The sequence below is a fragment of the Schistocerca serialis genome, chromosome 8 (genome assembly GCF_023864345.2).
Source record: "Schistocerca serialis cubense isolate TAMUIC-IGC-003099 chromosome 8, iqSchSeri2.2, whole genome shotgun sequence".
Lineage (NCBI taxonomy): Eukaryota > Metazoa > Arthropoda > Insecta > Orthoptera > Acrididae > Schistocerca > Schistocerca serialis.
Window position 1 is genome coordinate 490,029,579 of NC_064645.1, and position 72,089 is coordinate 490,101,667.

The following is a 72,089-nucleotide window of genomic DNA, read 5'->3' on the forward strand; positions in this document are numbered from 1 at the left end:
ATACGACCATCATTGGCACCAAGGCAGAAGCGACTCTCATCGCTGAAGACGACACGTCTCCATTCGTCCCTCCATTCACGCCTGTCGCGACGCCACTGGAGGCGGGCTGCACGATGTTGGGGCGTGAGCGGAAGACGGCCTAACGGTGTGCGGGACCGTAGCCCAGCTTCATGGAGACGGTTGCGAATGGTCCTCGCCGATACCCCAGGAGCAACAGTGTCCCTAATTTGCTGGGAAGCGGCGGTGCGGTCCCCTACGGCACTGCGTAGGATCCTACGGTCTTGCCGTGCATCCGTGCGTCGCTGCGGTCCGGTCCTAGGTCGACGGGCACGTGCACCTTCCGCCGACCACTGGCGACAACATCGATGTACTGTGGAGACCTCACGCCCCACGTGTTGAGCAATTCGGCGGTACGTCCACCCGGCCTCCCGCATGCCCACTATACGCCCTCGCTCAAAGTCCGTCAACTGCACATACGGTTCACGTCCACGCTGTCGCGGCATGCTACCAGTGTTAAAGACTGCGATGGAGCTCCGTATGCCACGGCAAACTGGCTGACACTGACGGCGGCGGTGCACAAATGCTGCGCAGCTAGCGCCATTCGACGGCCAACACCGTGGTTCCTGGTGTGTCCGCTGTGCCGTGCGTGTGATCATTGCTTGTACAGCCCTCTCGCAGTGTCCGGAGCAAGTATGGTGGGTCTGACACACCGGTGTCAATGTGTTCTTTTTTCCATTTCCAGGAGTGTAATACAAAATAGAAAAAATAACGTGGTGTTCACTACTGTCGTAAGGTTGTCTGAGAATGGGAGGACCGGGTCAAATAAGGGTTGACCATCATACTTACGGGGAATTTTATTAACTCTGGGCAGCAAAATAACTATTAATTAGGCCAACAGGAACCTGACATGTTAATTAAAATTAATTTAAAGCAGTTACTGATGATCGAGCAACTGTTTATCATATATTTCAGTAAGAGGAAATAATGAGAGATTATGGAGTTCATTCGAATGCATGCTCTCAATTTACCAAAAGCCATTCATGGGAATATGAAGTATGGAAATTAAATTTACAACAGAGGTTGTTCTGCTTCCAAACATACAGAAATCTCGTATGCCTCTAGTTATAAATGTTGAAATATTTATAGCTAATTTTGATAATGAAGTAAGATAATATTTCAGCAACTGAAGCTACATAACAATCTTTTCAAAGGTTCTGAGAAAACAGTCTTCAGGCAGGTAGTCCACAAACATTTTTTGAATGTGTTTGACTAAAATAAAATACATAATTGAGGTTTTCCTAAAATGGGCTTATCGAAAGGGAACAAAATCTATTAGAGCTCCCTGAAATGAAACTACCACACGTTGGTCAATATGGTCCAGGCGAACGGACCCGAATTACTTAGGGCAGGCCCCATTCATTGCTCACCTCAGTTCTTTTCTAAGCAACCACTGGGAACGCGCTCCAAGGGGCGAGCATACAAAGGTATCCTGGTGAACAGAAAAGTAAGTTTTAAGTAAAACGAGTAAAGACGTAAGTCATCAGATTACAAGCTGGAATTGTGGACAAAACAGTTGTGAAAAATTGCTGAAAGATATTAAGGTAATTGGCCAAAGCAACCACCCCTACTTACACCTGATAGTGGAGATGTTCAGCGTTCAATCGACATTCAGCTGCAAATCATGCCACGAAGCCGAAACGGCGAAAAACCGTCGCGCAAGACGGAAAACATAGGTGGAAGGAAGACGCGAACGGTAGGCTGATGAACCTCACCTATGTGAACACAAGCTTGGAAGTGTAGCCCACCAAAATACATGCAAGATCATTTATCCCATTAAGGCACACAAGTTCGAGGGCTCCTAATAAATAAAGAAAGCGACTTGGTGATTCAATGCATAATATGATAGAAAAACTAACTGGAAGTCCTAAATAATGACGCATTAAACATCAAAGCAATAATGTAAAAAGCACCATCAAATAAAAACTCTATGAAAATTATCATATGGAAGCTATCATGTTCTGATGCAAGCAACACGCTTCTCAGATTGCTTGGACAGACTCGTGAACAGAAGTGTGAACCCAGTCGAATAAAGATGCAGCAGGGCACAAACAAGTGCAGGAAACGAACCAGTCACAATTATCAGGCTCAGAGCAAGATCAGTCTTTGCGAATGCCAAGTGGTTTCGGCACCGAGGGAACGAACTAAAACTAGCTCATCAAGCATGCAAACCAGTTGTGCGATGACAAACAGTGGAAAAACTTGGAGCCACCAGACGATGACTCGCCGCTCACCTCCCGACCTGGTCGACCAAAGAAATAATGTGTTGATTCCGTTTCCGATGCAGATCACTCGTGCCCAGAAGACGCGCAACCACACCAACTTGGAAGTCACACGGGCAGTAGAAAAACAGCCCCTTGTCCCACAGACCTGCGCTGTCTTTACTGCTTCACACACTGCCTCTGCCGGGAAAACAGTCTCAGCGGCACTAGCGCCAAACTTGCCACGCCATCTTCAAACCATAATGTTAATGTGTGTGGATTCCTAAGAGACCAAACGGCTGAAGTCATCGGTCTCTAGACTTACACAATACTTAAACCAACTAATGCTAAGAACAACACACACAACCAGGTCCGAGGGAGGACTCGAACCTCCGGTGGGAGGGCCGCACAATTCGTGACATGGTGCCTCTAACCGCGCGGCCACTCCACGCGGCTTCAAGCCACATATTCTGTTCCAGGGACGTGGCGTGAGCTATCGATCGCGCAACAGTTCATAATACATTACGCTCTCGCTAAAGTAGCAGCGTCAGAGGCTAATCGTGGATCTGATGGTTGAAATATTTATCGATACAAATTAGTTACAATTCGGACAGTTTTCAGTGCTATGACTATTCGCTAAATGACGAGCCCTGGCCACTATTAAAATGTGTACATGTTATTGAACTGGAAAACACACAAAATTGGGGCCGGTGTTTGAATGTTCGAACTTAATTATACTCGCCGATGGAGTTCAGGAGAGGAAATGTTTGCATCTTATTGGTAAAGGCGAAATCGTTCGTGGTAGCGCCCTCATGCTGCAGTGGCGGTTGTAGGAAACGCAGCGGCGTAACTGGCGGGTCACGTATTTGAAAGTGCGCCCGACCAGACAACGACCGATACCGCGCTGACGAAAGATGGACCTGCCCCAGTGCCAGCGACGGCCGTGTGCTGATTAGGAGAGGGCAGTTGAGGGCCTGCAACTAACCTGTCTGCATGCTAGACACACTGGACCTACACTTGGAGTTAAGGTCTGGGATATGATTTCCTATGACAGCAGGAGAACTTTCCTGGCTATCCCACACAGTCTGACTGCAAATTTGTACCCGAGTCTGATGATACGAACTGCTGTGCTACCATTCATGACGAGCATTCCAGGGGGTGTTTTCCAACAGCATAACGCTCACCCACGTACCGATGGAACCCAACATTCTCTGCTGAATGTTGACATATTGCCTTGGCGAGCTCTATCACCGGACCTGTCACCAGTAGAGCATCATGGGACGACAACTCTAGCTAGCTTTATCAACAACCAGTTTTAGCCGTCCCTGTATTGACGGACCACGTGCAACGGGCATGGAACTCCATCCCACAGACTGACCTCCAGCACCTATACAACACAATGGATGCATGTTTGCATGCTTGCATTCAACATTCTGGCGGCTACATTGGTTATTGATATACCAGCATTTCACATTTGCAGTTGTTTAACTCTCGGTTGTATTAACCTGTGATCTGGTTCTTTCAGTTTATCCAGGTCCCATCTCCTTAAATTCCTGCCCTTTTGCAGTTTCTTCAGTTTCAATCTACAGGTGATAACCAATAGATTGTGGTCATGTTATCTATGCTTCTAAAAATACATCAAATTTTACTCACCAAAAAATTATGTACCTGAATTATGAACAATACATTCCAAATAGCTTTAATGCTTTATACAGCACTTAAATGCGTAGGCGCAAAATATTTATGAATGCTGCACAATATAGAAGCTCATATCTAGCAACCACAAAAACTGTAGGAAATGGAGGAAACTGCTTGTGGCGATCTCTAGTGCATTATCCATCATGTGATTTTAAAATCAGGTACTGTACTGAAGTACAGACTAAAAGACACCACTTGTTCCTCGGTGCTTTTTTCTCTAGGCACAACACTCTCCATAACACTCACTTGCATGTATGTTAAGGTTCGTCAGTTTTGCATATACTGTAACAGCAATCCATGTCTTAATCTATTACGTTACTATAAGAACTCTGGTTTCAAACTGCGGTTACGGAGGAAGGTAATTTAGATCCACATGTGATTCAAAATTAGGCTGGTATTTGTACTTTTTACGAAATTTAAATACAAGAATGTCAGAAATTAGCAGTTACCAAATCGTGCCAGAATTTCTACATCGTGCGACGTAAACCTGCATATTATTGTTTGCGGTCAAGAACGGCGTTGAACAAAGGTCCCACGGGTGGTTACCAATTCATTCGAATTTCGTGATGAGAAAACTGCTGAGTAGTTTTTTGTCAGTACACGTGATATAATGGCCATCACACGTGTAGCACTCGCATCTGGCGGCTCAGAATGAAAATTCTGAATAGTGCAATCACAACAGAGTATCTTGCCCTCAAAATGTTTCAGCAGTGTTTATTTAGTGACGGTCATATGTGCAAGTGTATCCCACCAAGCACCATGCACGTGGTGGTGGACATTCCGAACTCATAAGGAATCGTAACATCACTTCATAGTCTCCTTCGTCAATATGCTGGCAGATCGGTACATCTTATTCCACTTATTACTGTCGCAGGTATTATAAGGAACTTACTGTAAAGTTAGACATTAGGTAAAAGTCACGGTCATGTAATACTTCCGGGAGAACCATGACAAAGTTAACGGTCACTAGTTCATTCATTACAAAGTTAAGTCCATACACTTGAACAAATACTCTAGACAAAACTAATACGTGAAACGTATGCACCACATGCCTACTTTAAAAAATGCTCTTCGCCTAGTCGAAGTGATTTTGACTGCAGCTATCTCAAGAAATGAAAAGTAGGGGATAAGCGAACCGTCACTGATTCGAAATTCATTATGTGTCTTTAACATTTCCTGTACGTGTAAAAAGATGTTAAATCTTCCGTCGCGATACATTGCTGCATCTGAATATTTTACACTCCGTAATGAACAGTATAAACTGATCGTTGCAAAAAGGCCTACTTACTTCATATCTTGTACAGATGCCTAGAGGTCCCTATTGGAATCCATAACCCCATGTCATATCTTCTGGTATATCTACCGTCAACAATTTTTGGGATCGCTAACAGTCACGACAATAATGTTAAAAGTTTTTAATGAAAGAAAAACAGATGCGACTTACCTATTTGTGGAATTTCTTTAAAGATGGAATTCTTACTTCTGGTAATACGATAAAATCAATGCTACGTGAAAGGCAGAAAGAATCCGTAAGTCAACGTATCGATAGCGATAGCTATCGAGCACCGCAACTGTTGTACCTGATATCATTGTCTATTCTTGTCAGTTATTTGAGATTGCATCAAACGTTGTCTGAGGTACTTTAACAATTCACATAAGCTTTAACTGGACCCCTATAAATTATTCAATAACTAACTGTTATCCGCTGCTGCTCGCGATTATCAGTAATTTTATTCGGTTTAGATTTTAGGGGTTCCTCTGGCTCAGCTAATAATGGATGTGGTATTTTGCCATCAGAGCAAGGCATACTAACCGTTTCTTTCTCAATTTCAACGGATCGTAATGCGAACATTTTAGATCCATTCTCCCTAAGATGACGAATCGACGATTAACATAGTCAGTCGATGGTTCTTAATGAAATTCAGCCTCACCGAAAGCTTCCCACATTCTACATGCAAAGGAACGACGCCTCTGTTTGTCATGCAGCATTTCAATGACGCAGGCGTTGTGAAGCGTTCAGGGGTCTCAGATGCAATAAGAGGTGTGAGACTCTCAGCGTCCAAAATACAATGGGCTTGTGACTTTTCTAATATCTCTTTATCTCTTAAGGCCACATGACTTTCTACATTTTAGTTTCGTCGAATGTGAGACATTCCGAGGTTCGTAAGGTTCGAGTAACTTTCACAGTTCTAGCCCTCTCACACCTACCTGCTTAATCGGACTTACGTCTGCGAGGCGTATCATAAAATAAATAATATTAATATCATGTTTCTTACGACGTAATACATCTAAATACGGGTCTCGGGTCTACCACCGGATTTTATTATTGCCTCACAATACTTCGCCGTAAAAGTTGGTCAGCTTCACTAAGTGGTACTGCAGTTCTTTCTAAATTTTGAGAAACAACTCGCAGAGGTAAACACTGGATTCTCAGTGTCACGGAATAATCTATAAACACTCCCAGTCGCCGACCTCCGTGAAGCGTCGTCTGCATCCCACTGACGTAGGCCTATACCATGTTTAGAAGACGAATATTTTTTTCTTCTTTTCAATTAGGGAAGTCTATGTTTTTCCACAGGGTTGAAGCTACCTCCAGACCAAATTTAGTCAAAAGCTGTTTAGCTGTTTTATCTCGAAAACGTAGCAGACAGAGTTACTTTCGCTTTTGTAACATTATGTGGATAACTGATGTTAACGAACACCGTGAAAGACTGCTTGATGATCACAACTAAAAGCTTTTCACCTTCACGCGCAGGGCTCATTTCCCTCAGACACTGGTCACCTCCACCGACGTTCGACACGTTAATCTGATTGATTTGTTTATCTTCAGAAAATTCGTTTTAGTAAGTAATATTGCAAATTTGAATCGTCAGTATGAGTAGGGATTCCAGCGTACTCAGCTTGGTTTTGTTATAACTAATTTATTGATTATTTTCACTTGAAGTTGGGCATATTGGAATATGGATTTTCCTACCAGCTATATACGAGTGTTTCTATGGTCTCTGTAGCAGGCAAATTGTCTCCTACCGACTGGAACTTTCCCACACCCCCAGACGCAGGTGTTCTGACCACGTGTCTTCCGACGTGCATAACTATAGTATTGTATGAAACTATGTATACTAATTAAACTAGGGCCCGCAGTGATGCGTTCACCTCAAGACGAAAAGTACTAATACCGGTTGACACTGCACTGCTGCTTAACTTTGTTAACGCCGAGGAACTACATTTCAAATGCCGAGTATTGAGAACTGAATGTATCGATGTAGAATCTGCAAATATGGATCAGATCACAAATGAAGGGTTATTTGAGGGACACATTCATCTATGTCTTCATCTACATACGTAGTCTGCAACTCACGATATACAGCGAATGTTACCTTCTACCACTACTAGTGAACCACTTACCTGTTGCACTCGCAAATGGTGCGAGGAAAGAAAACGACTCTCTATGCCTCCTTACTAGCTCTCATTTCCCTTGTCTTGTCCTCGCTGTCCGTCGGTTGCTGTAGAATCGGTCTTCAGTCATCTGCAAATGTGGGTTCACCATATTTTCTCTATTTTGTTTTGCAAAAAGAACGTCGTTTTCCTTCCAGGGATTCCGATATAAGTTCACGAAACATCTCCGTAATACTCGCATGTTGGTCAAACTTAACGGTAACAAAACTAGCAGTCCGCCTCTAAATTGCTTCTACGTGTTCCTGTAATCTGACCTGGTGAGGATCCCAAACACTTGAGCAACACTCAAGACTGCATCGCACTTCTAAGATGAGACACACTTTCCTAAAATTCTAGCAATAAAGGTATGTCGCAAAATTTGCATTCCCTACTACCATCCTAGCGTCCTTGTTCCATTTCATAACACTTTTCTGAGTATTCCAGATATTTGACTTGTCTCTGTCAAGCAGCTCATTACTATCGCTGTATTCGAACATTAGGAGATTGTTTCTCCTATTCAGCTGCATTGATTTACATTTTTCTATCTTTAGAATAAGCTGCCATTCATCACCCCCTCAAACAGGAATTCTATCTCCGTTATCATGTGTCCTTTTACAGTCACTGAACGACGATAGCACCCTACATACTACAGCAAATAGTCGCAGATTACTGCCTATCCTAGCTTCCACATCATTTACGTGTATTTTATAATACCCAACACAAAGAAGCAACGTGGTGACGGATATGCGTCACATAGGCAAGTATACGTATCGTGTACATCTGTAGGGGATAAAAGTTAGGGTCCCGTAAATATAAGAGGCTGTGACGACGAACCGAGCTAAACAAAAGCCCCACTGGCGTTTAGCTACACCAGACTTTTGCGATAAAAGAGGCCTAACTGCTTTAATTTGTTACCGTCCCTCAAGGAGTGCCAACAAAGTACAACAAGTGCCATCTTCTACGAAGTACACAGGATAAGAGTTGATAACACTCACATTGCTACTGCGGGAGCGTGACTAAAATGTAACAGTGTAGTTACCAGGAGAAAAAGAGAGGGCGTGACCGGTATGTTCACGCTATCCGAACCAAACACCGCGCCACGCTTCCGCTACGTGTGACGTGAGTAAAATGAACTAGGCCTTTGCTAAGGCTGAGCCAGCGGGCTCGACGCATGAAAAATGATCTCGCAGTATTTTGCTGTTACTTTATAAACGCCGTGGCGGGGTGGGCGGAACGCCATTTGCATGCGCAACCCCTGCTATCAGCGACCTGTGGCGTCGTAATTTCTACGATAAAACGGCGTCTGCTGCGTATGCTATCTTCACCACAATGGCTTCCTCATTAAAGAGGAACCGGAACGCTGTTCTGAAACGTTCTGCTTGGTTCTCAATATGAGTTTCAAAAGGAGGTCAGTCATTAAAACAAACATGCCACCGATTCGGAGGATACACTAGATTGCAATAGAACTCAAAAATTAGCCATCATGCGTTGGACATACCTAAACACAAAACGTGCGCCAACACGAATATTCATGTACTGTTAAGTTTGGTGAAAGAACACAACGATGTGTCCCATAATAAGATGGTAGACCAATTAAAGGAGTAAAGTGTGACAGATCTCTCCTATTTTGCTGTATTACATTGCATGAAGACAGTAGTAATTCCTTGCTAAGAAGACCTTTATAATTTTCGGACCATCTAATGTACATTTTATCGCTTAACTTTTCACATCTTTGCTGTCTGACGCAACAGCCGATTCTCTTTGAATTTTCACTTCTGAATATCTTGCGATATCACCGTTTTCTCTTCTGCAATTTTAAAATTAGGTTTTTCTAGCTTTGTAAATTCCTGAGAGAGCGTAACTGAAGACCAGATATCTCAGGGAAACCTGAACATTGTAACTACAGTGATAATAGCCATTTCAGTTGCTATGTTCTGTTTAGATTACGGTTTCGACCAGTAACACAGGTCGTTTACACAGAAGAAGAAAAAGAGGTCGATAGTACAAAACTTATAGTAATGTAATATCCAGAAGATACAAGGAGTGGCATTATCTCACCTCTGCCTTAAAAAATAAGAACTTACAGAAACGCAGACAGATGTGACATTTCTTCTAATTGATAAATGGACGACAATGTGCAGACATTTAGTCACACATTCCTAAAACATTATGGTTCTCACAGACAAGATCATCTACACGCCATACATGTACAATAACTCACATTAGGTTGGGATATCTAAGTTGCCCATCACCTCTGTACACAATGAGAACGTTAGCATCCATCAGATATGAAGTTACATGAAAAACCAAGAAAATCTCCAGGACACTGATGCTGCATTTTCACATCTCAGTAGATTGAATTCCATCTGCCAGTCATTTTGTAAGTTCCTGTACTTTCACGTCATCCTTATTTTAAAATGTACGCATAAACGACGTAACACCAAAGCAATATACTGTGTCATGTAAAACTTGGACCACACAAACACGAAGGTAATAAAATAATTAAAAATTAGAGCATCATCGGATAGTTCTACTGTACTCTGTTAATCATAAGAATAAACCTGATGTAGACATCATGCCATATATTCTTCCGCGTTTGCTTGAATCTCTTTGGACTTCGTCTCACGTGGTGCGGAAGCCAAGCTGTGACCAGTACAGTCAAGTACTATCATAAGGATACGTTTTATGCTGTGCTAAATGGACATAGACTGAGCAATAATGTGGGACAACAGCTTTAACGGCGCATTAAGCTTGGGACAGCAGTGCTCAGTCAGCTGTCCAACTAACCTGTAATGACGACCAGTTACAGTTCAGATGTAGAAAGAGACGAGCACAGAAACAATAGAGCTTCGAATATCATTTAATTTTTAAAGAGAATGAAATATTATTCTGGAAAACTCCAGCACTACTGTGTGCTTCTCAGGTGACCAGACGGAAAGCATAAAATGCTCCCTTTCTCATCTGACATTTTATTATAACTACAAACAAGAGCGATGAAAATTTCTAAGTTAAACACAGGATAATTTTTTTGAGTGAGGTGTGTGTGATGCAAAAGAATACTGCAGGAATTTCACTGTACTGTTGAATACTGAAGCCAATGAAGGTATTAATTACAGTCAGTCGTCTGGTAATCTCTTAGCGCCTTCCTTATCCGTATAGGAAAAAGACATTTCAGTTCTGGAAGCGTCACCTGCTACGTTTTTAACGAGAATATCAACAACACAATCCACGAAGCCAAACAGGAGCCGCATCTTCTCTCTTCTTTTATGATGAACGGTTCTACATCCCGCAAACTTTCGGCAGTGACACGTGAAAAACCAGCCTGCGTTAGTTCCAGTACGTCTGGCAGCTCAACAGTCCTGTTATTTCTCGGCCCAAATCCCGTAACTTGGCTCTAGATCAGTATTGCTGGGTTCGTATTGTAATGGTACAGTGACAAACGTAAAAATGCATCATTTGTATGGAGTGATGCGATGAAAATGATTGTTTCTCATGTTTCTACGACACTTATCTACATCTGTGTTATAAAAAGATGGATCTAGTCCAAATAAAGAGCATTTGGTTTTCCTTTTTTCGTTAAAAATTAAATTGTTATTTTTTCTTCATTTAAGAAATTTTTATTAACAGTCTTTCATAAAATTAGGAATTTATAATTGAAACGGAAACATGAATTTTGCGAACAATATGCAATTAGAAACAAGAAGACGTACATTATTCACAAAAAATGATGATGAATTTTACAATTATGAGATGTAGGCATTTCAAATTGAACGGGAAAAATTAATGATATGGACAAGAATTGAACTAGCGCACAATGAAATGTGGCCGCTTTTCACTCAATTACGCCACCGATTCCGCTACAGTTTCTGCTTGTATTTGTGTCTCGACTGAATCTAATACAGTCCCTGGGAGAACTTCAAAGACGACTACCTCCGTAAATTTTTGAAAAACAATACGAAAATGTGGTGTCACCGCCAGACACCACACTTGCTAGGTGGTAACCTTTAAATCTGCCGCGGTTCGTTAGTATACGTCGGACCCGCGTGTCGCCAGTATCAGTGATTGCAGACCGAGCGCCGCCACACGGTAGGTCTAGAGAGACTTCCTAGCACTCGCCCCAGTTGTACAACCGACTTTGCTAGCTATGGTTCACTGACAAAATACGCTCTCATTTGCCGAGACGATAGTTAGCATAGCCTTCAGCTACGTCATTTGCTACGACCTAGCAAGGCGCCAGTACCAGTTACTATTGATACTGTGAATCATGTAACGTCAAGAGCGACGTTCACCATTTATGGATTAAAGTTAAGTATTCCACCAGCTACGTCCGTTTTTTTCTAAAGTCTAATTGCCCTGTCCTGTTCCAGACCTCACGCCAGCCTGCGTGAGCTAAAACGCGTGCCTTTCGGCTTCCTCTTGTAACCCGGTGTTGGCTCTCCTGCCAACCCACAACAGAAAATCCAATTTCTCGGCACTTTTTAACCGTGTTCCACACGAGTGTTTCACTGCAGAACAGGAAGCAGCCTCAGCTATTTTCATACAGCGCATCAACAGCGCAACAATCAGAGCACAACACTGCAGACGCTGTAGCTGTACACGATTTTCGAAATAAAAATTACGTAGCTAAAGGGTAATTGAGGTTAATACATTTGAATATCTTAAAATTTCATTTAACGTAACTTAGCAATAATATATCTAACACATAAGTAAGACCTACTTCCAAGAGCGAAACAACACCAGTGTAGAGAATGAGATTTTCACTCTGCAGCGGAATGTGCGCTGATACGAAACTTCCTGGCAGATTAAAACTGTGTGCCGGACCGAGACTCGAACTCGGGACCTTTGCCTTTCGCGGGCAAGTGCTCTACCAACTGATCTCCCTTTTTTTCCTTTCAGAAAAAATTATGAGGAATAAATAAGGGAAAGTTTATTTATTTATATAAAGTCGTCGTGCGACTTGTAGTTAAAGACCAGTTCTTACAGGAGCGCCTGAAGTGTCTCCGCCTACAGCAGGCCAGCTCGTCCAAACGTGTCTTCTCATTGCGTAGGCGTCGGTTCTGGGTAGCAGATCTATTCAGGTCGGTTCGGTTAATACAGTTTTCAGCTTCTCAGGGCTTGGACGTTCAAGCTACGAGGTGGGTCATCGAAGGTGCTCGGTAAGAAATTGGAAAAAATATTGCTTATAGCGTGCGTTGCGTATCAGGACGCAGTGTCGTTCGTTGAGATAAGTCCAATATCCTAGCGTAGACTTGTCGCCAGAAGTAAAAAGATAGCGGATCGTGTGGCCACAGGTCCAGTTCACAGAGTGAGTTTTGGCGGAGGGGTAGAAAGTCTTATCGGGGTACAAAAGCATGTGGACGTCGATCTGAGCTGGCGTCTGTCGAGACAAAATTCTCCGTGCAAGTGTCCAGACGTCAAACGCTGTGCCACAGTGGAACCGGTGGAAATCCGTGTCATCCACTCCACAGTGGGTGCAGAGGGATGAATCGGCGAGCTGGATGAGGTGCAGACGATCTCGGTTAACTTATATGCCATTCACGGTGATGTACCACGCTAATTGAACGTCTGATTTGAGAAAACGCGCATGGATCGCCTTCCATATGTGTCGCCACACGTACTGTGGATACTTATGTTCGATGGGTTTGGACGGGCGGCACTGTTGTAACAATTCGGAGACTGTTTTCATGAGGTACAAACGTGTAAGTAAGACCGGTAGACATAACTGAACTCCAGGAAAAATCGTTGGATATAATAGAAGGGGGTTGGAATGGTCGATACCAGTATTGGGGCGGACAAGGAGGCCGGCCCAAAGTTGTAAAGCAGAAGGTTAGTAAGGCTCTGCGGGCAACGATGCCAAAGTTTTAGTTGCGAGCTGGCGTAAAGTGCCTTGACACGAGTCGGTACGTGGATGAGTCCAACCACGCCACGATCACGTGGCAGCGCAAGGGATTCATATTGCACCATGAATAACATCCCCGAGCTGACGGAGGATCCGAAAGCCATCAACAGTCGTCGGGCCAGGAGATTTGGGACTGGTAGTACTTGAGCCAAGTGTGGTATACGGGAAGCATTATACATATTCACGTATTGCGCGTTGGATAACGTCGAGAGCTCGTAGCCGGTGATCTGCGAGATTTACTCTGATTGTAGCAAGCGTCGACCATTGATAGTCACTGAGTGGCGCCGATCTGCTGCCAAATCAAGTCCAAGACATCGTATGTTGGTGGCGACACTAAGGGGGGCAACGTATCTCTCCGGCAAGCCCACACCAATGAGCAGGACATTGGATTTTGACACGTTGAGGAAGCTCCCCGACGCTTCGACGTAAGTCGCCACCCATGTCAGTGCTGCTCGTACTTCATCTTCACTGCGCAGATATAGTACTATGTCGTCTGCGTAGGCTGTACAACAAAAACGGTGGCCGTGCACAGCCATACCTTCCAAACGTTGGCGCATGCCCTGGACCAGGGGTTGCAAGGCGAAAGCATACAAAATCGTGGAAAGAGGGCAGCCTTGTCGTACAGATAGTGCGATGACCAGAGGTGGTGTGAGGCGACCATTGTACATGATTTTAGAGGTTGCACTACTCAAAAGGCGCATAACCACTGTGACAATACCACCAGGAAAACCCATATGCTGAAGAACTGTCCGTAAATAGAAGTGGTCAACACGGTCGAAAACCTGGCTAAAGTCCAGTGAAGCCAAGGCGCCAGGGAGACTTCGATAATGCGCTAATGCTATCATGTATCTGTAAAGGCAAAGGGCCGCACGGATGTTGTTGTCGCCTCCTAGGGAAGTCTGGTCGCAGGATGTGACGCAATGTGCGACCTTCTTGAGTCGCGATGCCAGTAGCCGTGTGAATATTTTCATGTCGCTGTTGAGCAAAGTAATTGGTCGATAGTCCTGGACCCTCGATAACCCGTGCGGTTTATGTACGGTGATAATAATGCCATCTGGGAGGGCGCTGGGGACCACTGTCATCGGTGACATCAGCTCTTGTGCGATTGTCGTCCACGTGAAAGCCAACAAATAGTGAAAACTTTTATAAAATTCGATGGGCATACCGTCAGGTCCTGGAGATCTGTTATCGGAACCCGCCTTGATAGCATCTATCACTTCATCTGTGGTAACGTCGTCTTGGAGGTCATGCACTGCATCCTCCGGAAGAGTGTTCGTAGTATGCTGAGCGACTTCTGTGATCCGTGCTGCAGGATGCGGTACGGCTGCGTATAGCCCGGCAAAATGAGCATGGAGAGCACGACCGATGCTTTGTTGGGTGTCGTGCCGGCGCCCTTCCACATCAGTGAGTACTTGGATCAGAGCTCGTCGTCATAGTTGTCTTTCCTGAAGGAGGTTGTACATCGACGGACGTTCTTGAGGCATACGATTAGAAGCACGAGAACGGACTACAGTTCCTTCCAAGTGACGCCTCATGATCAAGGAGATCTGCGCCTTCGTGCGATGTACCATCGACTGCCGGGCTAGCGAGAAAGGCATCGTCGTAAAGTCACGTATTATGGTGTAGTAGAAGTGCAGGATATTAGTTTGCCACGCCTTAAATTCCTTCCCATAACTCATCAGTGTCTTCCTGAGGGTCAGCTTTGCACAGGATAGCCACCACGATAAGGTGGAGTCATAGGTTTCTCGACGATGATGGCAGCGTGCCCACGCTTCTTCGACCATACGGCGAAGGTCTGAGGAGGTCAGGTGAGCGACATTGAGTTTCCACAGACCACAACTATGCCACACTCGCTGTCGGGTGAGAGTGACGTCACAGAGGTACGCATCATGGTCTGAAAAGGCCAAGGGCCAGACTTCCGCATGACGTGTGCCATCAGCAAGGGAGCGGGTAACGTAGATGCGATCTATGCGGCTTGACGAGTGAGAGGTGTAGAATGTATAGCCCGGTTGAATTCCGTGGAGCTTCTTCCAAGTGTCAACAAGTCGCAGACGGTCGATGACCACTGAGAGAGATGCACGAGGGGAATGTCGCGGGAGTTGGTCCGCGGGCTCTTGTGTCGAGTTAAAATCCACACCGAGTACCAAATCGTCCTGCGGACCTGTGAAGAGGGGTGTGACGCTTTCGGCAAAAAAAGTTTGTCGGCCAGTGCCGGACGGAGCGTAGATATTAGTAATACGCACGCCGAACAGTGTGAGGGCCATACCTCGCGCAGTGGGGAGGTAGATGACGTTCTCTGCAGAGAGTCCGTCGGGTAGCAGGATGACGACGCCGCTACCGGTGTCGGATGCGGGGGAAACATGGGCGTTATATCCGGTGGGCCACAAACATCTCCTGTAAGAGTGCTATATCAACATCCGCAGAGTAAATAGTGTATCGGAACATGGCCAGTTTATGGGGGGCACGAATGGTGGCAAGATTCATCGTGGCGATACGATATTGCTGTGTACGGCCATCCTCAGTATTTGCAGAACGTGCGGAAGAAGTAGCCGGCAGGTGGAGACCCGCCTGTGGTGCCGCAGTGGTGATAATTACCGGCGGGGCGCCAGCCCCAGTGTCGCCGTGGTGGACGCCTGTGCAGACACGCTGGCAGTCTGTTCCACTTCTTCTTCAACGTCATCGGCCCAGGCAGCTGACGACGTGGACACGGGTGTTGTGGATTCCGCAACATGAGTGGCAGGGGGACCGCCGTCATCATTCGTTGACAACTGCGAGGACACGTCCCCGGCTGGGAGAGGAGGCGTCACAGGAGGGGCGCTTGTTGCTGCGAGACTGGACGCAATGTGGGAGATCACCGTCAGACATCAGGTCGCGGGGCCGTCTGAGAAAGGGCGTCATCGGAAGGCGTTCGTCGCCATTTCCTGTGTTTTCGAGGCGACCGCTGTTTTCTGATGTGGCCTTCTGAATCAGTGGTCGCCCGTCGTCTGACGCCGAACCTGATTGGACAAATGCAGACGTCGGCACGACACCGAGGTCTACGTCCATGGTTCCAACAGGAACATTGGTTTCGGTCAGCAACCCGGACGGTCCTGAAGCGAGCACTGGAGGCGACGCCGTGCTTGTGTCGTCGGCGCGTTGGGCTGCGGCGGGTGGGGTTTACGATGCTGCTGGCGCAATCGGGAGTGGCATGACAGGGTCCTGTGCAACCTTGGCGTAGGTGATGGGTAACGACGTGACCGTCGAAGCCTGGGTCTCTTCACGAAACGGCGTCTGTATTAAACGGCGGTGTAAGCATTCGGAACGTACATGTCCCTCCTGGCCACATCCTGCGCACGTTCGTGGCTGTCCATCGTACATGACGATGGCCCTCACACCACCGATCAGCAGGTACGAGGGGACATGTTTCGTCAGCTCAGTTTTTATTTGCCGGACGCCATGTAATACGGGGTAGGTCGTAAATGTTTGGCACTTCTCCGCGACGTGACCCAAGACGGTGCCATATGGTTGGACAGCGGCAATGACCACATCCTGAGGCACCTCGAACGGGAGCTCAAACACCCGCAATGTCCGGAGACCGAATCCAGCATGGGGGACTGTCACAGCACCCATATGTCCATCAGAGTGTTTAAATTTTAGTCCGGTGGCATGACGGTGAATTATGTCAGTGTAAATTTCCTCCGTCGACATCTTGACGTAGACAACACTTCCAGTGATGGAAAAATGTATGCCGATTACGTCCTGATGGTTCAAACGTAGATCCTCTCGTATGAACTGTTCAACTTCGAAAGCTGTGGGTCGTGGATGTTCGGCCTGAAACGTTACTTTGATCGTTGCACGGCGGTACGAGTGCGCCATGGAGTACGTTAGAACTGGACTCGATAGACGCAAACACTGCGGCGCGGAAGTAAACAACACCGAGAGCGGAGCGTCGGACGGCGCGCGGAGCAGCTGCGCACGCTGACACGGCTGTGAGCCGACTTGCTCCACAAACACGACTCACGCCCCGTCCTCACAGCTTTACTTCTGCCAGTACCTCGTCTTCTACCTTCCAAACTTTACAGAAGCTCTCCTGCGAACCTTGCAGAACTAGCACTCCAGAAAGAAACGATATTGCGGACACATCGCTTTGCCACAGCAGGGGGATGTTTCCAGAATACTTTCTTTCAGGAGTGCTAGTTCTGCATGGTTCGCAGGAGAGCTTCTGTAAAGTTTGGAAGGTAGGAGACGATTTACTGGCAGAAGTAAAGCTGTGAGGACGTAGCGTGAGTCGTGCTTGGGTAGCTCAGTTGGTAGAGCACTTGCCCGCGAAAGGCAAAGGTCCCGAGTTCGTGTCTCGGTCCTGCACACAGTTTTAATCTGCCAGGAAGTTTCAACACCAGTGTGCGTGTGCTACGGCGTCTGACCTGTTATCGCGTTTGGATTTGTTTATATCAAGTTTATTCGTATGATGAACTGAGTATATAGCCTTATAAGTGCAGCTCTTTGAATTTACTTCAGGATACTCGATGGTGTTTTGTGATTACAGCCAGGCATGAAATTTTGACTATGCTTTTCGGTAACCTTTACCCATACATTTACAGTACTTCGTGTAAGCAATTTAGATTGCTCAGTTCATTTTTAACAAACGTCCTGCTCGTAGGGTCTGGCACTGATTGGCAGATGAACATCACTGATTTTCCCCAGTATGCGCTTTCCTCAACACGTTTTATGCTTTGGAATATTCGACTAATACTATGATCACGCACACTAATTTGTGTTCAGTCTTTTTACAATCATATATTTGTTATCATCCGCTAAAAATAGTCAGTCTTAAGACACTTTTTATTGGAGCACATACCGCTATTTATTCAGTCAGTTAGCCAAAGTGATGTCATATTAAAAACAGTGTTCAGGTACAATGGGTTTTCCATCTGGCAGATTCACAGGGCACTTTCTGCTTTGGAAAAACAAACCCAATCACTGTATGTGTTGGACGGTGCTAATTTTCCTTCAATGCGACTGCAGCAGTCCTTTTAAAATATTCAGAAACTTCCAGAAATTACAAATAAAGTGATCCCTCCCACCATCTAACATCACGGATATACTGAGATTGTGAAGAAATTTTTACTACTACGAATGGCAGGAGTTAATGAAACACCTAAGGAATAAATTATTAAATAATTAATTGCAGAACACACTGTGAAAAACCTTATTAACTGTGACAACGGCAATCAGTTCCATGGTATCCATTATCTGCGTTCAACATAGGCGACTGATAATGTCCAAGGGTATAAAGAGGGCAACTCATTCGGCAGTTGAGTTTCACAAATTTCCCATGTGCTTGAGTAACCGTGACTATGAAGAGTTTTGTTGTTACGGTCAAGAAACGTGAGAAAAATGCTTACAGCTCGCTAGCTGCAATGTGTCATGGAAAGCCTTTGATATCCAGCTGTTGCATATAATAGCTAAGAATTATTTGGCACGGTGTCCTTAGGTAAACAGTAATCGATAAAATGATGTCAAAATGATTTAAGTAAATTTAGGACTTTAATTTTAACCTCAGGTACATTTTGTTTTTCATCTGCACAATATGCGTGCTGCATTTTGTAATCCGAATTAAGATAGTTCTTCGTCATTACTTTAGAACAAAAATGGAATGGCGCTAGAAACGGTAATATTACAATTATTTTACCACAACTCTACTACAAGCAGCTAAACTTTTTTTTTATATACATAAAAGATAGCTGCAGGTAACTCCTCCGAAGGCACTGCTCAACGGTTTTCACACCGCTCCTGATTGAGTTCCGTGATTTTGGTTCACGTCGGAACTTATCGACTCACTCTCGTCAACATGGTAATCAGTTGGCATATTATCAGCCATCTCTGCCACCCTCACGTTGTAAGAAGCAATTGTAGGAGGCAGCATACATGAGTTAGTGTCATTGGGCAAATGTCTGCTCTGTTTCAGAACAGTTAACAATATAAGTTTGTATGTACATTCATAATATCGCTAGTTGTTTTTCGTCCGCAGCTCGTGGTCGTGCGGTAGCGTTCTCGCTTCCCACGCCCGGCTTCCCGGGTTCGATTCCCGGCGGGGTCAGGGGTTTTCTCTGCCTCGTGATGACTGGGTGTTGTGTGGTGTCCTTAGGTTAGTTAGGTTTAAGTAGTTCTAGGGGACTTATGACCATAGATGTTGAGTCTCATAGTGCTCAGAGCCATTCGAACCTAGTTGTTTTTCCTATTATTGTTTTAAATGCTCCCAGCTTAAAATAATGGTTCTTTGTGACTGACTGTTGGTCACGGTACGCAGGATTCGATTGGTGGAGTTTTCATTACAAAGTAACGAATGACTGAGCTTCACTCAGCAGTGTTCCACACTTTTCCAGAGTTGCCTGATCCACGCCATCGGCTCCTGTCGTCGCCAAAGGTATTCAGGCCATTTATTTTATGTTGTTTTACTTCTGCCATTGTATTCGTTCCTTGAGCACTTACATTATGTAGTACTCTTGTTTACAGGATGTTCATTTCGACGTTCTGGTGACAAGTAGTGTCCTTTCTTTTAAATCCTCTTGATGGGTATGCTGTGAACTCATTCACCCTACAAGATAACCCTGGTCGTGCCTTCGCACGTATGTTTTTCGTTTGACCGACACTAAGGCACCTTATCGTAAGTAGACTATCCCGCGAGTGTGTACAGTTCAAACTGCACGACTTTAGGTGATGAAACAATAGAGAACTTTGCAGCTAGCATTATCTATATATGCTGTCTCATGCAGAGACGGATTTGTTTCTTGATGTGATTCAGACGTGTAGTAAAAGACAGAATCTCTGAGAAATTCTGCGAGTTCTTAATAATTTATTACTACTGCCAGAATTTCTCAAATATCTCTGAATAAGAAAATGCTCAAGTGCTACTCAATCTTCGTGTCAGGAGGGATCCTGATAAATCGTAATCATGAATTACTGCAACTAGTAAGAACCCTTAGTTGAGTTCTGTATTCATATCAGAAGGGAATCGTTTATGTATGCGTCTACAACTTAAATATGTGTACTGCGGAAATATATGTCCATAGATATCCCGTTGACAGGCACTTTTACACTATTATATAACGGCGCTCTGGCACAGTGCTACTGAAACAATACACCGCTGACAATGAGCGGTCGACTTTGATATATATATATATATATATATATATATATATATATATATATATATATATATATATATATATATATGCTGGCGTGACTTCTCAGAATCACTGGTGACTATGTTGAAGGATAGTACGTTTCAATTTCATCAATGTCTATCCTTACAGGTCGGAAACTTAACTCCGTACGTGTGTGAAATTAGTCAATGTTACAAAAAATAACATTCCAGATCCTCCTTTAGAAATATAATATCCCTCATCATCAAAATAAAAATCTGAACAGAAATTATTGCCGCCAGATATTCAGTCCCTAACAACGGCCTAACGTTTTTATTGTGCTAGTAAATTTTCTTACGTATATTTTTTTTCAGAAAAGGAAACACCGGAATGTGACACCGGTATATGTACACTTCACCAAGAAGTAAGCTACAGGAATATTGGTAGTACACAATGTGTTAAGTGCAAAAAAAAAATATATATATAAGAATGGAAGAAAAAGGACAAAGTGTTCGTACTGCAGGGCATATAAGATGGGGATGCTGCAATTCGACAATGCTCAATTTATAATTCGAAGAAGAGATGACGAAGACAAAGAAACCTTCATTATTGAAATTAAATTTCACGATGAAGGAAAATCAGTGATAAGAACCACTGACGATGTTGCTCTCCTCAGTGAAAGAGAGGAAGGGCTACAGGACACACTGAATAAAATTAACTCATTCATGACTACAGAATATGGATTCGGAATGAACCAGTTTAAGACGGAAGTAATGGGGAGCAGAAGTGTGATTAGCGAGAGGAGGAGGAGGAGGATGTTAGTGTTTAACGTCCCGTCGACAACGAGGTCATTAGAGACGGAGCACAAGCTCGGATTAGGGAAGGATGGGGAAGGAAGTCGGCCGTGCCCTTTCAAAGGAACCATCCCGGCATTTGCCTGGAGTGTGGTTAGTGAGAAACTTGCCATCAAAACAGCTGTGGTGCTATAGAAGAACGCTGTAAATCGGATGGACTGATGATAAACAGGCAGGTCATCCGCAGAATCTTCGAGGAAATGAATGTGCGGAAAATACTGAGTAGAAGAAACGACAGGATACATTACATATGTTAAGAGATCAGGCAATGACCCCCATGGTACCAGAAGGTGCCGCAGAGCGTAGAAACTGTCAGAGAAGACAGAGATAGGGATATATTGAACATTTAATTGGGGACATTTTAAGTGCTACACTGAGTCTAAGAACTGCGATCACATGAGAGGAAGCCATGGCTCACCGCATCAACCAAGTCGGTGCACTGCTGACCCATAAAAGAAATAAAAGGCGTGTTCACAAGGTATTTGTGCGATGGGATGGAGGGGGGATGGGAGTTAATTATTTGTTTTTTGCCCTTATTCATAGTAGTCAACACCTCCGTAAATTAGTCGCTAAATGGTTGGAAGAACTTCTGGACTCCCTTCTTCGCCGAATTGTGCTCATTGCCATTACCAAAGAAAATCTTACACACTACCAGCGCGATGCCTCCAGTGCTTGGTCGATTACTTTATTCAGTGTGCTCCTCATCACACTCACTGGCTTTTCACTTTAGACTGAGCAAAACACACAGACTAACTATTATCGGATTGTGAAGTTTCTCTGGATTCCTTATGGGTTCCGTACCAGATCGACCATGTTAACTTGCTACCTCCAGACCACATAAGTTGTCTCAGAACACATGGCTATTTAGTGTTTACAGCTGGAGTCGTACTGCTGTAAGAGCGTTTAATTCCTATTTACGTGGAGCGTGACTTTACCAGCTCACACACTGCGCAGAATTTCAGAAGAGAGGATTCTCTATCCGCTACGCCGCAGCACGTTTTTCTCATTTTATGTAGACTGTAGGATGTGACAGCTCTGAATGGCGTTCTGTGTCCAGTATACAATCTGTTTCCCAGTTTTATCTTTACGCGCCTGAGAGAAACGGCTATACTATTCAGAAAAGCTGGCAGATCCATTCCACCCGGTCTCGCAATTAAAACCGCACTTCGGAAGGCGGGTATTGGTGGCGGTAGGGACTGTCCTGTCGTTAGTACATCGCTCTCAGCTTTTGTCCGCTTACCGAGCCCTAAGGCCGTTGCTTGTCTTCCATACACCGTGTTCGAGTCCCCGTATCCAGGAAAAATCCCTGGCACTTCAGGATCCATACCCTCTCCCTCTGCCTCGCAGATAGGTGATAATTGTAGACGAAAATTCGGGTTACCGTTAAATGAAAACTGCATTTATCATTTCAGTTAATTCCAGGGCAGTGAATTTAAAGTACACGGCCAATTTACTCCTATGTAATTCTACAGAATGCTCCATCTGCAACAATTCGTTTATTGCCAACGATTAAGTTACAGTCGTTCTTACTCATTGTAAGTCATTACCATTTCGTCTACCAACCATGGTAAACCTCCACCCCATGCCGCTTAGAGCCACAAACAGGGAAGCAACAGATATGTAATAATTGAAAGTTTTCTTGATTTTTGGGATTTCGTTTCATTAAATTTGGTATGAGCATCATTGTTGAACGATCTATGACCAACAATTTCGAAGGATACTTCATTTATTTAATTTAAGTACTTTTTGGACGCAGTGAATTACATTGCCAGCAGCCACACCATTTCTTGTGACGGTGAAGAAGAAACGCAACAATTACGCAATAGTAAACACTTATTAACTTGAGTGTAGGAATACGTACAACAGTTGGAATACAGTCGTACACACAGGGTGAAGCATACCTCCGCCAGCACAATTTTAGGAGTTGTTTGACGACATTTTCCGGGTATTTTTATATAAGGAACACGTGGGGTCTGGTGGGTTCGTTGCAGTGTAATTGATTTAATTTAATTTCGTCCCTCCCACCTCTCTACATATCCCTGTATTTGTAATGCAATGAAAATATATACACGACAATGCAAATGACGGCGGTAGGCCCGGTGTGTCTTGTTTGGGATAAAACATTTTCCATTCACGACGGTACTCGCTGTTGACAACAACAATGACCACCTTATCATGGCCGTAAACCTTGTTTTATGTACCGCTCAATTTTGTCTCGGTTTTGATTTTCTCTGGTGGTGTTTGTGGTGTCACCGCCAGACACCACACTTGCTAGGTGGTAGCTTAAATCGGCCGCGGTCCCTTTAGTACATGTCGGACCCGCGTGTCGCCACTGTGTGATCGCAGACCTAGCGCCACCACAAGGCAGGTCTCGAGATACGATAGAGCACTCGCCCCAGTTGTACGGACGACATTGCTAGCGACAATACGGACGAAGCCTTCCTCTCATTTGCCGAGAGTCAGTTAGAATAGCCTTCTGCTAAGTCCATGGCTACGACCTAGCAAGGCGCCAATTATAACAGTGCATGTATCTTACGAGTCGCAATTGTATAGTCAAGAGAGATGTATCACAAGGAGTCATTAAAGTTAAGTATATTCCAGCTACGTACTTTTCTTGCTACCATTCAATAGTTATCCTGTTCCAGACTTCACGCACGTCTGCGTTACGTAGCGTGCCTATCGGCCCCCTCAAAATAACACTGTGTCGGCACTTCTGTCGACACATCAGTGTTAGCTGTGCACAGCAGTATGTTTGGACAGGTGTACTGGCGAATTATGGTGGCTGATATGTACGTCGTTTGTGGTTTCACTGAATGTTGTGGAATAGCGCATAGACGGCAACCACATCATGGTACAGGATCTTCGTATATTATCTATATATTTTAAGGCTTTAATACCTTTAAAACTACACTAGATATTAACAAATTGTTTCCCACTTGTGATAAGATAACGCATGAAGTTTTGTTTCCTCATTTATAGACATCAATGTGTAAATTCTTTGTACCATTGATACTGTCTAAACGGTATTCCATTGTTTCCGACGTACGATTCGAGATTTCTACGGTGTTCAAATGCATTACAAATGCGTATCTTCAAGTTCTGTTGGTCTCTATCTTTGGTTCGGTACACCAGATCCTTCACAAAAACCCACAGGAATAAGTCTAGTGGTGTGACGCCAGGGGATCGTGGCGGTCATCGAACTGGACAGTCTCGTCCAATCTGCTTATCCAGGAAATTTTCATCTAGAAATTGACGTATATATAGGGACCTGCAGGATAGTGCTGGAATATATCAGGTTGCAGGTGTTCCAGCTGTGGCACAGTAAACTCTTATAACATGCTCAGGCTAACACCACCGTTGACGGCAGACTCGATGAAAAAGAGTGGACCAGTGATGCGATTGGACATCAATTTGCACCAAAATTGACCTTGGGGCAGTTTCTGTGCATTTCACGTGTAAAATGAGGGTACTGCGAACACCACATACAAATGTTACGATTCAGTTTACCGAATACGTGAAACATCGTTTCGCCGGAGAAACAAGTATTAACAAAACTGCACGCACTGAGGTTTGTCCGTAGGCTATACAAGACATTGCACACTGTTCCAAGTTCCTGGGCGCCGTACTCTCCGATATTGTCGGACGGCTAGCAAACGCCTGCCGTACCATGTCCACTCATCACGGTGGCGAATGAAAATTATGGGAAACTGTCCCCTCTTTTGTGGAGGACACTGTTTCCATAGGTGACGTATGCCATGATCCGAATAGTTGGTCGGGGCAGTGGCTGAACTTGGTATCGGACGTCCTCTGTAAGAACCAGACCATACACTGAGCTTTCACCTGTAGCATCCAAATTTCATCACGTATTCGTATTCAAATTACGCACCTAGAAAGTAAAATAAACCTTATGAGCTATGTTATCACATATTGAAAACCATTGATTAATATCTACTACAGCTTTTAAGAATTTCTTTTTTGCCCGCCTCGACCTCATCTCCATTGTCTACTTCTTCACCTCAGAATAGCAGAAGATACGTATTTCATCAATTATTTGCTGGATGTATTTCAACATCTGTCTTCCCCTACAGATTTTACCCTCTACAGATCCCTCTACTACCACAGAAGTTACACCGTGAAGTCTTAACAAATGTACTACAATCCTGTCCTTCTTCTTGTCCTTTCTTCTTGTCAGTATTTTCCGTATTACAGTTTTGAACAAGGCTGTCATTCAGCGATGCCTTCTCGCTATTGTAACTTCGCGGTTGTTAAAAATTTCATTCTGATGAAGACCTCCTTAGAGGTGACGAAAGCTATGTCAATGTATTAAAAAATTATTTGCAACCGGTTGGCTGAGTTATTTCTCCGTTGTTTCCCAATTATTCATTTTCTCGCCCATACTGCGGAGAACCTCCTCATTCCTTACCTTATAGTCCACCTAATTTTCAACATTATTCTCAAGCACCACATCTCAAACGTTTCGATTCTCTTCTTTCCGGTATCCCCACCGTCCATGTTTCACTATCTCACAGTTCTCCGAACGAACATTCTCAAAATATGTTTTCTAATTAAGGCCTGTGCTTGATACAAGTAGACTTATCTTGGCCAGAAGTGTCTTTTTTACCAGTCCTACACAGAGCGTAGCAGGAAACCGACGTCGTTAGGGGGAGGGAGCGATATTCGCCATACTCAGTAAGACTATTGAACACAGAGTTTCGGAGAACATCCCAATGACTAGAGAACAGCCGATACTAAGTGGGAAAAGCGTAGATTAACTCCTCACTGCAGGAACATCAGAAATCTGGGGTGGGTCAAGAAATACTCTACAAATAAAGTTAAAGGGAAATTTTCTGTATTTGGGATTGCGGACAACTGCACAATATTGCCAAAAATCTAGGAAATTTTTCTCGCCTTCAGCAAACAAATAGTGAACTGCGCCTCCGGAAATCCACTTTAAGGAGTTCGTCCTCATTTGTGGGAAGTTTACCGAGTTCAGAAGGAGGAGCAGATCAGGAGGCATATGATGAGGAGTCGTTCGTGTAATAAGGTCAGCACCTGTCGCACCAACAACCAGACACCTATCGTTGGTCATCCCTGGAACATGGGTGTTCTGAGACACTAAGTTATAAAGATTATTTGTGCACTCCCCGTACTTTTGTATCTGAAGGTTATTGCAGTGCCCTGTGTTTTGTGTTGTGGATTTTGGAGATTGCATATTGTAAGCTTTGTGTATGTTCTCAAGGTATTTTCACACAAAGAAATGTAATTTTTCAAAACGAACCCAATAAATATTAATTAGATTTCTGCTCTATAACGAACCATCGGCAACCAAGGTTAACTGAAACCAAAATACTGAGAACTTAACCCTGAACAATCTCCGAAATTTTGTCGGTTGAGTTTTGGTTCACTCCCTACACAATGATGAAAACTTTGATTTTGTTCATTGATTTTAAATAGTTAGCTGAACAATCTCAAAACAATATTTTGTTGCTAAAGTAACGTTGTCCTTCTGCAAAACGGAAACCATAGAAGTTATAAGACACACAAGGATGCAGCATTACTCAAATGTTAAATTTATTACCCTCAGACTATCTTTCTGTCTTCAGTATCGGAAGCATAACGTCTCCTCTGTGTTTACCCGATGGTTATTGTCGACCACCTGAAGTTAATTTGCTTCGGACAAATTATGTCCAATATGCGAATCTAACAACTTCACATACTGAGAAACAAAATCTGCATGAATCGATCAACATTAAATTTCTAATACGAAGATAATTGGAACGAGTGACCAGCTTTCTCAACAGGTATATTTACGATTCAGTCGTGCTGCCTGCTATGTGCTCACATGCAGAAAATGTCGTACTTTCCAGATTACATGTTTGCTCTCTCAGAGTCCTGCGAAAGGAACGACGACAATGTTTCTCCTGCCACACCGCTCTGCATTTCCTACGTCTGATAAGAAATAAAACATGAATTCCAGTTTTGACAGGAGAGAGAAACTTGCGAATTCACAGTTCCCCTGTAGTGTGGCTGCTCACTTCTATAAAACTAAAGTAAAAGTATCGACTTCCTGTGTGGCACTAGAACTTTGTGGAGCTCACAGATAAAATCTCACGACGCAGTTCACGGACAAAGATACGTAGACCTGGTAATAATGTGTGTAACCACACATCTACCGTCAGATTTGAATACATTTTTCAACACCTATTTGCTATTGCTGTCTTACGTCCGCCAGCTAGTTCTTTACGCTTTAGAATGAGAGGTAATGGGTAACGATGTGGTCGGTATCGGTTATAAAATATCAATTTCAATTTACGGCTTTTATAATGATTTCAAACAGTTATCAGTTAAGTTTTATTGAACAGGGTCTATCAAATTGAACGCAGCTCTATCAAACATAAAAGAGAGGAAAGACTGCAAAGGAGTTCTTTAAGATCTGCAAGAAATATTAGAGGCATTGCTGTTAAGAGCAGCACTTCTGTTCGTTATTTAAAGTTACTTTTCTCATATCAGAGTTCCAAACTTTTCAAGCGCTGTTTCATTTTTCCTCTCATAAAATTAAAAAATATATGGGATTGTAGTTCTATTTCTCGTCAGCGATAAAGATGTAGCACATGGTGCAAGTACTCATATTAAATGCAGGTCGTGAAAGGAAATCGAAAGTGTATGCTTCCTGTAAATGATTTCTAGAAACCATTGAAAGACTAAATCTGGGTGGCTGCACTCTTATTTGTAGCACTGTTCTGAAGGATATTCCCCTGAGTTACCCACTGCCTCACAGTGTTTATTTTTTCATGTTTGTTAATATCAGTATACTGTTACGCAATTATTTCTTTAAATATGTGGGTACTTCCGTAGGTCTTGTATTACACTTACATATACATTTTCAGCACCTCATTGCTTTATGAGAATATGGGTACGTACAAGGGTAGCTAGTGAAATACTGATAAACTATATACTAACGTAATTTCTCATCGGAATGTTTAGATGTATGCCTTTTATATAACCATTGCTTCGATTTATTCGTTTGCTTTGTACTTCCTAAGAACACATCGTCAAGGAGTTCCCTTGAGGACAAAGCAATGACGTATATGTAAAGTAAATGTAGAAGTACTTAATGCCGGTATAGTACTCTACTGGGTCCCATTCTTTCTCGTATTCGACTGCTTAACCAGTCAGAAATGAGATTCAGAACAACATGGAAACTCTTGGACTCCTGCAAATAATACCTTCGCAATGAAATAATCCACATTGGTAGCTGAGGTTATTAACACACAATTAAAAATTTGTTCTCCACTGTAGACATAACTGCTGCACCAAATGGTACTATCAGTTTCTGGAATGTGATGTGGCTTATAGTGGGATATACAGAGTGTATTAAAGAAAAAAATACCGACAGCGCTTTGCATGTTGTCATGGACGGCGAGTCCATCAGTTTGCGAGAGGGAATCCCAGTAGGGCAGTACAGAATTTCGGCTCAGTAAGGCCTCGAAGTTTCAGAACGAAAAAGTCAATAGTTCCGTGAATGGTTTCTTACTTACGACTGTAAACGCTTTGGCTGTAAATGTGGGAAAAGATGGGTGAAGTGCTGCGTTTGAAAGCTTGATACATTAACTGCTATGAACTGATCATTTTTCATTGTGGAACCCGTGACCCGTAATTCGGTTTTTCATGCTGCAGAATGTCAAAGTTAGAGAAGCGTTTGGATGTTGTGATGCGTCGCTGTTCGACATTTCGCTCTTGAATTGAACACGAGCGTCGCACCAGGCAGCCTATTACGATAGAGATTTCAATTTTTGCTCTCAGATTTGATGCCAGAGCGTACATCAGCTGTTTAGCATCTGTCGTACGTTGTGAAATAAATGTGATTGTACGTTCGGTACTTCGTTGAAGCGGGTATTCGTGCTTCATGGTCCGCCTATGATATACGCTACTTGATCAAAAGAATCCTGACAACTGTGAGTGGATATTAATATCGGGTGTGTCCGCTCATTTCCCTTCATGTTGGCTCCAACTCTGCTGGAGACACTTTCAGTGATGTGTCCGAATGCACGTAGAGAAGTGGCAATCCATTATTCTCAAAGAGTCGAAGCCAGAGAAGATGGTAATAATGGACGCTGGGGTCTGCAGCGATGTCGCTCCAACTCATTCCAAAGGTCTTTAATTGAGTTTTGACGGGACTGTTAACAGCTCAGTCCACTTCAAGAAAATTACTTTCCACGAAACACTGCCCCAATGATGCCGCTGTGTCACAGGGTCCACACTCATGCAGATACAGTCATCGTCCCCGAAGAGTTCCTCTACTGCACGCAGCACACAACATTGCAAAATGTGCTCTTAACTTTCGTCATTACGCGATTTGTTAATCTCAGTAGCGGAATCACATTGTAACCACGAAAAACGACCCAATACCGTCATCGCCTCCACTGTACTTCACTTTTGGCACTACACATGATGATAGGTAAAGTTCTCCATGCATTCGCCAAATCTTAACCATTCCATCAGATGGCCACGGGGTACACCGTGATTCATGTGTCCAAATCACTCGTTTCCAGTCATCGACTGCTCTGTGGCTTCACTCTTTATCACATCTGGAGGGTCGCTTAGTATTGACTACAGAAGTGTGTGTGTTATGAGGAGCCGCTCGACCGTTGTATATTCTAATTCGTTTAACTGAAAATGCCTCTGAGCACTATGGGACTTAACATCTATGGTCATCAGTCCCCTAGAACTTAGAACTACTTAAACCTAACTAACCTAAGGACACCACACAACACCCAGCTATCACGAGGCAGAGAAAATCCCTGACCCCGCCGGGAATCAAACCCGGGAACCCGGGCGTGGGAAGCGAGAACGCTACCGCACGACCACGAGATGCGGGCAATTCGTTTAACTGCTTACGCACAGTCATAATGTTAGTTTGACTGGTGATGGCACTTTTGAACTTGTGATTAATTTCGCTGCTTTTATGTCACTTTTTACTGCAACAGTGGTCTACGTCCGACGGTCCCCTTCCGTCGTATAAGACGTCTGTTCTCGTTATAGCTCTAGTTTATCCTTCGCATTTCCACTTCACAGTCACATCGCAGTCAGTCGACTTGGGCAGCTACAGAAGGGTTTAAATGTTACTGACGGGTTTGCTACTCAGGTGACATCCAATGTCCAATGTCCAGTCGACGTTCGAAGTCACCGAAACCTCTTGTCCGAAAAATTCTGCTGATACCGCTTCTCTCCTGATATCGCAATACTCCCCGCCTCATTTTACATTGGCGGCTCCACTTCTCCTGTCAAGCAGTGGTCTGTTACCAGCTACACTTGGGTTCTCGTATACTTTTGATCAGGTAATGTGTATCACAGGAGTAGCATACACCATAGTTATCGCAGAACCCTACAGAGGACATGCAAGAGGTGGTAAATCTGGTGACAGTGATGGCTGTGGAATTTCTCACTCCATCAGTTCATCAAATTTCGTATTTTAAGTGAAAGTGGTGTTGTGCAGTTGCATCAACATGTGCTGGAGCTCCGTCAGTGTGCATCCTCCATATCTGCTGACCACTTAGTATTAGGAAGAATTCTTCTGGCGGGAAGATAAGCCCTCTTAGTCTGGTTGAAATTAGATGTCCCACTCATCTGATGAAAAATTATCGCAGTTCGTAAGTTCACATTTCATCTGTGTTCAGTACTTCCCATTACTTGTGCACACCAATTTTCGTCTGCTCTAATATCTGTGTTTAGGAAGTTTCAGTGCCATTTTGTTTCTTTACGAAATAGCACAGAAGTCAGTAACTGTGGTCAGAATATACAGTGCTACATACCATTGCACTAACTGCATCCGTCGTGGGTAAGTATTGCTGTTCTCCAGTACAGTAACAGAGCTAAAGAGCTACCGGAAACCTTCTTTGATGTTGAAAGTGATCATTTACCTTGAACGCATGCGCTGGTTGCTTAGATGCAGGGCAGATTCACACGCGTGAAAATTATCATGCTCCTTCCCGTTTCCATCCCCTCTCCTCATATCACGGCTCAGTATTTAAGCAGTCATTAAAACAAAACAGCCCACCGGTATATAGCACAACTGTCATCGACTACAGTTCGATATTTGTACCCCAACGTACTGCAAGGAATAATTCATCCCTTAAATTAAGTGTCACAGTATTGTTTTCATACCTAAAATGCCTGTTAAAACTACTTAAATGAAGTAACTTACAGTATTTGCTCGTCTAAAGTTTCTGAGAAAAATACACACGCACGCACACACACACACACACACACACACACACACACACACACACACACATCACATACACAATGTGTGGAAGTCACCTAAAGCCCTGAGCCAGATTTTCCAGTGAGCGTAACATGCATGTGACTGTGCTGCTATTCTCATATGAGGATAATAAGAAGAGAGAAAGTTATCATTACTGCTGAAACAGAGACATTTCCGACTCATTTCCTCCCAAATTAGTAAACATGTTCATACACAGCATATTTGCGGAATGGGTCGGAATGCCACTTCCTCTGACAAGTTACTAGCAAAACATCTAGCAGAATGCGGTTCCAATGACTCGATACGTGCTATTACGCCTACTGCAGAAAAGGAATTTAAAAAAATTTAAGGATGCTCACCATCAAGAGCGATGCACGTTTGTAGTGTACGCCGACTCTGAATGCCTCGTCGCTCCTGTGACCTGCTGTGAAAGTGACCTTGCGGCCTCACACACTACCTTCACAGAGAAACACGTACCGTAGGCGGCAGTGTACCTAGATGCATCGTCCTGTGATTCAATTCTTCACCGACACAAATCTTAAATTGGGGATATTTCTGTGGTTTGGCTTCTCAGTGAGCTTGAAAACCTTTCATGGGAGGTTGATAAATTTTACAGCGACAATATTCCCCTGATCAAATAGAAGGAGAATGAAAATTTTGTTGCGGTTGACTACGATATTTATGGGCCACCGTTAGATACAAAATGGGAAACCCCTCGTGCGACGAACGTTATCTTATGGGGGAGTTCCTTGGTGCCGCCATAGCACATGCTACTTAAGTAGTGAAGTCGAAGTAGATACTCCGTGCGAATTGGTATGGGTGGAGGTTATACTTAACAGACGAACTAAGTTAATAATTGGCTCCTTCTACCGACCCCCAGACTCCGATGATACAGTTGCTGAACAGTTCAGAGAAAATTTGAGTCTCGTAACAAATAAATACCCCACTCATACGGTTATAGTTGGTGGGGACTTTAACCTTCCTTCGATATGTTGGCAAAAATACTTGTTCAAAACCGGTGGTAGGCAGAAGACATCTTCCGAGATTGTCCTAAATGCTTTCTCCGAAAATTATTTCGAGCAATTAGTCCACGAACCCATGCGAATTGTAAATGGTTACGAAAACACGCTTGACCTCTTAGCCACAAACAATCCAGAGCTAATAGAGAGCATCATGACTGATACAGGGATTAGTGATCACAAAGTTGTTGTAGCTACGCTGAATACCGTTTCTTCCAAATCCACCAGAAACAAACGCAAAATAATTTTATTTAAAAAAGCGGATAAAGTGTCACTAGAAGCCTTCCTAAGAGACAATCTCCATTCCTTCCGAACTGACTATGCAGATGTAGACGAGATGTGGCTCAAATTCAAAGATACAGTAGCAACAGCAATTGAGAGATTCATACCTCATAAAACGGTAAGAGATGGAACTGATTCCCCATGGTACACAAAACAGGTCCGAACGCTGTTGCAGAGGCAACGGAAAAAGCATGCAAAGTTCAGAAGAACGGGACATCCCTAAGATTGGCTAAAACTTACAGACGCGCGAAATTTGGCACGGACTTCAAAGCGAGATGCCTTTAATAGGTTCCACAACGAAACATTGTCTCAAAATTTGGTAGAAAATCCGAAGAAATTCTGGTCGTATGTAAAGTACACAAGCGGCAAGACGCAGCCAATACCTTCGCTGCGCAGTGCCGATGGTACTGTTACCGACGACATTGCCGCTAAAGCGGAGTTATTGAACGCAGTTTTCCGAAATTCCTTCACCAGAGAAGACGAGTGGAATATTCCAGAATTTGAAACACGAACAGCTGCTAGCATGAGTTTATTAGAAGTAGATACCTTAGGGGTTGCGAAGCAACTCAAATCGCTTGATACGGGCAAGTCTTCAGGTCCAGATTATATACCGATTAGGTTCCTTTCAGATTACGCTGATACAACAGCTCCCTACTTAGCAATCATATACAACCGCTCGCTCACCGATAGATCTGTACCTACAGATTGGAAAATTGCGAAGGTCGCACCAGTGTTTAAGGAGGGTAGTAGGAGTAATCCATCGAACTACAGACCTATATCATTGACGCCGCTTTGCAGTAGGGTTTTGGAGCATATACTGTATTCAAACATTATGAATCACCTCGAAGGGAACGATCTATTGATACGTAATCACCATGGTTTCAGAAATCATCGTTCTTGTGCAACGCAGCTAGCTCTTTATTCTCACGAAGTAATGGCCGCTATCGACAGGGGATCTCATGTAGATTCTGTATTTCTGGATTTCCGGAAAGCTTTTGACACCGTTCCTCACAAGCGACTTCTAATCAAGCTGCGGGCCTATGGGGTATCGTCTCAGTTGTGCGACTGGATTCGTGATTTCCTGTCAGGAAGGTCACAGATCGTAGTAATAGATGGCAAATCATCGAGTAAAACTGAAGTGGTATCAGGTGTTCCACAGGGAAGCGTCCTGGGACCTCTGCTTTTCCTGATCTATATAAATCACCTGGGTGACAATCTGAGCAGTTCTCTTAGGTTGTTCGCAGATGATGCTGTAATTTACCGTCTAGTAAGGTCATCCGAAGACCAGTATCAGTTGCAAAGCGGTTTAGAAAAGATTGCTGTATAGTTTGGCAGGTGGCAGTTGACGCTAAATAACGAAAAGTGTGAGGTGATCCACATGAGTTCCAAAACAAATCCATTGGAGTTCGGTTACTCGATAAATAGTACAATTCCCAAGGCTGTCAATTCAACTAAGTACCTGGGTGTAAAAATTACGAACAACTTCAGTTGGAAAGACCACATAGATAATATTGTGGGGAAAAGGCCAAACGTTGCGTTTCATTGGCAGGACACTTAGAAGATGCAACAAGTCCACTGAAAAGACAGCTTACACTACACTTGTCCGTCCTCTGTTAGAATATTGCTGCGCGGTGTGGGATCCTTACCAGGTGGGATTGACAGAGGACATCGAAAGGGTGCAAAAAAGGGCAGCTCGTTTTGTATTATCACGTAATAGGGGAGAGAGTGTGGCAGATATGACTCGCGCGTTGGGATGGAAGTCATTAAAGCAAAGACGTTTTTCGTCGAGGCGAGATCTATGTACGAAATTTCAGTCACCAACTTTCTCTTCCGAATGCGAAAATATTTTGTTGAGCCCAACCTATATAGGTAGGAATGATCATCGAAATAAAATAAGAGAAATCAGAGCTCGAACAGAAAGGTTTAGGTGTTCGTTTTTCCCGCGCGCTGTTCGGGAGTGGAATGGTAGGGAGATAGTATGATTGTGGTTCGATGAACCCTCTGCCAAGCACTTAAATGTGAATTGCAGAGTAATCATGTAGATGTAGATGTATCAATTAATGCGACATATGCCCGTTACCTTTCATGATTTAAGCCGGTTTAACGCTGACTTGGCTCATTTCGGTATGGAGAAGGATCAGATCAATGTCCTGGCTGAGAGTGTTGAGAAATATATTCGCATTTTATTCTTCAAACGAGTGACGCTAAGAATTATGCTCCGCTTCCTTGACTCGCTACATTTATGCAGCCACCACTTCAGAAACTTGCTGAAACTCTTCTCCACCAGTAATACACACAATATCAATGGAAGAAACCAAACCATTCTCACATTCCGAGATGAATTCTGAGAAGAATTGTGTGTTCAAGACTTGTGCAATTATTTCTGAACCAAAAGTGCAATTTTCGCTGTTCCTGTGGTGTGGCGTGACAAGCTACTAATATAGAAAGCTCAAGTGTTAAACCAACCACTTTTATCGTAAACCCAGTAGGTTTGCACAGAGAAATCGGCAGATTCCTACCTATAAAATAATTTTTCACGACAGTTCTAGGATTTTCGGTAGCTCAAATTCTGCAGTTGACACGCTGACGTGTTGCCGTCCTGCACCATCTGCTGGCCGGTTTTTGCACTACGTGATTCCAGGCATGTGTGTCTCTACCTACATTATTCCGTGAATTACTCCAATTCCAAATGTGAGCGGACTTTTTTGTCATCATGTACTTTGATGGTGAACCATTCTTTATTTTTAGTATGAGTTTTGCAGTTCTAAGGAGCACTAACATGCCATTTTACATACTTGGATATTCTGTTTCCATGTGAATGTACCCAAGTTGAGGCAGCAGCATTTTATGAGATTATCTGGCTACTTTGTGTTGCCGTTTTTCCTGGGGTACAGTGTCATTCAGCCTTGATCCAGATGAATAATTCATTTGTATATTTACTTATATTGTCTTTCAGACCCATGTTCAGTGGTGTTCCCTTACAGGTTAAGCATTGTGAGGTAGCTGAACTAATGCGGACACGTTTTCCGATAGTTTTTCACGTTTCTGAGGCAGAAAGACTGCAATAGTTCAGTCTGTCGATATCGGTGGGCGATTGCTGTTGGTGGCTACTCAGTTTATTTTCCCTTGCCCTAACTAGTTCTTACCCTCCGGCTGAGTCACCGAAGCTATTGCATGTTCTAGCTTCTGCCAAGAAAGTGTATTTCACGCTAAACCGTTCCAGGAACACTGGTTTGCTATCTCATCTCTCCAGCCACGATTACTGAAGCATTGCCCTTCCGTTCTTGATAAATGCCCTCCCTAAAGCTCTTTCGCTGAGGCTGGACTATTTCTTTTTGTGCAAAAGTGGTAAGCCATTAGCCTTATCATTTTTTATTGTATTTCCCTTTTGTTGAGGACCCAGTCAAAAATGAAATTAGTCTAGCGCTTTAGCTCATAACGTATGTTTACAATTTTAAACTATTGTAAATTATGTGACTTAACTCATTCTGAAGAAGATACACCTAGTGGCAATGAAATGTGGTTAGGCTTATTGCAGTAACTTTATGAAACCAGCTGGCTGTATATGTGTATACTTATTGAAAGTTTATTTACGGTTGTTCCAGTCAACCAAGTTTAAAATAAGGAAATTAATGTATGTTACTGATTCTTGTGACCATTTCTATTATCTGATTATTGCAAGTAGGATAACACTTACTTATTTAATTTGTAATATTTCTTTGTATTGTTGCTATACCTAAACAATACAATCTATGTTACTCTCCTTGCCTGATGATATAAACTGTCACTTTTCATTACAAGTTAACTTCATTTATGCCATGAGTAAATTATTCAAGATTTCGTAGTAACAGCAAGTGATGTATTCGTTATTAGCTCTACCCTCTTACGCAGATTTTATAGGTTGTAACCTCCCCACAAAAATTTTAGGAGGAATGTAAAGACAATACTTAATAGAAATGGGAGCCAAACGTAACCTCCCTAGCAATTAAATTTAATGACAATAAAAGTGAGAATCGCAATCTGACTCAAGTATAAGTTTTTCATAAAAAATTAAAGTCCATTCAGTGACAAGAAAATTCAATTAAACCGAAATATCGGTCTTTGGCCCTGTGCAAAACAATCAGAATTAAAATCTTACCTCAGAATAAATGGATGTCACATTTCTGCTCTTGTTGTTGCGCACCGCTTGGAGGAACTGCATCGCAAATAATAATATTCTCTTTTTTTGTGATTCTAGTGAAAATTTTCTTCAAAAGAAGTGGAATGAAATGGGAAGTGCAACGAAATCTTTAGTTCAATAAAAAATTAAATTTGAAAAAATGCTTTTGAAATAAAAATTATTATTGGGGGACTTGTTGGAGAATAATTACAATAAATAAAATTTTTCATGATCTAATGATTATATTAATTAACAGTATACCTTATTCACTATCTTGACCAGTGTTGCCGACCGCCTACATCACACAACCGCACTGGGCTGCTACTACTGACCGACCGCTCTGCATGACGACTATTAGCGTACAGCACGCGACGACTACTGACAGAGTACTGCTCTCAACTAGACAGAGCTACAGACTCGCAACGACTAACTGACAGACTACTGCTCTGCATGACGACTACTGACTGACTGACTCGCAACGACTACTGACCGACTGAAAACCGCTCGCAACACTCGCGCGGTCAAGCGCAAACTCTCTGGTCACAGATGCTACAATGCCTCGCCATCGCTGCTATGTTACATACGTGTTTCATAACCCTCCACTGGGGGGGCAAAAATTTGGCAGCGATGGTGAGTCATTTGGACTTGCCAAGCGCGGCAAAATTTTTAATTAACTAATAAACTTCTACAATTTACAGAATAATTAGATGTAGTACATAAAGTAAATGTTGTGCACACGCACTAAGTACAAAATATATCAGACAAAGACAAAATGTGAGTACAAAACATAGTAGCAAATCAGAAAAATGTATATACAAATTTGACAGATAACAAAGTGCACAGGCACTGAAAAAATTCTTTAGCATATTCAGAACAAATAAACAGACTGGCAAAAAATATTATGTTGACAAGTGACATGAGTGTACTCGCACTGGAGTTTAGCGAATCGAAAAATGTATAACCTATGAACATAAATGATGTTACCAAAAAATTTTTTCTTTATGTGACAAGAATCAGGATAGGAAAGGGAAGGATTGCATCATGGTTGTAGCACTTTAGATTGCACACAGCTGCTCTGAAAGTCCATATCTTTCCACAGAAGTACAACACCAAGTGACACAACTTGAAGTTCTTTTCCCATCAGAATTTATCAGTGTAGCCAAGACACTGAACTGTCGTAGTAATGTTCCATGTTTTCATTTTGGCAGTACATTACGTACACCAAACAGTGGGACCATAATAATGTCTTCATCGCTCATGGTGGTGGACAGCATGTCGTGTCAACACCACACTCTTACAAGGCACACCAACGTAGAATTAGTGCAAAACCAAATATAGTGCTCCATGATCACTGGGATAAACAGGACAAATGGACATTGCAGTAATTCAGGGTAGTCAGCTTATGAGGTGAAGGACATCAAGTCACATAATATTGACAATTACAGACTTAATTAGTAGTTTGTGGCATTCATAGCCCAGTTATTGAACATTTCTGTACCAAGTATGTAGTATTACAGAAAAATGTTCATTAATTGTTGTACATAGAATCAGTAGCCTTCTTTTCCTGGTTACAAAGCATTATGAAATAATCGCATTCTTTTCAGTCACAGAGTATAATTAAGAATCATTAACCTTCTCCTAATTACAGTTAATTAATCATTTGTCATTCCATTAATCATTACCCTTTTCCTAATTACAGTTAATTAATCATTTGTCATTAATTAATCATTTGTCTAATTACAGTTAATTAATCATTTGTATAATTACAGTTAATTAATCATTTGTCGTTAATTACTCATTTGCCTAATTACAGTTAATTAATCATTTGTCTAATTACAGTTAATTAATCATCTGTCGTTAACTAATCATTTGTCTAATTACAGTTAATTAATTATTTGTCATTCCAATATAGTAAGAATTATTAGCCTTAATTAATTACAAAGCATTATTAAACAATACCATACTTAATTAATTATGTGTCATTCCAATCTATTAAGAATCACTAGCTGGCATCATGGGTAATCGTATTGCAATAAACAGTGGTAGTCCTTGGCCAGTTACAAAGTATATTTAGTAAGACAGAATAATGTTCATCAGAAGCCTTAATTGAAAAGGAGAGTCAATTATTGGCCTAGCATCAACATAATACATTGAGTGATACAAATTATTGGCACTCATTGGCCATTAACCAAAACATGAAAACTCAACATGGAAAACAAGAGCTAATTAATGGCATAATTAATAACAATTCATCGAGCGACATTAATTATTGGCACTCAGTGGCCAGCAAGTATTGAATGGAATAAAACATAGTTCATCATTCAGTATTACTCAGATCATTACGAAGTCATTATTAAAAATCAGTTAATTACAGTCAAATCATTAGTAATCACAGGCATTATAAGTAGTATCATTACAATAAACAGTGGCAGTTATTAGCTAGTGACAAAGCATTATTTTGAATATAGTCTCATTAAGAGGTCATTACTCAAGTGACATGCTATTCAGAGTTGATCAGTATTATTCAGAATTATCATAAACTAGTGACATTATGTGGGACTGGTAATACATTTTTTTTTGGTAGCAATGCATTGCATTGGGATCGATAATTAATTGCTGAGGCATAACACTATTTGCTTTTGACCTATTGCTGCAAATGAGGATAGGTAACGTCATTCGTCATGAGTCAGCTGTAGCAAGATTATGTAACAAGGCAGTATGTGTGATCACATTTATAAATGATAAACACAAATGGGTAAAAATATAAAAATGCAAGTACTAGAACAGGTATAATAAGTAACAGTTTAAGTAAGTATCATGAAAAACTTCTCCTGGAAAAATTACAAAATGGATTATTGACCTGAAAGAAGAAACGCACACTATGCTGAAAAGTAGTGAACTTCGAATTAACAGGTAGCGAAATGTGTATAAAAATGTGTTTCATAGCTGTCCTTTCCAAAACTTTCCGTCATCCTACTATGCAATGTAACACCTGCTGTCAAAGCAAACTGCAACAAATACTTAAATAACTACGTAACATAAATACATAACTTCAACATTATCCTCATCTGTAAAGAAAACTTCATTATCCATATCATCATAACTTCACTATTATCATCATCTGTAAAGAAAAACTTCATTATTCATAACATCATATCCTTCATCATTATTCATCAGTATTCATTATCATCTGCAAAAAAATCACTTCATTACTCATTATACAATTATTCCTTATCTCTAGCATATTTCATCAGTAAAACTAAGATGTGTAGTTCTCTCTGACAGCCTGCATCAATCACCTTGTATTCTGAAAGAAAAATTTAGTTAAGACTGCTATTCTACGATGAGTATTGTATATTCTTGTTAATGCCTGCCAATCCTGATCCATTTACTCTTCCTCATAAAGTTATTGCATCTCCTTTCGTTTATTCCCTAGGTGAAATTCCCATTTATGCTAAATTTATTTCTTAGAATCATCATTCCTTTCTGAAATTCATGAACAAAGATTAATGTCTTGCATTTAAATCATATACCCACTAAATAATGACTGGTTTATGGTGACACAATTAAGCATACAGCATAACATGACAGAAAACGTAACGTGTCAAAGACATTGACAGTGTTCAGATGCAAAAATGTACACAGAATAATACAATGCAGTAGCAAAAAAAAAAATGTAAAACAGTCACGATGTTGAGATGTCATAGGGCAAAAAAAATGTCAAAGTCGACTGTTGTGTGTTATATCTTAACTATTTCACAATGCATATAAACAAAACTGGAATATAATCGTACATAAAAGAGACAAATGTGACGTTCGTTGTGTTCAGCTTGTATGTAGTGTAGTTAATAGAGGCGAGAATTAAAGCCTTTAATGAGGAAAAAATGTAATGAAATTAACATGTCATTAGCTAACATTGCATAATTAGTCATAAAATACGTAAGTTCATCTGGAAAAATATGCACGGTCTGATGTGTAACGACAAGAAAAGCGACCTGCTAACCTTACCTTGCCGGGCACTTGCCAAGAAAAAATACGATAATCATCAGTAATTAGTCACGTGAAATAATTGCGTTAGTAAATGGCATCATAGTGTGTTGAATCATACAGTGGTTTCACTCAATAAACGGTTTAATGTTTGAGATATGGTGATTGCCTTTCGATTTTCTGGTTCTCAAAGTTTCGACGTGTACAACATTGGGGTGAGGAATGCTGCGAATCCGATATGGACCTGCGTATAGAAGTTCAAATTTACTGCACTTACCTTTTAATTTACTGGATAAATAGTGTGTACGTATCAATATCTTCTGTCCAACGTGAAAGTCGCGGCGTGTACAAACCTGTTTTTGCTGTCTTCTCCGGCGCTCTGCGGCACGTTTGATGTTGTTCAGCGCAATGTCAATTATTTCGTGGTGTCGTAATCGCCGAGATGTAGGAAATGTTATTAATTCTTTAATTTTGTTAGGTGGTTCAGCATTTTTCAGTATAACAGACGGAGATAGCATAGTGGATTCATTTGGTATGGAATTAATTACATCTTGGAATGAGAGTATGTATGTATCCCAATCAATATGTCTTTTGTGGCAGTATATTCTACACAGTTTACCAATTTCCTTCATTAATCTTTCACAGGGGTTCGAAGAAGCGTGGTACTTGGATATATAGATCGGAGAAATGTTTCTAGCTCGTAACATGCGTGTCCATACGCTACTACGAAATTGTGATCCATTATCAGAAATTACTTTCATTACATGCCCTACATGAGATAGAAAATGTTTTACAAATGCTTTCGAAACAGTTTTAGCAGTAGCTTTGCGTAACGGAGTGAAAGTAACAAATTTTGAAGTGAGCTCAACAGCGACAAAAATGTAGCAAAAACCTCTGTTAGTTCTCGGAATCGGACCAAAAATATCTACTGCGGCCATATGTCTTAATTTAACAGGTATAATGGGATATAAAGGAGGAATATGTGAAGTGGTGTCTGATTTAGCTTTCTGGCAAATTTTACAAGACGCTAAAACTCGTCGTATACGTTTTTCCATGTTAGTAAAATAACAGTTCTGTCTCAGTATAAGAAAACATTTTCGTGCTCCGTAATGTGCGTAACTTAAATGAGTGTACCAAATTAATTTGTTAACCAGTTCGTCAGGAATGCATAATAACCAATTGTTGCTATCAGGATGAGAGCGGCGAAACAGAATGTCATTGCGTACAGTGTAGTGGTTTCTAATCGTAACATTATTCTTATCTAGCCAAAGGTGTTTAATTTCTTTCCACACATTGTCTTTATTTTGTTCTTGCGCTATGTCCTGTAATGACGATGAAATAAAGTTTTCAAATGCAACTTGCTGAATGTACATGACACTGAAATTTGCTTTGCAGAAGTTGGTTGCTACGTCTTGCTGATTGTTGCCGAGAGAACGCGATAGTGCGTCCGCTATAACATTTTGTGTGCCGGGAATGTGAACAATTGTAAAACTAAATTCCTGTAATTAAAGTTTCCATCTACTTAACCTGTCGTGAGTAAATTTAGCCGAGAGTAAAAATTGTATAGCTCTATGGTCTGTGTAAACGGTGGTATGTCTGCTATAAAGAAAGTGCCGAAATCTCGTAAAAGCCCATACAACACATAATGTTTCAAGTTCTGTGACGGAATAATTTCGTTCAGCAGGTGACAGAATGCGGCTTGCAAATGCGATGTTTTTGATTACTATTGAACCATCTTCTTCGATTTCCTGGAAAATGTGTACGCCTAAAGCGGTGTTGGAACTGTCGGTAGCAATGGAAAAATTTCTAGTAAGATCTGTGTGCGATAAAAGTGGTGCATTCAACAGAGCATGTTTCAAATAACATTCTCGTGAGCAAAATTCTGTGTGTCAAAAGTAATGTTTGCGTTACTGTAATATGCAATCTGTGCTGTATCTGGTTAAATTCTGTCGTACGTGCTATTATTTACGGGAGGATGCTGTGACATATCCACTATTTGAACTGCTCTGTTATTTCTTACTGACGTGTTACGCTATGGATGACACCTATTGTCTGTTTCATCCATGATTACTTGTTGTTGCTGATGTTGTTGCTGCTCATGAGATCGACTGTTATTAAAATGTACGCTGAAAATTGTGCTCATCATTCTTTTTACGTCTGTCCTGATAGTAATTTCTATACGGCGCATTGCGATACGAGTTGAAATAGTGTGTTGTCTGTACGTAGTTATTTCTTTGCTGCCATGCGTTACTATTTGTTGGGGCTGGGACTATACGTGCACGCGGCGAAACATTAGAGTTTGGTTGACCTTGTAGACTGCATTGTTGGTTAGGTATGCTAAGCGGCTTACTTTCATGCTGTTGTGGTGAAAAACATCTATTGTTACAAAAATATGGTTCCTATTGCTGATAATTTTACACATACTGATGATTACGACTTTATCTGTTATTAAATTTCTCGTGATTCTGGAGTGCCTAATGAAAATTGTCACATTCGCTAAAAGTTTGTCACATCGGGTTTTCATTACTCGTTTCTTAATACTAGGTAGAGCAATAGTTAAAGAGCAGTTTTGATAGATATAAAGGATAGTAGAAGAGAAGGCAGCAGTGCAGAAAACTAAAGATGAAACAGCACTACTACAGCTCGGGGCCCTATGCTCGCTACGGCACATATTCATTAAAGCGTAATGAATCCCCTGAGGTCCATTACGCACTGCAAATAATTTTTAGCTTTTGTGTTATAGGCAATGGCGGTACAAATTCAGAAATAAATTGCTGTCTGCATGCTAATTCTAGTTTCTTCATTATAGGCAATGCTGTTGTAAATACAAAAATAAATTGTCGCATCTGGTTCAAAGCTAGTTTCTGCATTACAGGTAATAGCGGTGAAAGTACAAAAATAAATTGTCGTATACAGTGCAAATCGTGTACCTTTACGCTGTCATTATTAATTTCCTTACATTTTCTTACAAATGCAAACTGCTTATTATCAACGTTCTCGTCACTGAATTTGAGAACACGTTCGGGTTTGTGTGAGAATTTTTTTGTCTGTGTCATTTCGTACTTCAAGTTACGTAGCTTTTCAGATTTTAAGTCGCATGGCTTTTCGGATTTTAAGTCGCGTAGTTGCTGTAAATTGCTCACATTATACACGCTGCGTGAGTCAGACAAATGTTCGCAAAGTGGCGGATTCTGTGACGTATTGGTGACTGAAATAGTTTTTAACTCTGTTACTGTAATACTTTCGTCAATTTGGTTGTTGTGTCGTTCACTTTTATTAACAAATTCCGTATTCACAGTGTGTGAAACTTCCAGTGACTTCAAATTAAACTCGTCGCGTATCTGTACTGCGTTTTTAGGGCATTGTTCGGTGACTGCATTAATTTCGTGTTTATGTAATTCTGTTGTGCTTACATGTGTACTATTTAATTCTTGTGCAACAGTGCCAACCTTTTCATTACTGTTATTAGCACAAGTCTTAGTATTCACACGTAATTGTACTTTAGTGTCCTGACATTGTATGGTAACAGCTGTAATCTGTTCGCTAGCTTGTTTGTTCTGTTCATTAAGGTTATCGTGTTTTTCCCTCGGCTGTTTAATACATTCAGAAAATTGTTTGTTCCGTTCTCTAAATTGTTTGTTCTCTTCGTCCAGTCGTTTGTTCTGCTTATCAAGTTTTTCATTAATTTTATTAAGTTTTTCGTCCTGTTCACTAAGTTGTTTGCTCATTTGTCGCAACAAAGCCATAATTGGATTCGACTCAAGGTCAGCATTTCTATTCTCTGTGCTGTTCAATAGTGGATCTGGAATTGTTTCACTTTCTGTGACCATTTGGTCATTTTGAAATTTACAAAAAGGATTATCAGTCGGACCTACACTGTCACTCACTATTTCGGAATTAAATAAATCCGTCGTACTTTGTGTACCCTGTTCATTTTCATTACACAAATTTGTCTGTACGTTACTTGAGTTTTCCAAATCGGGTGTGTTAAGCTGGGCAGCGCTCATTACAATGGAGCGTCCCGCGTCATCAATTGTCGTCATATTAACAGAAGAGACAATTGAGTTCGTTTGTTCATCATTAAGATAAAAGTCATCACTAATGGTTGTAATGCACTGATTGTTAGTGAACGCAGGAGTGTCATCATCACACTGCGTGTCATAATTACTATCGGTCACGCTGTTTAAGTCGGTAATTTCATTCAAAATACCTCGCGATACACTATTCACAGTCTTTCGCGGCATTTTTACAATAGTCACAATTTTTCAGAAAATAAATAAGCACAATGCAAAAGCAACACACAAATACAACAGAGCAACGAATTGCCGTTGACCTGTAGAAAGAAAGTCACAAGTTAATAAAAGCGTTGCGCCAAATCCTAATTATATCTAAGCAAATAAGAGCAGATATCTGACTGTCGCTCAAAAGACTCTCAACGAAATACGATCCTGGACTGGGTGTCGCCAAGTGTAACCTCCCCACAAAAATTTTACAAGACAGAAATATTATTTATGAATGCCAATGGACATTGTGCTATGCGTAACCTGCCCACAATGAAATGTACTGACAATGGGAACAAAAATGTGAAATTCGCAATCTGACTCAAATATAAATTCTTCACCAAAAAATTAAAGTCCATTCAGTGACAAGAAAATTCAATTAAACCGAAATATCGGTCTTTGGCCCTGTGCAAAACAATCAGAATTAAAATCTTACCTCAGAATAAATGGATGTCACATTTCTGCTCTTGTTGTTGCGCACCGCTTGGAGGAACTGCATCGCAAATAATAATATTCTCTTTTTTTGTGATTCTAGTGAAAATTTTCTTCAAAAGAAGTGGAATGAAATGGGAAGTGCAACGAAATCTTTAGTTCAATAAAAAATTAAATTTGAAAAAATGCTTTTGAAATAAAAATTATTATTGGGGGACTTGTTGGAGAATAATTACAATAAATAAAATTTTTCATGATCTAATGATTATATTAATTAACAGTATACCTTATTCACTATCTTGACCAGTGTTGCCGACCGCCTACATCACACAACCGCACTGGGCTGCTACTACTGACCGACCGCTCTGCATGACGACTATTAGCGTACAGCACGCGACGACTACTGACAGAGTACTGCTCTCAACTAGACAGAGCTACAGACTCGCAACGACTAACTGACAGACTACTGCTCTGCATGACGACTACTGACTGACTGACTCGCAACGACTACTGACCGACTGAAAACCGCTCGCAACACTCGCGCGGTCAAGCGCAAACTCTCTGGTCACAGATGCTACAATGCCTCGCCATCGCTGCTATGTTACATACGTGTTTCAAGGTGCACACGTTTGCAACGTCGTAGACTCTGTAATAATGCGGTTCCAGGTTAAGTATTGTAATCTGATATACATGATTATTCTCGGCCATAATGGCTATGTTTGTGAACCATGACTGTGTGGGATAATTGTTTATTTGTTATTTCTGCTACCAGTCATTTTTTTATCTTCTGTTTTATGTTTAATTTAACATAATACAACGAGTTTCGAACATGTTCTGTTAATCTTCAGGCGTTTATACATACATACATACAGAGAATTGTTACTTAAAAATAAACCTTCTTAAACTAGATTAATCTAGAATTCTTTGTCCATTGTTTGTTACTGTAGCGGCTGGTGTGGCATTTGGGGGGGGGGGGGGAGGGGGGAAGAGGGGGGTCAGTGGTCGGCCAGAAATCGAAGTCAATGATGTCCTCTGCTGGTTTTATTCCTTGTAATTCTCTATGTATGATATCACAGCCTGTATAAGATACAAATAGTTTTGCATCAGTTGTATGTTACTAAAACAGCGTTAAAGGCTCTTATATGACAGTCACTTACGATTTCATCATCTTACTGCTTCACTTCCATCACTGCACTATTGCACATTGTATGTTGTCACTGATTTCCATCGTAATTCACTACACAAATTGCTTGACATACATGTAGGCTATTTCAGTTAATATTAACTTAACAATGTGTCAATAGTGTATGGAGGCTACGGGTACTTTTACAATGACCAACGCAGACTTCTTTCCTTTCTAATACTCGTCTGTATGGCATAGCCATGGGTTATGCAGCACAAACAAGTAATGGATTTTTTTTGTACTTTCAACACTGCAGCACAGTCAGCAATGGTGATAATGTAATATACAATGAACTATCAGCCTCGATTGCTGTAATGAAGTCAACCCTTACCTAGGTTTTACTTCAAGTAATTGAGCCTTCTTCAGAAGATATACCTGAATCATAATTTCTCTAAGAGGGCAAGGTCTAGAAATAAAACTAAAACAGTGTGAATAGGCGTAGTCACATTTGAAAAATGCGGTACATAAGTATTAAATCAACATCAAGCCAGAGCTTTTGTTTAGAAGTTCAATGTTTTTGTGCTACGTAAATTTGTTACTTATAAATCATTAGTAAAAAATTTAATTAGCTAATATTTAGTATTCAGTATTTAGTATTTCCTTATTATTTGACAGATTCCATCCCGTCTGCACTAAAACAAGATTCATTATAACAGATTCCTCTCACAGGCTCTGAAGTCCGCTCCGGCCAGCCCGTCTGTCCGCGGAATTGGATGGAACCACAGATCCTTGTGGCCACTGCTTCAAAGGAAGGATGAAGAATGTATAGAATCACTAACGATTTGGGATATATTAGGAAGTTGGTTAAAAAAATTATGTCATTGTTACCAGCCAGTTTCAAACATTTTCTCAACAAGAGTTCTCACAGTGGCGTACGCGCCTGGTGAAACCTGTAGGCATCAACATAACGCCACTGTTCCTGTTGTTGCTGAATAAATTAACATCATAGCACCCTCTCTGTCTTTGCTAACAAGCCCTAGCTGCACATTTCACTCAGACGACCGATAGGGAAAGTGGGGGACAAGTCACTTACATTTTTTCCCGGAATGGCGGGGTGGGCAGTGTCTTTGAGGCAGTGAAGCGTAAACGCTCTCCTGTGCTTCAGCTTTCAGGCAGAGTGTACGGCGGCCACCATTTACCTCTTGCGCTGTTCAGCAGGACTGACCACCAGCCGCAGAATACGAACCACCTGCTCTCGCGCTGCTTGCTCCTTTTATTTTACTTATGCTGCAACTACACTGACCGTTGTCGACCATTCCCGCCGCAGTCGAGTCGTTCCGTGTACCTATTTTTCTAAAACTTCAATGAATTTCACTCTTAAAATTCGAGCCATCTCCTTTCTGAGGTGACCCTCTCCTGTTCTGGCCAGGCTGCTCAAATTTTACGCCAGCACACAGCTTAAGCTGCACTTGCCTTTGAGAATATTTTGATCTTGCAAGTACACTTCAGAGGTATCAAAATTTGCATGTATTATTTATAGAAATACCGATGGATAATATCGTAAAATACATATGCGCCACTAATAATCTAACTTCCAGTTAAAGTGCTTTCCACAACGAGAATATTTTGATGTTTATACCACACTTTACAGAACTAAAAATTCTACCTATTATTTATCAGAAATACGTAACGATATGTTTTGTAAAAGCATAAGCACATCTGGCGTTTCTGATCTACCTTATACTTTGTGAAGAGTGACTTATGCTGTCACACAGTGCAAACTACAAGACACTTTGATGGAACAGCCTATTCAGAAGTAGTTTTAACATCTGAATTTCATACACGTTCGTACAGGGTTGCCAATGTTTCAACTATTTTTCAAAGTCACACAGATATTTCAGTGACTCCATGACTTAGTACAGTTTAATACTTTCAAGTACACACTTCCAGTACTTTTCAAAATCAGCCAAATATTTTAGGGACAGCATGCTAGGGTAAAAAGATTCTCGTGGTAGTATGAACCGTTTATGATCTTATGCTGTCGTAAGTAGAGACTACAAACACGTCGATGAAATAATGTACTGAACAGTAGGCAGCGATTGCCATCACACCTATTACTGTGACCACCATTACCTAGAACGCATGGTCAACTGTACAGGGGTTAATGATGGTCAGTTGTCATGATGACTGTCATTACCCCAATCACTGTGAATACCATAACCCTGAAAGCATAGTGACAGTACACGTGCAGTATTAGACAGAGGATATCAGATGCTGGACCTTAACACTGTAATGTAAGATCAGAATCTGACAGTGTGTGTGCGCCATAGCCTGACCGTGGGTGTCAGATTCTGTATATCAAATAGTACTGTAAAAACGGAAGGTGATAGTGCATGTACCATTGCATGACAGTGGGTGTTATTCGCTGGGTCTTATATAGTAATGTAACACCAGAATGTGACATTGTACGTGTGTACAATAAAACTGACCCCCTCTACCCGAAAAAAATTATTACAGATAAAATGGTTATTTTTTACTACATTTTTAGCTCTTCGTTCAGTAAAACTTAATATGAGGGACGAATTTACTTCCTTAGTACTAGATGTATCGCAAAAAATTTTGCTGACCGAATCCACATATACCGCTGGACGTAGGTGCCAAATTATGAATTTTTTACGAAAATATGGAAAAACTGCGAGTAAAGCATGCTTGAAGAAAAATTCAGGTGCTAGTCAAGCCTTCAGGTTGCACTGTTGTATTTGAGCACGAGCAGCACCTGATCAGTGTCCTCAGTAAGTTGAAGGTGTCAATCGTGATCAGAACAGTGATCTGGGCAGTTGTGAATGTATTATGTCGGAACTAACCGAATGCGAAAGTAGACACTAGACACACTGTTGTTGCTCGTATGGTAGGTGCTTCCGTAATCTACGTAGACAAAGCATATAATGTTTCAACAGGCACCATATGGAAGATTTATACCACTTATACCACGTACAGGGGAAGAGGAACGTGAATGAAGTGCATGTTGAGTTATCGTGACTGATGGCCATTGCAGAGGACTGTGACGAATGATAATAGTACGATAGCTGCAGAAGTCCCTCCAGAATTGCGTAGTACTGGAGAACGCTGTCAGCACCAAAATAATGCGCGGAGATCTCCAAATGTTGTGACTGCGTGGTGAACTACCATTCCAAAACCGCAAGTGACCGACGCAAATGGCTGTGACAGGAAAGTATGCTACCAAGGCCATAAAACATGAACTGTGACTAATGGAAGAAAGCCTTTGGTCGGATGGGTGTTGCTTCACACAGTTTCCAACTTCTACCGACTTTACGTCCCAAGAATGAAACATGGCGATGGTTAGGTGATGATTTGGGCAGCCACATCGCGGTTTTCCATGAGCTCCATAAATTCTATGCTAGGTAGTATTAGTCCCATTGATTAGTCGACCAATTTGGCTGATCAGGTCCAACCCATATTACAATGTTTATTCTCCAGTGGTGATTCCGCTTCGAAGACAATAGTTCCGTTTTCTAACAGTTTGCGTCGTACAGCACTGATATTGTGAACACGCGCGTGAATTGCATCTCCCCTGCTCATCGCTGCTACCAGATCTCGATAAGATTCGTCTTTTGTGATCTATTTGGTTGGTGCGTAGATTCGTAGAGTTATCCTCTAAGTTTAATAACACGACAGATATATATAGGAGAGACTTTAGTCGCCAGTAATATATTCTCCTTAACTATTTACGTCTGCCCATACGCTGAGCAGCTTTTCGATTCCGCTACTACAGAAATAAGGCGAGTTTGAAGCGAAGAACTCGTCAAGCCATGTTCGAAGCGCATTTTGATCCCGAAAGAAGATTCTTAAAGGTTGCTGGATAGAGAATGCTAAAGACGAAAATATGATGACTCAAGCTCAGCTATGTAAGATGGGTGCGGAAAATCTTCCCAACCCAACTCTTATATAGTGCTTTCTGTCATTGTTACGTAATGCTGGCGGACATTACCGTCGAGTAACATCACTTCGCACGGTTGTTCTTGGACGTCTCAGTTCTTGCAAATAAATGTCAGCATTTATGGTTACCCCTCGGGGAAGCAGTTCGCGGTACACTACATCGTCGCCGTTTCACCAGATGAAATAGCACTGTTTTCTGTGGATGCTCGCAGGCCTTTATACGAAGACTTTCTGCTGCGTTTGGGCTCAACTATTCCCTTCTCTTGTTTGTGTTAGCACAAAGACACAGTCTCTCGTCACCAATAACGATACAGGATAGGAATAGTCGCTGTTGTCAAAACAGAATTGAAAGACAAACAGGCAGAGATGCCCATATGGCCACCCGCTGATTTTTGTGGTACTGGATTAGACTCTGCGGCATCCATACATCCGGCATATGAACCTAGCCCATTGCATGCAAATGTCTCACGATGGTAGTATGTTCACAGTTCATCACATCTGCCAGTTCTCGAGTACAATGCCATGGATCATTGTGCATTAATGCGTTACAATGACCTTCATTAAGCTGAGAAGATATTTGTGAACGTGGAAAGTCACTAGAACGAGAAAACCATTTTCTTGCCGTGTTCTGTCCGGTGGCATTATTCCTATGCAAGGCGCAAATGTTTCTAACCTTCTTGGCTGCTGTCACACCACCGTTGAACTTAAACGGAAGAATATGTCTGTAATGTTCCGATTTTTCCACCATTTCTCTAGAGTCCACGGTGCCACTCACTAATCTCCAAATGACAAAAGACCTTATGTAAGGTCAAATAAGTACTGTGGACTACACATAAAAACGGTCAATCGCTAAATAAACTCATAACAACCGGAATAACAAGATAGAAAACAAAAACGCTACGAACTTACTCATCGACAAAATTCTTTGGAGAGGAAGGTGCGTGATCGCTAACCACTTCTGACAACGTTACTGAACTTTCCACTATTTTGCAGACATAATGGTGTTACATTCCGTTTAAAACCATTCAGGACCTGCATTAACCCTTTCCGAGATAACTGGAAGCCGTATTGAATGCCAATGGTTTCCATACACTTTGTCAGACATGGTAACATGCTGTGTTTGTTATGTTTCCATATTGTGTCCACCTCATGTATACCATTGCATAAGACATACAAAATGGCCCCTTGTACATCGTTCGTATAGCTATTTCCACTCGTAAATACCGATGTCGCTGATGTAACAGATTCCAAATCATCCCTATAATTTAAAAAGTCAACTAAGGTGTTTCTCATGCTTAGAGAACTAGGAAACATGTCTTCCACCTGTCTTTCACCTGCTAGATGCAAACACCACAGTCGACGTTCCCTCAACTAAGTAAGGGTGCGAAATGTGCAGAAGCAGTCAACCTGACAATTTACATGGGAGGGAATAATGGTCCAAGGCAAACACACATCCATATTGAATCTTCTGATATTTCTTCTGAAATTTCCACGTGATCACGAAAGCCTATGAAGCAGGCCAAATATACATATTCTATCACTGTACTTACAATTAAATATTACGATCGTGCTCTCAATTGAACGACATTCAACAATGGGCGAAGTATCAGAAATACACCCTGCAGATGGCTGTGGCTCTGGAAATAGAAATACCCAAACCATTCTTATGAGTTGACAAATTTTCCCTATTTTCGCTATGACTGAATTCAATGTGAAATCCAATAATTACTTACGACTGGACATAGTCGTTTCCTTTGTGCACACATACACACACAAATACACACACACGCACACACACACACACACACACACACACACACACACACACACTTTTATAAACCTGATGCTCAAGGCGAGTCTATCAAGCACCCCATTCTACTATGTATAATACTCTGCCAGTAACTGATTGCTGGCCATACGAAATAATACTGAGAGACAATAAGCGATGGGTGGACATGTCTAATAAGTTTTCTTGTGCGTACTACCACTGTGTCTTAGAAACAGAGGTGTAATCGTCTTATAAACCATTGTAAAAAAAGAAAAAAAAACACGACCATATTAGCATCACAATCGGTTTTGGTTCTACAGGTATGCACAAGTATTCATATTACACGCTAGACTGGCTTTACAAATCAAGTTATGGCATTACCTCCAAATGAATCATTTTTTTCCAGGCAAACACTCCGACACTGGACGTAGACGGTTATCACTGGAGTGAATATTATCAGACCCACAGTGCGATTTCACACAGACAATGATGTAACCTCATGATAAAGTCATGGAATTTTGAAAGTGATTATGCTAAGGAACATCATATGAAACCAGTATTTGCCACTTAACTCATGCTGCCACTAAATATTTCTCCAGTATTTGTAATGTATTCTGTCTCGATGGCATGTCAGAGGTTCTGCAATATATCCACTGCGTTATAGGCGAAGGTTGATTGAGAAGGGTAGTCGTAGCTCCGCCAACAATATGCGATGTGTAAGGTCAGCGCCTAACGAAGCACCCTCCTGCAAAGGTAGAGACTGAAAGGCCCAGACACTCTGTCTTTGACTGACCTTCTACGCAACACAATCACCGATGTAGTCTCAGCTAACCAGAAGCTGAATTAACATCTACAATTAGCATCTATGTAGGAATCACATGGCATATTTCTAAGGCATCAAACAAACATACGTTCATTGTGGTGGTATACTCTGATGTAAGGTATCCATCCTGTAGACGACGTTGGATATTAGATGAGGCATTTTTTTCTTTTCTTTGTAGATAACGAAATATAGTCCTCTTAATCGATATTTATTAATTTGTATAAGAAAGTATACTCCAACGATCACTGTCTATATTCAGTGTCACGTTATTTCCCTGGTAAAACCTATTCATTCGGAGGTCATGCCATATGTTGATTTACAAAGCCGGTATAGTTTTTAATACTTGTCTGCACGTGTAGAATCAAGACTGACTATGATAGTAATATGGTCCTGTTTTCTTCTTTTTTTTACCATATAGCAGTTTGTAAGACAATTACACCTCTCTTTAGAAGACACTGTGATAGCACTCGCAAGAAAAACTTATGAGACATGTCCACCCATCGCTGATTTTCTCTTATTTTGTATTGCTAGCAATCAGTTACCTGTAGAGTATTATACTTAATAGTTGGGGGTGCGTGATATGTTTGCCTTGAGCATCAGGCTTATAAAAGTGTGTGTGTGCTTTGCGACATGAACAAAGGAAATGACTATGTCCAGTCATAAGGAATACATGCATTTGACATGGAATACAGTGATAGCGAGGGGGAAAATATGTTAAGTCATAAGAATGGTACATGTATTTCTATTTCCAGAGCCACAGCCATCAGCAGGGTGTATTTGCAATACTTCGCCCATTGTCGAATGTCATTCAATTCAGAGCCCGATTATAATATTTAATTGTAAGTACAGTGATAGAATATATATATTTGGCCGGCTTCATAGGCTGATGATTCTGCCTATGCACGCTTGGTGTGCAGCACTGGTGACCTGTGGCGGGAATGATTCATATTTCCAGCTAACAGTAGGAGCTGTCCTAATGGAGAGGTCTGTTAGGTTGCAGGAATGTAGCTGACTTAACCATGGCGACTTCTAGGCGGTTGAATAGCGAACTAGTACTTAGTATGTGTTGGACAGCTTTCGTGATCGTGTGGAAATTTCAGAAGATTCAATATGGAAGTGTGTTTGCGTTGGACCATTATTCCCTCCCATGTATATTGTGTGGTTGACTGCTTCTGCACATTTCGCACCCTTATTTAGTTGAGGGAACGTCGACTGTGGTGTTTGCATCTAGCAGGTGAAAGACAGATGGAAGACATGTTTGCTAGTTCTCTAAGCATGAGAAACACCTTAGTTGACTTTTTAAATTATAGGGATGGTTTGGAATCTGTTACATCAGCGACATCGGTATTTACGAGTGGAAACAGCTATACGAACGATGTACAAGGGGCCATTTCGTATGGTTCAGGATACAAATTGTATGTTTACTACATTGACATGATACGTGATGATATATTTCCGGGTTTGACATCGGTTTCACGCACTAATACTCAAGCTCCTGCCCTCAGTGGCAGAGCTCTGTAATTGAGTAAGAATCTTTCGGTATCTGACGATGTGTAGACCACTTTGCCGGGCTTAATTGTTGGTGCAATATGGTGATCTGTACATTACAATTTTTGCCGCTGAAGTCACGTCATTAGAAAGAAAAAAACAAGGTCGACAGTGGTTCCACAGTCGCGGCATCAGTAATTCGGAGTGTACATTCAATAAGATCCAATCATAATGCTCCATTCATTCAAAAGACATCCTTTGTGATGGGGTGTAGGGGCCTCTATATGGCAGTAAGAACATTTGCGTTTCGGAGATGTTTGTTGAAAGCAGAACTTCACTATTTTAAGGAAGGATAACACGTGATGGATGGGGTGCCAAGTTAGGACGATAAGGAGGAATGCATTCGGCGTTATTCTGCGCTATTTTCGTAAACAGGTTCTGTTAGAGCAAGAATTTCCATGCAGATAACCTGAGACATTATGAGAGCTCCTACAAAAGTGACCATTATCTATTTCTGGGACACTACACAATTTCCGAGAGGTCAACTTTCCTCTTATTTTAAATAGTCATGAGACATCAGTATAACACTCAGAACGTTTTAGATGTGCTTGCGATGGTGTGTAGCTACCGGAACACTTCGCAGTGATGCGTCAGCCAAAGTTAGCTGGTAAACATGGGCATGGCTAGAAGCAACTCAAATGTCCCATTAGGATAGCTAGGATCAATGCGACCTGTGCTATTCTGGGATGCAAAGGAAAGGATTTCTGCAGCATCTGTGAAGGTGAGTCACTCGGTAATTAGGTCTCCGCTGGGCATACATTCTCAGGTAGAATGTGCTCTGTATGTAATAACACAATATTTTATCCACTTGAAGTTACATTACTGACGTATGGCAGCCCTTCGCGTCGTTTCCGTAGGGTGCATTTCTCTGGCAGGCGAAAAATTGAATGACAAAGGTAGAGAGAGTGAAAACGTGCTTGCGGTCCAGAAGGTGACTCGGCGCGTATTTACATAGACATGTGACATCACTATAACACTTGAAGAACTGTAACTGTATACCTGAAAATAGACGCATCTTTCACCTGCATTGGCAGATCGCTATAGCAATGGCTAGTGCTCTGATGCTGGCTTGCGTCCAGCTGGGTCTGCAAAGCGCATATGCATTTTGAACAGTTAGCTGATATGCTGTGTTTTTCACGTGCACTGAGTGTTTGTGCACTACATCCTTTTTGGGTGATCAAGTGCTGTGAGTGTGTTTGAATAGTGGTACACTTGCCTTTTTTTTTGACAATTTACGAGTTGTTTTCGTGTCTGTTGCATTATTTTGTGAACAGGTATGCAGGCTGTGCAATGCATGATTTCGACAATTGATGATTAGCATGCGTGTTTGGAGAGTCTTTAATATACATCGTTTTGGCAATGTAGGAGTCGTTCGCGTCTCTGCACATCAGTGTACTGCATTATTTATGAGTAGTTTGCAGGTATGTAGACTACTACTGCGACCTCAAGCACGTCAGGGTGGCTGTTTTTTATCAGTGTAGTAAATAATCTACATGAAATCCAAAGCTAAATAAATGGATCCAAAATAAATAAAGTACACTCCTTCCTCTCTCCAACAGTGCAGAACAGGCTAAGTCCTTTTCCCGCCATTTTCCCCACATTTTCTCCACCCGAGTCCGCCATTTTGGATTATATCATGATAAGGATGACAGTGCCCTCTGGTGGCAGTATTGTTTACCAGTTCACTTGGACTTAAGGCCTCATGATAAAAACACTGGATGGAGCTACTGCCTCAGATTGTTTAAATAAACACTGCATGCCAAACCAAGACTTACATCCATCCTATCGAGCAGCCCAGCACATGTTGAGTCCTTTTCTCACCACTTCTTAGGAAGAGATCTCGGTCGGATGACTTACGTTAGTTGAGGTAGCGCAAGTGACCTATTATCCCTCCCTAAATTTGAACTTTCTGCAATTTTTTTCCACGACATCATTGCGACTTTGCTGTATCTATCGCCACAATCTTGGATCCACAGTCCTGAAATTCGGCAACAGTGCTGAGTGGGGTGACATGTGGTTTGCCCACTACTCATTAACAATTAGATGTGTAGGAAACTAGAGCTTTGTGTATTCAGTAGTAAAGGTTTACACGCTTTATACCAAATATGTAACACATTAACTTTATTTGCAGTCAGACGTCTAAAGCTCCTGTATTCATAGCGTTACTGGTAGGTAGTAAACACAGACACGTACGTGAAACACACCTATACAACAACTGGGAGTTGCCACAGTCTGTGAATGAAAAGCAGATATTTCCATTTAGGTCGCTGACACCCTAGGGCAATCTGTAAGTTTCCGCTGTAATTCGTGCTGTGTTTCAGTCGCAAACGACAATGAAGGCCAGCAGCAGCAACAACTGCTTCAGTTCCCCCCCCCCCCCCCCCCCCCCCAGGGCATTCGCTTGTTTCGATGAAATATGTAATAGTTCGGAGGTTTAGCTGAGTCATTTTGTTCTCTGTTCCGAAACAAGTCATATACCCAACCGTGGCTGTCAGAATGCTCTTTTACCATTGTCTAGCTGCAAATTGTACAATGTGGGTAAAAACCAAGGCTACTCTCTGTTTCTGTTAGTTTGCGCTTCAGTAAAATTTATGATTTGCTGGCGGACTACTATCATCAAATTAACGTGGTATCAGGCAGGATGTAATTCAGTGTGTCAAGAAAAGTAAGAAAACTCACGTTGCTTGGGCATCAGATTTAGTTCACTTCTGTGAGTTTTCATGTAAACAGTGTAGCGCATCCTACGCTGATTCTCTAATACATTACGCTATTATTCATACAGCGTTTATTAGATACGTCGTCGCCTAGGATTTAGAATTACCTGATCTAACACTGAGTGAAATGTTTAAAATCGCTGAAGCTCATGATACTATGGGTTCAGGACAATCTCTGTTAAGCGATAGTCTAGTGTCGAATATCTCTGCAACTGTAAACGTTCTGTTCGTCACTCCACTGATCACAGTCAGCGCCATAATCTAATTCACAGAACACCAAAGAGCCCAGTAGTCCGGAGGTGCAAAATTGTTCAAATGGCTCTGAGCACTATGGGACTTAACATCTATGGTCATCAGTCCCCTCGAACTTAGAACTACTTAAACCTAACTAATCTAGGGACATCACACAACACCCAGTCATCACGAGGCAGAGAAAATCCCTGACCTCGCCGAGAATCGATCCCAGGAACCCGGGCGCGCGAAGCGAGAACGCTACCGCACAACCACGAGCTGCGGACCCGGAGGTGGAGAGTACAATAGTAAATTAGTTAGAGGTCCAGTCACCTTGTCGTTGGTAGACACGCACAGAAAAAGCCCTTAGGTCTCTGTCTTTCCGTGCCCAAGCAACCGACTGCTCATGCCAGTATTTCCCTCACATCGTTTCATACGATCCCTAGAGAAGCCAGAAAAAATCTGTCGATTATAGTCGCCGCACCGGATGCAAAAAAAGTCACTTACGAAATACTTCATTGGTCTACGAATCTCTTTGGCTATTTATTTTATTTGTGTAGTTCAACCCATCGGATTAACGAGCCGATGATTAAATATATTTTTCGAAGAGTTCTACAAAGTAGAGATCTATATACATACATAAAACAAGTTTTGCATCACCCCGGTTCCCGGAACTCCTGAAGACGGACGTTGACTGTGTATATTGTATCACAGACACAACCCTTTGACTGTTCAGAGCTGTCACTAAACCCACCCAAAGATGTAAACAACCGCGCATGAGCAGCGCCTATTAGACGGAGGGTGTCCCACAGTCGATCAGTTCCAGTCATACCACCAGAGAGGAGGTACACGGCTCGTGTTGTGTGTAGTTCAACCACGCCTAGACTGTCAATACCGTGGTTCCATCACGTCCGCATTGTTACTGTGTGCCAGGTAGGGCTCTCAACAAGGAAAGTGTCCAGGCGTCTCGGAGTGAGACAAAGCGATGTTGTTCGGAGATGGTAGAGATACAAAGAGACATAAACTGTCGATGACATGCCTCGCTCAGGCCGCCCAACGGCTACTGCTGCAGTGGATGACAGCTACCTACGGATTATGGCTCGGAGGAACGCTGACAGCAGCGCCACCATGTTGAATAATGCTTTTAGTGCAGCCATAGGCCGTCGTGTTACGACTCCAACTGTGCACAATAGGCTGCATGATGCGCAACTTCACTCCCGATGTCCATGGCGAAGTTCATCTTTGCAACCACGACGCCACGCAGCGTGGTACAGATGGGCCCAATAACATGGCTTACGGACCGCTGAGGATTTACATCACGTTCTCTTAAACGATGAGTGTCGCATATGCCTTCAACCAGACAATCGTTGGAGACGTGTTTGGAGGCAACCTGGGCAGGCTGAACGCCTTAGAAACAGTGTCCGGCGAGTGCAGCGAGGGTGGAGGTTTCCTGTGTTTCGGGGTGGCATTATGTGGGGCGGAAGTACGGCGCTGGTGATCACGGAAGGCGCCGTAAAGGCTGTACAAACATGAATGTCATCCTCCGACCGATAGTGCAACCATATCGGGACCATATTGGCGAGGCATTCGTCTTCATGGATAATTCGCACCCCATCGCGCTCATCTTGTGAATGACTTCCTTCAATATAACGACATCGCTCATCTAGAGTTGCCAGTTTGGTCTCCATACATGAACCCTATCCAACATGTCTGGTATGGATTGAAAGTGGCTGTTTATTGACGATGTGACCCACCAAACGTTCTGAGAGATCTACGTCGATCGCCGTTGAGGAGTGGGACAAACTGGACCATCAGTGTCTCGATGAACTTGCGGATAATATGCCACGACGAACACAGGCATACATCAATGCAAGAAAACGTACTACTGTGTATTAGAGAAACCGGTGTGTACAGGAATCTAGACCACCACCTCTGAAGGTCTCGCTGTATAGTAGTACAACATTCAATGTGTGGTTTTCATGAGTAATAAAAAGGGCGGAAGCGATGTTTAAGTTGATCTCTTTTCCAATTTTCTGTACAGGTTCCGGAATACTCGAAACCAAGGCGAAGCAAAACTTTTTTGATGTGTGTATCATAACGTATACTAAGATGTTCGTAATGTTATGTTGAATCTAGATAAACCACTTGAGAGAGGAACAGAACATGAATAGCTGTTGCTGTCGGATGTCAACGCCAAGCTGACGCCTAAAATTGAAGGTCGTTACTAAACCATTGCAAAGAGTCGAACCACTGCTATGTCACCGGTTTCAGAATCTATATAAAATATTTTTCGGGAGAGTGAAGGTTGAGCCAACTACGGAACAAGGTGATGTACGAGGGCTGTTCGGACCTTGATAGGTCCGATCAGTCGTGATGTACCAACATCCACATACCCTCGCCACAGAAGGTAGCCGAATGTGCCCTGGTCTACAGCTCGTTGTCTGTGCCCGAATGCTGTCGTCACAGCCAGCGATTCATGTGAGCAGAGATGAAATTCAAAGGGTGCCAATAATAAGCATTGTGTTGAGGGTGATCAAACACTTCCCACTGAAAACGCACCGGGCGTATCTTCATTGTACCTGCAGCGTGTGGCCGAGAATTATCATGACATTATCTTATATGGGCTGCGTGATATTAGGCGAAATCTCTCACAAGGCCCTAATACTTGGCGAGAAACGCCATTTTCTAGGGATCTTTACATGCTCAATGTGCCGTCAGATCTAAAAATAGTAATTTGACGCTATCGCGGGGCATATTAGAGATACTGCCCTGTGCCCACTGTGCAAAGCTTCATCGGATCTTCAGTATGAGTTTCATTTCGCGTCCAGTCAGACCTTACCTTCCGAATAGCCCTCGTATAATATTCTGTATTTTTCTGTTCATATGGTACCAGATAGGAGTATTAGCGTTCTTTGATTCTCGGATGTTGACAAGGAAGTTTGAGTACAATTTGCGAAATATAGTGTAAAGTAATAGTGGGCGAACTGAATGCGGGTTAGAAGGAAACATCTGAAAAGGGAAAAGTTTATACTTCCTTAAAAATAGGTGTAAAAGTGGCATAGCCATCTAGGATTAGCATCGATTTTTTTTTTCAGGGAGAGCGTGTGTTGGAAAGGCTACAAAATTAGTAGAACTATCAGGTTTTGCTAGGACTCAACACCACGAGAACTAGTTGACAAAATTTAGTGAATAAATAACAATCAGTGGTGCATTGTAACGGGATAATTTTTGCAGATAGAGAAAGTTACATTTCTTACCATCAATACAAATCTAAAGTCAAAGCAATTCTTTGAAGATGGCGGAAATATTAACAGTTTGCCATGATGAAAATATAAAGTCAGATGCAATAGAAGTTTTAAAATAAAAACCAAAAGTTTGAAATTTGTCCTGTGATATAATGGAAGTATTACTTTTTGTACTTTTGGCTACGCTGCGACAACACTGAAACACAGACCATACCTGGAAATGTAGCCGCTTAAACAACTCAGAGGAGTGAGTTTTAAGTGAAAAATTTTTATCTTTCCATGTTCATAGACAGAATTCAAGGCTGATGTTTGTTTCAACGAGTACACATCGCATTCGGTGGATCTCTTAAGAGACATAATAAAAATTGGAGTGATTTATCTCATCTTTCAGCAATTATCAGTGGATGGTTATTAGGAAACAATCATTTAACGGGCCGCGATTATATTACTCCTCAGTACGTATCAGATACCACCTTTTGCAAACTATACAGAGCCAAGAATAGTGGGAGGTCAGTGAGACACGTTTCTCAGTACTCGTCTCTGACCCTTTTCGTAGCCGGTACAACAAGGCAGACAACCGTATCTGGTACAGTGCCCATCGCAGTTGCCGTGCCTGAAGTAAACCAGGCATAATCGCGAGCGTTATCCAAGCCAGGAAATCAACATGGACCACTGTATCACTCCTCGCCGTCCTGCTGATGATCCTGTCATATGGGCCACTGCTGCAACTCTCATCAATAACAAATGTTAACTCCTGAACGATTTGCGTTAGGACGTTCAAACTGCACGGTTGACCACAGGGCATGATGGGAATCAGTATGCCCAGTATCGTTTGGTTTAGCGACGAAGCCCACTTTCATTTGGATGGGTTCGTCAGTAAGCTAAACTGGCGTATTTGGGGGACTGAGAATCCACATTTCGCGATAGCGAAGTCTCTTCACCCTCAACGGGTGAAGGTTTGGTGTGAAATGTTCAGTCGCGGAATAATCAGTTCTATATTCCTTGATTTCACGGTGACGTACCGACGTGAGGGTTATGGAAGACGACTTCATCCCCACTGTGCAAAGCGACCTCGCTTTCGGCCCTTTGAAACAGGAAAAAAATTTTGGGCACCGCATTCTGGCTACGGAGTACGCAGAGCCCAATGAACGGGGCTCGATTGGCCACCATATTCTCTGGATGAGAAAACATGCAACTCCTTTTTGTGGGTCTACATTAAAGACGAGGTGTGCAACAATAACCCCAAAACCATTGCTGAATTCAGCAGATCATCGCCAGCATCAATGTTCCGACACTTCAGCGGGTCATGAAGAATTTCGCTATTTGTCTGCGCCACATCGTCGCCAGTGACGGCAGGCAAATCGAACATGTCATAACCTAAATGCGAATATCTGTAGTGCCGTTTACATGCTGAATAAATAACTTTTCCCTGTATGTAAAATTGAAGAAATATGTTAAATTTGTTTGCAACCAGATAGTTCTGTAGCTTCTTGTAAATATTTTCTCCTATTTTCAGAGTTTAATTTGTGCTACAATACTCTCTAGCTTCTACCAAATCGCTGTGCCACGCCCCTTTTCTACACTCATGCTCATAAATTAAGGATAAAGCTGATACATGGTGAAACAACGCTCTGGTGGGCGGTTTGCGGGTTTGAATCACCTAGGGGTATGACCATGCGGTGCATTTGACCTGCGCTCGTCGCACGGTGGCACTGGCAGGAGTCCACATACGCAGAGGTGTGTCGGTGAATGTCAGAGTATGGCGCAGCGAGTAAGTGTGGAGACGTTTCCAGACATGCTAATGGTGACTGTGTGTTGAAAATGGCTCAAAGTACACATATTGGTGACGGTATGAGGGGTAGAGTACTAGGGCGATTGAAGGCTGGTCAAACACAGCAGGTCGTAGCGCGGGCTCTCCTTGTGCCCCAGAGTGTGATCTCAGGATTATGGCAACGATTCCAGCAGACAGTTAACGTGTCCAGGCGCTACAGTACGGAACGTCCACAGTGTACAACACCACAAGAAGACCGATATCTCTCCGCCATTGCCCGCAGACGGCCACGGCGTACTGCAGGTAGCCTTGCTCGGGAACTTACCGCAGCCACTAGAGCAGTTGTCTCCAGACACACAATCTACAGACGACTGAACAGATATGGTTTATTCGCTCAGAGACCGGCAAGGTGCATTCCACTGACCCCTGGTCACAGGAGAGCCCGTAAAGCCTGGTGTCAAGAACACAGTACATGGTCCCAGGTTATGTTCACCGACGAGTCCAGACATAGTCTGAACAGTGATTCTCGCCGGGTTTTCATCTGACGTGAGCCAGGAACTAGATACCAATCCCTTAATGTCCATGAAAGGGGCGTGTATGGAGGTTGTGGTTTGATGGTGTGGGGTGGGATTATGACTGGTGCACGTACACCCCTGCATGTCTTTGACAGAGGAACTGTAACCGGTCAGGTGCATCGGGACGTCATTTTGCAGCAGTATGTCCGCATTTTCAGGGGTGCAGTGGGTCCCGCCTTCCTCGTGATGGATGATAACACACGGCCCCGCTGAGCTGCCATCGTGAAGGGATACCTTGAAACAGAAGATTTCATGCGAATGGAGTGCTCTGCCTGTTCTCCAGACCTAAACCGCATCGAGCATGTCTGGGATGCTCTCGGTCGAAGTATCGCTGCACGTCTTCAAACCCCTAGGACACTTCAGGAGCTCCTACAGGTAGTGGTGCAAGAATGGGAGGCTATACCACAGCAGCTGCTCGACGACCTGATCCAGAGTACGCCAACCCGTTGTGCGGCCTGTGTACGTGTGCGTGGTGATCATTTCTCATATTGATGTAGGGGTATATGCGCAGGAAACAGTGGCGTCTTGTAGCACATATGTTTCGGGACGATTTCCTCAACTTATCACCAATATTGTGGACCTGCAGATCTATGTCGTGTGTGTTCCCTATGTGTCTATGCTACTAACGCCAGTTTTGTGTAATGCCACGTTGCGTGGCACCACATTCTGCAATTATCCTTAATTTATGAGCATGAGTGTACTTGACTCTCTCTTTGTTTGCAATATGTTATTATTTCCTGCAATCAGAGGAGACGAGTGTAGAGTATAGTAGGCTGTAGGCCGATTTTCAATGCAGTTCACTGCGATTTAGGAAGGAAATGTACACATGGTGAAACTTAAAACCCAAATGGAAGCTTTATGTGCTGTAATCAGAAGGGACGCCCGAAGACAACATTTTGCTCACATAATACTGTCAAAATTTTCTCATATGATGCTTGTCTGGTGTTTGGCAACGGAAATAGTGGAAGAATCAGGGCCCTTGCGAGGCTAAGATTTGATTATGGTTGTTTCGCTGAAAACCTATTAAAGATGATTAATAATGTACTTATAGCTAGTTCTTAAACGTCAGTGAATGAGAAGAAATGAGCTACAGGAAGATAAAAAAACAAATGTAATTTCAACATTAAAATACTTGTTTCGGGCACAAATGGTAGTAAAATCTGTTTTCTGCATTTTCCGCAGCTTTTATTTTTCTGTGGTATAATGAATATTTTCAGCTGAAATTCTTTTGGTCAAAAGATGCAATTTTCTACAGATTTTATTCATACTACACCACAATATCCTGAGGTATAAAATTTTTGAAAGTGCGTTACTGTCAAACTTATTAAAAGTTTTGTGAAATAAAAAATCCCTTGCATCATACACATACGCTTGAAATATTTTTATGAGAGTTCTAAGACTGATAAAAAAACTGATGTACAGATTTGTTTATGTCATTATTTAAGAGTAACTTTCCACATTTTAAAAGTGATAATTAAAGTAACGCATTAGAAAATGTTCCTCATGTGATAGTATGCGTTCTAAACATTCCAGAAAAGTCCTGATCAAATAATTTGACAAAAGAATCAAAGAAATTGATATACATTACAGTCAACAAAATAATGACGAAATGGATCCTCAAGTTAATGGGGCAGTTAAATTATGAGGTGGTTTTTATATTGTAGTCGATGTTACATCGCATGTGAATCTGTATCCGGTCGATATTACATCTCATGTGGACTGTATCCTATTCCCTGGCCACAGGAATTACTAACCTAGCTTACCTGTTGACACCTGTTTTGAAAAATAGTAGTGGTTAGCGCCTATTTTCTGTCGCCAGTCGAGGCGTCTACAAAAAAATGCCTAGTCAGTAACGTGCCTATCCGCATGTTCAGACACAATAGGTTACCATTGGGAGACACAAATGCTCAGGCGGTTTTCAAACGTATTTCGAATTGTTAATTCAGGGCTTTCCAAATTGTGAAAACTGTTTGGATGTCGTAACTGTAGCAAGAGCCACAAGTGAGCAGGGTTTACTGCAGTCAAGGTGTTAATTGAGCGGCTGCAATCCCACGGAATGCGTTGCCACCTTGGCAAGTATTTTTAGGGTCCCGTTCCTCAACCAGTAAAAACTAAACTCTTATAGGATCACTTTGTTGTCCATGTGTCTTTGTGTCTGCGAGCCTGTTGGGAACCCATTTTCTCAGGAACAGTTGGAGATATGAAGTTGAAATTTATGTCACATATGAAGGTCTACGGTCCCTTGGCGATATAAACGATTGAAGCTTCAGAGTCAGTGAAATCGAAAGATACGGCCACGTACTTACCATATTTTGATACACGGAAAATCGTTGTAGTGAACTGTGATTTCATCTCTTTAATGTCGAACATGAAATGACGAGTGGATGACCGATGAGATTGTTCCACTTTAGGAGCCAACAATTAATTGAAATTCATAATAAAATGAAATCAAACACAAATATTTCGTAATTAAGGGATAAATGTATGAACGCAAAAGATTGCTTACACGTGATCAAAACATAAGGGAATTTTATTAATTTTCGTACTGTTTACACAAACCAAAACAAAATTATAAATCTCAGGGCTGGTTTGGCTGGGCGTGAACACGACTCAGTTATTAAGGGGAAGGAGGAGAATAGCCTCACTATTATTCGTCATCGTTCGTCTTGTACTGCTGTCGGCGGCAGGCGCTGAGTCGGTTCGGCGCGTCGCTTTGGAGCTGCGCGGCTCAAGTCGGCTGCCCTCATCAGCAATCGCGGCTTTGCGGCGGGACTACAATCTTCGCGTTGTCTGACAGTAGTCGGTCATGTGGCCGAAGCTCTGCTATCTCGGTGTCGGAAAGCGGATGTTGGTGATGTGTGGAAGAACTTCCGCGGTGTCTTCACGACTTCCTCCTCTCGCTCCTCCTCCAGCTCTCGGCACAATTCCTCTTCGAAATATTCTTCGTTTCGGCCTTGTCATTTGCGGAAAAAATTTTCAATTAAGCCCAATGACAGAGCGCCGTTTCGTAGGCACGCCTCTCCGTGCGGGATGGATTTTTCCTATCTTGTGTGGGCTGGCGTGTCCTCTCGAATTGGCATCTTTCTCACGATTTCACATTCTTACGATGTTTTCCTACATTCCGAGGCTGTTGTGAGAGCAGCTACACAACACTTCTGTATAACCACTCTCTGTGCGTGAGGCCTGTACTGATTCGTGCTTGGGCTTCGATTCAGAACCTGCTAGGATCCGTGATTTATAAAGAATGTCCTTACTTTCGAGAAAAACATCATCATCTTAATAATGCCGACTTCTTTCATACGCCTCACTGCGCCATTTCGCCACACTTCGTGTAAGTTCCTCCCTGGGCCTGTGGGTTTCTGGAATTGTCGGCACATTCTTGCTTTCTAAGGCAGGTAAAATGACTGCCACCGGTACAGGAGCACTCACATGCTTTCACGCATACATTCTTGGCGTTTCATCCTAACGGCTGCACGTGTCCATCGGTTCTCGGCACGCTCCTCCTTCGCAACATATCCCTCCTCGAGCGAGGCGAGGGGGCCCGCCCCTATTCTCGCTGTGTGGTTACGGTATGACTGCAGTGTCCTCTCCTCGGGGTCTCGCCCCAGGAGGTCCGTTTGACTCCTCGTCCTTACCACTCGCGGAGAGTTGGTGAAAGTGGCCATGGTCGGACGTATTACATCATTAATACCTACAGGGTACTCACCATTGACCTAGAATCATGAAATTTACCAAGAAGCAAGGTTGAGAGGTGGCATGAGCCCCCTCTCATATTTCTATCTTAATCTAATTCGATTTTCCTCTCTAATAGCATGCGGTGAAAAGACGCTTTTCCTTCACACGCGGACTTCCCACGCAGCGTCTCTCGTCACCCAGTGGTCTGGTGACAGGCGGGCACTGCTGATCTTGGAAGGGTTAAGCCGGTGGGTGTGAGGGAGTCGAGTGGATGTTTTCGAGACGCCGACATTGTCATAAGAGCGGCGGCGACACGCCCACAGGGGCCTGACGGAGCGGCTGGGCTAGAGATTTCGTTACTTCGCAGAAACTTAGTGAAAACACTTTCTGGCGGGCTACTAGCGAGGCGTGGGAATGACGTGTGATTCCCAGGCAGTCTTGACGGCCAAATTCCCGCGTTTTCTGCAAAACTGTGATTTGCTTGCTCAGGGAATACCTCCGTGACGTAGCAAAATCGCCGCAGAAATTGGCGCCAAGTATCTCCATTGGTGGAATAGTAATGCATCGGCAATAGAGGGCAATTTTCCGCTGGTTTTCGAGTTGCTGACTGGAACGTTTAACCACGACCACTGTCGTGGGGCGGCAATGTTCTGTGTTCGGCTTTTACAGGTGCTCTTGAGAGAGTCTGCTCTCGCCTTACGGTCTGAGTAGGTTACAAGACTGAGCTCTCGCTGTTCTGGACAGCCTGCCTTCCGTTGGCTGTCTAATATGCTATTATTTAATTGTAACTGTTTGACGAAGTCACTGAAGTTTCGACTTACGTTGGCAATTTAGCATTTTGTGTACAAGCGGCCTATGTTGTCTGTCTTGAGCAGTTTTGGCTAAAGTTGATTGTATCGGAGTTACTGTGTGACTTCACTTGTTAAAATCAATCACTGTACCGCCACTGATTGTGTGGTGGGCCTTCTTCATCTCCCTCAGAGGGGCATTTGTATTGCTAGGAAGTCTTTAGTCTGGAACAACCAGACCAGGATAATTTGTTTCGGGCTATACTCGCGACATTATCATCACCACGACGGGACGTCGAAGCAACCAGCCATCGCCTCCTGAACGCCAGATCGTGTTCTTGCAGTTAAGAAGGCAGCTTGGTAATGTATTTCGGCAGCACAGGCAGATTAGGGAATTTTGCTAGGTGATAATCAGAGCTCAGCAGAGCGCGCCTGTTCATCTTTTCTTTGTTCTGTCTTGGAGGTTCATCGTCTTAGTTCTCACTACTGTAGCAGCAATTAATGTTGGGTTGCCTGTGTGTTTCTCTTAAGATTTGAGTTGCAAGGAATTGGCTCCAGATACCACTTCATCATAAATATCACAATCTAGTTTATGGACAACTTCACCTTCACATCATTTATTTGAGTATCCAATTTGATCCAATTTGATATTGTAAATGTGTCATAAGTTCGGTTTATGATTTTGAGTGTAGTCATAATAAATCAAATTGTTATTTTGGACAGAACTTTCATTTCTCACTACGTTACTGAAACTTTCCTTTATTTCATTAATTTCAATCAAATTAAATTATTGCAGGTGCCAATCTCTTTTCTACTCAACTTGCAGGGTCGATTACAGTCAGTTCGCGTTTCTTCTTAATCCATGTGCAACACCAAAAGGCGGTGTTAGAATAGGGGGGGGGGGAGGGGGGGGGGGCCTTACAGCATCATTTACATATGAAGATTCTAGAATAATTTTGTGTTAAATACACTGCTAGCCCCTTCACCTCGCAAGGTTTCAACTTATTACAAAAAAAAAAAAATCCAAAAATTTTTAATTTGTAGTTAAGTCACACGAAAAAAACCCTTTTTGTCATTTCTTATCGGACTATTTGTCTGCCTGTTCGTCTGTCTGTCTCTTTTTCTCAGGAACGGGAACTCGTATCAAATTGAAATTTATGTGATATACGCAAGTCAATAGCCCTTTGGAGTTGTAAAAACGTTAAGCTTCTACGTCAATGCAATCAAATGATAAGGCTATTTATGAAACTTCCAGGAAAATGAAAACTGTGTGCCCGACCAAGACTCGAACTCGGGACCTCGGGGGATTCGATAGCTCAGATATTAGAGCACTAGCCCGTGAAAGGCAAAGGTCCCGAGTTCGAGTCTCGGTCGGGCACACAGTTTTAATCAGCCAGGAAGCTTCATATCAGCGCACACTCCGCTGCAGAGTGAAAATCTCATTCAAGGCTATTTATGTCACAAATTTTTATATTCGCAAACTTACCCAATAAAACTCTTGAGACAGAATTGCGAAATTTAACAGGATGAGAGGTTACACAGTACAAGTACAGGAAAATAACCAAAAAGTTATTAATTTGTAAGTATACCACAAATAGAATGTTTCTTTAGTAACTTCTTATCTGATTTCAAACTTGAAATTGTAAAACATTCGAAAGTCTTGGAATCCCTGGGGCAAATATCTTACAAGTATCAATGTCAAAATCATCGAGACCTTCGATTCTAGGAACGCATGAATTGTCTGTACACGTAATTAAATTTGTACGGAATCCTCTGTGTGTAAGTCCAGCTCGTGCCTGGCCAACTTTTAAGTTTTTTTCTTTTTCCCTGTTTCTTTTTTTTACCGTAAGTTAAGTAACTGAACCATATGTCAACCAAAAATGCGCCACTATTCATACAGGATCACGTATAGGCCAGTGATAAGTTGCCCGTCTTCAGGAATGTGAAGGAATTGCAATCGTTACCCTCTAAGATAAATTATTACCACATGTACGGTATGCAGGCGGTCCGTTCTCACACTCATACAGCAAATTGTGTAAAAAAAGGTGACGAATGTGTAGGGGGTGACGACCACCAAACGTTTCTGTGTACAAACAGATCGTTATTTTGTTTGGCTACATTTACTCCGAGCAAATGTCTTCTTCAGATGACGGACGATTCGGTTTTAGGCATTGGTGGTATACTATCGCATAAGCAGGCTAACAGCACTGATCTGCTGACAGCAGTCGTCCTCCATAAATAGCAGGGCAACGTAATTATTAGCGAATCGAGGAGGAGACGCCGGTAGCTGTTTACGGCGTTAATAGGTCTCAGGTTTTCTGTGCTGCACGAAGTATTGTCTCTTCACAGATAATTACTCGCTCATATCATTGTTCAGCCCACATTACTGGCTCCCGGCGTTTTTAATAATACACTCCGGGAAATGGAAAAAAGAACACATTGACACCGGTGTGTCAGACCCACCATACTTGCTCCGGACACTGCGAGAGGGCTGTACAAGCAATGATCACACGCACGGCACAGCGGACACACCAGGAACCGCGGTGTTGGCCGTCGAATGGCGCTAGCTGCGCAGCATTTGTGCACCGCCGCCGTCAGTGTCAGCCAGTTTGCCGTGGCATACGGAGCTCCATCGCAGTCTTTAACACTGGTAGCATGCCGCGACAGCGTGGACGTGAACCGTATGTGCAGTTGACGGACTTTGAGCGAGGGCGTATAGTGGGCATGCGGGAGGCCGGGTGGACGTACCGCCGAATTGCTCAACACGTGGGGCGTGAGGTCTCCACAGTACATCGATGTTGTCGCCAGTGGTCGGCGGAAGGTGCACGTGCCCGTCGACCTGGGACCGGACCGCAGCGACGCACCGATGCACGCCAAGACCGTAGGATCCTACGCAGTGCCGTAGGGGACCGCACCGCCACTTCCCAGCAAATTAGGGACACTGTTGCTCCTGGGGTATCGGCGAGGACCATTCGCAACCGTCTCCATGAAGCTGGGCTACGGTCCCGCACACCGTTAGGCCGTCTTCCGCTCACGCCCCAACATCGTGCAGCCCGCCTCCAGTGGTGCCGCGACAGGCGTGAATGGAGGGACGAATGGAGACGTGTCGTTTTCAGCGATGAGAGTCGCTTCTGCCTTGGTGCCAACGATGGTCGTATGCGTGTTTGGCGCCGTGCAAGTGAGCGCCACTATCAGGACTGCATACGACCGAGGCACACAGGGCCAACACCCGGCATGATGGTGTGGGGAGCGATCTCCTACACTGGCCGTACACCACTGGTGATCGTCGAGGGGACACTGAATAGTGCACGGTACATCCAAACCGTCATCGAACCCATCGTTCTACCATTCCTAGACCGGCAAGGGAACTTGCTGTTCCAACAGGACAATGCACGTCCGCATGTATCCCGTGCCACCCAACGTGCTCTAGAAGGTGTAAGTCAGCTACCCTGGCCAGCAAGATCTGCGGATCTGTCCCCCATTGAGCATGTTTGGGACTGGATGAAGCGTCGTCTCACGCGGTCTGCACGTCCAGCACGAACGCTGGTCCAACTGAGGCGCCAGGTGGAAATGGCATGGTAAGCCGTTCCACAGGACTACATCCAGCATCTCTACGATCGTCTCCATGGGAGAACAGCAGCCTGCATTGCTGCGAAAGGTGGATATACACTGTACTAGTGCCGACATTGTGCATGCTCTGTTGCCTGTGTCTATGTGCCTGTGGTTCTGTCAGTGTGATCATGTGATGTATCTGACCCCAGGAATGTGTCAATAAAGTTTCCCCTTCCTGGGACAATGAATTCACGGTGTTCTTATTTCAATTTCCAGGAGTGTACTATGTGCAATATCCACTATAGGCACGGGGCGGCGTGCACGAAACGCAATCTCCAGGCTGCTATGGGGACCGGAGGAAGACGTGGACGGGCCGGACAATGTGTGTTTTACGTTAGACGTCAATCAGCGACGCAACATCGATGACTTCATGATTCCAGCGTCACTCAAGTGGTAATGAGCTACAGAGCAGAGCTGGACGGAGAATCTCCCTAAGAACACACACCAAACGCATCGTCGCCCCAGCATGATAAATAGTGTCCTAATCTTCTCTGTCAATGCGATTTGAATATCAAGTGGTGATTCTGTTTACGTTCCATGCTATTCCTAAGGTCCTGCACACTGCACA